The 72,089-nt window shown below is 39.1% G+C and overlaps 1 long non-coding RNA gene across 1 annotated transcript; it reads right to left on the bottom strand.

The window, feature by feature from the left end:
* Window positions 1–53,155: 53,155 nt before the first annotated feature.
* On the bottom strand, window positions 53,156–63,710 carry LOC132541246 (uncharacterized). The gene is made up of 3 exons (XR_009552413.1): window positions 63,517–63,710; window positions 53,404–53,555; window positions 53,156–53,313 (listed from the first exon to the last, which is right to left on the bottom strand). It is a non-coding gene; the product is annotated as an uncharacterized LOC132541246 (long non-coding RNA).
* Between the last annotated feature and the right edge of the window lie 8,379 nt (window positions 63,711–72,089).

Raw genomic sequence — 72,089 nt, 5'->3', positions numbered from 1 at the left:
TCAAGTTAATGTTTACCAAACTTGAAACACGCATATTAAATATATAGTTTATAACACACAGGAGGAGAAAAACTTGTAAATAAGATATATCATTTCAAATGTGAATTTAGAACTACTGTCATAATTGAACCATCTTTACTCACACAGTTTAAGACTAAACATTTCATATTGATATCAATACTTAAAAAAGAAATCAAAAGGGGGAATGAACAATTTTTGGACTGTTTCTGGACGTCTCCAGAAACCATGGCTGCATCCAGCCGTTTGATATAAAGTCAGTTAACTTTCAGAGTACTCTGAGCACAATGGGTCATACAAAAATTTTGGTCACTCAACTCACTCAATTTTTTTTTTTTCATTCACTCACTCACAAAACACAACTGGCCAGTCATAGCATAAGACATTCATTCGGGGGGGGGGGGAGAGTTCTGTGAATCAGATTTTTTTTTTTTGATTCTGCCATGCTGTATTATGGATCCTGGGGTGCATCCTGTAGCCAGTCCTCTTGCAGCCAGTCTTCTTGCAGTGTTTCTTGTTCTTCAGGGATATCAGCGCCATCATGTGGGTATTGCCGGACATGGCGGGCAGGAACCCAAACAGGCTTGGAGTAATTTTGTGGAAAAATACATGCGAAACCCCTCCCCATAGTCAACAGGGGGTCAGGTCCTTTCCAAATTTTATCAAGTGGGTCTTTCCATTTGACTTTAATAGCTGGGAGGGTGGGTGGTGTTTGCCAATGAAGAATTATAGGAGGTTGGTCGGAGTTTTTGTAAATATTAAAGAGATTTAATGTAGTTAAGGCTTTTGCCAGCTGGGTATTAGGGGGGTAAATTTCCCCTTTTTCTTTATTTAATTGAGCCTTAAGAGTTTGATGGGCCCTCTCAACAATGCCTTGTCCCTGTGGATTATACGGAATGCCTGTAGTATGAGTAATGTTCCAGAGGGAACAAAAATCTTTAAATTGTTTGCTGGTAAAAGCAGGTCCATTATCCGTTTTAAGTTGAAGAGGTAAGCCCATTACAGCAAAACAGGAGAGCATATGGCTTATAAGCTTTTTTGAGTTTTCTCCAGTTTGAGCTGTAGCCCACATAAACTTAGAGAAGGTATCAATTGAGACGAACACATATTTTTGTTTGCCAAAGTTAGGTATGTGGGTAACATCAATTTGCCAAAGAGCGTTGGCTTTTAAACCTCGAGGATTAACCCCTAGAGTCTGAATAGCAGGTGTTTTGATTAGACCTGCACAGGAGGAACATGTAGCAAGAATACGTTTTAACTGTGGCAGAGGAATATCAGGAAATCGAGCTCGAAGACCTTTAAGATTAACATGGGTTAGGGAATGAAAGTCAGCAGGATTAGAGACAGAGGCTAGGAGAATTCCTGTGGAGGCAAGGCGGTCAGCTGCAGCATTCCCTTCGGACAGGGGACCAGGAAGAGGGCTGTGGGAACGTAGGTGCTGAACATACAGTGGATGGGTTCGAGAACAGAGCATAGAGGCAATTTGAATTAAAAGAGGAGAAAGTGGGTTGTCATCAATTCTTACATAAGATCGCGCAAGCCATGGAAGTAAGTTAACAGTATACACACTGTCAGAAAAAAGGTTGAAGGATTCTGGTACAGCTTTTAATGCAAGGAAAACAGCATAAAGTTCTTTGTACTGAGGGGAATTATCAGGAAGTTCAGTAAAGAGAGGTTTGGGGTATTGCTGGTCTGGATAATATATAAGGGCAGCAGCTCCCTTTTTTCCACCATCAGTGAACACTGTAGGAGCAGAGGGGATGGGATCTCGAGAGAAAAGTTTAGGTACTAGTAGAGGCAACAGAGGTAAAGAAGCTATCAAATTATTAGAGGGAAAATGATTATCTAATTGTCCTGGAAAACCCATTAAACTTATGGCAAAACGAGAATGGTGGCGTATGAGCCATTCTGTATCAGTGAGAGAAATGGGAAGAATGATTGAATCTGGTTCCCTTCCTAAGACCTGAACCGATCTGTTTCTTCCTTGGCGAACCATAAATGCTAAGGCATCAATCTCGGTAAGGAGTCTTGGAGCTCCGCCTACTGGCGTATGAAGCCATTCGAGAACGCCATGTTTCTGCCACAATGCCCCCACTACCGTGGGGGTGGAGTTAAAGATTAGAAGATTTACTGGAAAGGAGGGGGAGAATCGAACGAGGTGCATGTCCTGGAGAGCCTGGTTAACTTTTTCCAGAGCCAAGGATGCTTCAGGGGTTAACATACGCTTTGAGGAGGGCTGTTTGTTTCCTTTTAACAGATCGAACAGTGGTTGCAGGCAGCTCGTAGGCAGATAAAGATACTGCCTAAGCCAATTCAAATTTCCAAGAAAACTTTGTAAAGAAGCAAGAGTGAGATTAGAAGGAAAAGTAACACAAGGTTTTAAAGGACGAATCTGCGTTAGGGAAATCTCTGAGCCTAAGAAAGATATTGGAGGGATTAGCTGTAACTTCTCAGGAGCTACATTAAGTCCACTTCTCTTTAAGGCAGGGATTAGAAAATCACGTAGGGCGGAGAGATCTGTATCTAATTCTCCCCATATTAACACGTCATCCATATAATGAAAAACCTTAAGGCCCTTATGAATATATGGAAAAAGGGCAGATTTAACAACCTCTTGACAAATAGTAGGACTATTAGCCATGCCCTGGGGCAGTACCACCCATTCAAATCTATCGGCAGGGCTGGCATTATTAATAGAAGGAACAGAGAAAGCAAAACGTTTACAATCTTGTGGGTGTAAGGGAATAGAGAAAAAACAATCCTGTATATCAATAGCTATGATTGGAATTCCTGTGGGAATTGCGGAAGCAAGAGGCAAACCCCTTTGGGGGGGAGCCCCAAACCTGCATGGTTTTATTAACTGCACGAAGATCTTGGAGGAGGCGCCATTTTCCTGAGCGCTTTTTAATTACAAAGACTGGAGTATTCCATGGGCTCCGAGAATGACGAATGTGTCCCAACGATAACTGCTCTTGGACGAGTTTTTTTAAAATTTCTAGCTTCTCCCTAGGCAAAGGCCACTGTTCCACCCAGACAGGCTCATTAGAAAGCCAATCTAAGCGGGGAGTTCTGTTACGAACAGTGGCAGTTAGTATTGGGGGTGCTGGTTGGGTCTAGCAGTCTCACAGGAGTGAGTGTGGTGTCCTGCAGAGGTGTCTGAGGATATCACTACATCTAAAGATTCCAGCAAGTCTCTTCCCAATAAATTGGTGCTTATATCAGCTATTAAAGGCTGAAAGCGTCCGGTAGTCCCTTCTGGATCTTCCCACACAAGGGAATCTCGTGTGCGGAATGCCTGAGTCAATCCTCCAACACCATGTAAGCATGGTCCTGGGAGGAGTTCCCAACTCTGGGGAACCTCTGCTTGTCTTAATATTGTCTTATCTGCTCCCGTGTCAATCAAACACTTAAAAGGAATATTACCAATCTTTACTGTCATAGTTGGGTGACCCCTTTCTAAAACAGGGGTGGTCCATAAAATCTCAGGCTCTGAATTCGAGCTGTTCTCTTGCTCCAGCCGGTTATTTCTATGCTGGAAGTTCCCACATACCACGGGTTCCTCCTTCTGCTCACCCTCTGTTATTGTTACTTGGCGTGGTGGGTATAGCGACGGATTGGGTCCCAAGCTGGGCTTCTGTTTGTGGAAGAAGGGCACAGCACCAAGCGGGCGACCTGCTTCCTTCCCTCTTGGGGGCGGGGCTAAGGGAAGCCCCATACCTAGTTTAAATCCCTGTTTACATTTGGCAGAGGCGTGCCGTTCCTATGGAACCTTGACCAACAGTCTCTCCTCCAGTGAAATCCTTTCTGGCATCTGGGACAAGGCATTCGTGGTCTCTGATTCCCTGTCTGGAGGCGGGGTTGCCCTGATTGGAGGCGGGGTTGCCCTGACTGGTGGTGGGGTCGCCCTGACTGGAGGCGGGGTCGCGGTCTATTTTCTGGACATTGGTTACGCCAATGCCCTTGGCGACCGCACTGAAAGCAAGCTCCTTTTTGCTTATGTAAGGTAGCTGCATAGGCCTGTAACATAGGTCCTTGAAAAGAGCTTGATCTGAGATCCTGTGTAGCTAGAATCCAAGTATCTGGGTGTTCATTTTTAAGAGTGATACAGGCCTGTCGAAAATGCGGAAGCATTCCATCCCAGACTATGGATCGCAGTAGGAGAAAACGAGCGTCAGGATTATAAATCTTCCTTTCCAAACTCGACTGGACCCTGGCAATGAATTTAGCGAGGGATTCATCAGGTTCTTGTTGCAGGGAGAGAATGGGGGCTGAGGCTGCTCCCATGGGTGGTGTTAATCGCTCCCATGCTTTTAATGCACACAGGCGTACTTGATCAAAATACCCCGCTGGAAACTTGGCTTCCGCCTGTTGAATCCCTGTTTCTAATTGGCCTGTTCCAAACAATGCATCAAAATTACCCTCTGGCTGATTTTGAATATTTTTCCGCGATTGTTGTAAACATTCATCGCGAAAGAATGCCTCCCATTGCAGGAAGAGGGGGCCTGGGAGCGTAGCACGAGTAACATCTCTCCAATCTTGAGGGGTATTAAGGTTCTGAAGCAAGCCTTGTAAAATGGACCTGGTCCATGGGGCATGAACACCGTCATCTTTGATAGCCTGGCGTAGTTCCTTCAGGTCTGTGGCGGAATATGGATACCAGGCCTGAGGTTTTTGTCTATTGGGGGCAACATTGACCGGAAATGTGTGGACTTCCTCTGATAAGTGTGTAGCGGTAGGAGGAGTCACTGAAGTGGAAGCTTCTGGACAAGTGGCCGAAGAAGTGGTTTTGGAGGCTACAGGAGAATTCGGACATGTGTCTATCAAAACAGGGTGGGGTGAAGAAGCAGCCGTGGAGGCAGCAGGAGGTTCCGGACACGTTTCTGCCAAAATGGGGGTGGCCGAAGAAGTGGCTGTGGAGTCCAAAGGAGAATTCGGACACGTGTCTGCCAAAATAGGGGCCTCAGGGCAAGATGCCAAAATAGGGGCCTCAGGGCAAGATGCAGAGGAATTAGGGTGGGTCAAGATCACGACAGGCCTTTGCTTCTTCTTGTTTTTAAGGTGCTGGTTAAGTTCTATGATTACTTCCTTTATCTCTTGGACCTCAGCCTCTAGTTTCTTAAGCCTTTTGAGAGGTTGCCCTATATATCCCTTAAAAGCTGCTATGATGATCAACAGGATATAAGGTGAAGCCCCGAGAAAAATGTCCCAGATATATAAAAATTGTATACTGGAAAAAGAATGCAGGATTTGGAAAAGATTTTCCATGGTGGAAAGATCTCCGGAAAACAATAAAAAAGAAAAAAAAATCACAGTGCCTTAACACAATATTGCAGATACCCAAAAGGTGTGTACTTATCTAAGATGTCTTCTTGTAAATCTGCTGCTTACGGGTCCCTGTTCTGGGCGCCAGATGCCGGGATAGCCTGAGGGTACTTCTTCCCGAGCCGGTGCTCTCTGGGTTGGAGAGAATTCAACTGGAGCTGATCTAGGCTGCTGTGTGGGAGAGGGATCAGGAACGCGTGCTGCACCAACTTCCACAGGAGATACACTCTGGAACTCTCGGAGCCGGAAAGCAATTTCCAAGTGTCTTTAATCAGAAGAGCAGCTGTTTTTATACTCTCCAAGTAGGGTGGAAACAGGATGTGATATAGAGAGGGTGGAGAGAAAAGTGACTTGTGAAAATCAGAGTGTGACAAGGAGGGGGTGGAACAGGCGAGAATCCTATAACTGAACCACCAATGCCCTGGAGTGCTTTATGTAAAAGTGATTTATGTAAATAGACCAAACCTTTGGATCAGTAAATCCCTATATAGGCATATGGATAAGAAGAAGCCAGGGGGAGGTGGCAACTACCCAACAGCCATCAACCAGAGCTAAGCTGTGCTCTGGTATAAAGTAAAATAACATAAAGTAAAATAACCAGGAACAACAAAAAAAGACCCCTTTGTGGGCCCCCAATATGACCTTGCCTTCAACTTGGATCAACAGCGGTAGTGAATGTTCCATCTTCCGAAAGGAGGATGGACAACATACTCTATGCTACACCTGAGGAAGATGGGTCGACATTGGGCAGCTTGGAATGTTCCTGCTTATGACCACAGAATGTGAGCTCAGATCTACAGGGATGCAGAGGTCACATAGGCTCCCAAGCTGAATATGTGCCCCAGACCAAATCAAATTGATGGGGTTTACAGTCAACAATATTATACTCCTTCCCTATATTAGGAAGCTACTCTTTTCCCTGATCCAGCTTTTGGTCCCTTTTCCAGCTATGACATCACCTCCTCAGACAATAACTTGGATCTGCCTATATATCATATTTCAGGCTCAGAGGAAAAAAAAAAACTAGTATAGCTACAGGCCCTTTGAAATATAACTACAATATGCCTACTAGCTATCTACAAAATGGAGGACCCTCCCAACACTTCATCTGCACTATTCTAGCCTTTAGGTCCATGATTGTTCAACCATCTAATTTCTTACAGCACAGATACAAAATATTTGATCCCATTCTGCATGAGTAGAAAAATTTCATGGGAAGTTTCTTATTTTGCCCACTTCACTACTGCCTTGAGTGCTCTGCAGCAATTCAACATGTGTGCAGTTTCTCTTTGGTGGAAGAAAAAAAAACACAAAGATAGATGACATCACCTGAAAAGCAAAGAAGTGTGGGTCTAAGCCTGTGGAAGCAGTTTAATCACCTGCAAGCAGTTTATCATTCAACATAATAACACAGGGCTTAAAAAGCCTGCTCTGACACTCTCATTTGTCCTGTGATAGAGTGCTCACTGCATGGGAATTTAATATCCCCAATGCAATCAAACTTCGCAGTGCACAGAATGTGCCTATCATAAGGTGGATGGCCCAGTACAACAATACCTTCGCTGGTCAGGATCTTTTTCCACAGGAAGGTGCTCAACTCTGGTTCTTGCATATGGTTAATTTCTGGCTACCCAATCCCCACTTTAAAATGTGTGAAGCCAGGGCATGAACATTCTTTTTTTTCTTTTTAAGTCACACCTGTGATTCTGTCACAGAGCTGCTTCAAGAAACACAGGGATGCTTGTTGGCCTTCCAGTGTGATTACTAGTGCATTGTTTTCAACTCTCGTCTGAGAGCTGGTGTATACTACCTGCCAGAAAAACTAAGCTGGTCTTACTTGTGGAGGCTACATAATAGTTTTCCCTGTAGGTTGGCAGCCACTGGGAATGTGTATGATGGGGTGTAAATCTCCCTTTCACAGAAACAGGCAAATCTCCAGGCTATTTTGCTCCTGATTAGTCTAGGACAAAGACTATTGTTCCAGGCAAAGTAAGTGTTATTACTTTCATTGTATAAATAAAGAAGTGGAAAAGCCGAAGGGTAGAATTATTTACCCAGTTTCATAATACTAGCTAAAAAGTGGCTAGTTTAAAAGCAAGGATTAAGATTTTCTACTTTGAAGCTTTTTCTGATTTTAAAATACACCTTCAATTGTGTTTTTTACATATGAATAAAATTTCATATTTAGGAAAGCAGAATGTCCTTTAAAATGCAAATTATTTTAGAGCAAAGATTCTAAAATTGCAATTCCCTAGATGAGTTGCATGAAAAACTCTAGGAAATTTGCTTAAGATGCAAATACTCAGCCGTCCCCAGCCCCACATCTCCACACCTAGAGAATCAAAGCTTCCAGAGTAGTAACCTTGAAGAGCTCTAGGTGATTCTAAAAATTTAAGAGTCATGGTTTCTAGACAAAACTGAAACTATAAACCTTATCTCTCAAAGCTTGATGAAGTACAACTCCACAGAAACATGCTTTTTTTTTTTTTTAATCTCAAATATATATAAAGCCAGAAAGAAGGAATCATTTTTGGGAAAGCAAGCTAGTTTGATTGACAGGGGTCTTCTTGACTGAAAAATAATCCTTGAACAATTATGGGAAATCAGTTCCAACTCACAAATTTCCCTCTTGAAAACAGAATAGCAGTTGAGTAAAAGTTAAGACAGGCAAACAGAACCAGGTTAGAGGATATTATTGAATACAAAGATATAATTATCTGGCAAGGAAGAGATTAGGGCTTAGTTAAGATCTCAAACCAAGAGAATGTGTGTGGGGGGTGGGGTGGGGTGGGCAGGGGGAGATGATCCTATGTAGAGACATAGATAGCTTTATCAAGTCTACTTGAATGTGGTCTCGGGTACAACTGCACCGCATATCCCAGTCTCTGTACAGTGAAGTGTGGCCCCAGGACTGAGTCCGGGAACAGGATATGAGTGGAAAGGATGGGCATTTCCTATAACCCAGTCAATAAAACCATTCCTTCATAATGCTCCAGTTTTTTTTTCTCTCATTATCAATTCAGGGGCAGAGATTACAACAGCGGCCTCTATAGCACTAAGGGTCAGTTGAGTCACATGAAAGAGGGAACCTAAATTCATTAATTATCCTAGGAAATATGACACACCACATAGCCAGCATAGAAATGTCATATATTTAAGCTTGTAGGTCCACTGGGCTAAGCCAATGAAGTCTGGGAATAATTATAGAAAGAGCCTAACATGTGTTATTTAAGTCTTGACTGAAGTAATGGAAATAAATTTGGTCAAAGCAGTAACATTTCATACCATGGTTTGAAATGTACACCTTATAATGGCTATACAGATCAGTAACCATGAAATTCCTTAAAGGTCAAAGTCAGTAAGGGCTCCATAATTATCACCAAGCACACCTGAAACTATTTTCTCTGTTGAGTCCTTTCGATGACACTGTTCACCTTGTCCAGACAAGTCCTTCTGGTATTTGCTATCATAGACACAAAATGCTTAGAAGGTGGAAAGTTGTAGCCTAAGCGATGACCCAGCAGATATAACACATACTGTACAAACTTGAAACGAAGATTCAGTTCTAAGCATGTGACCAGGACAGCGCTTTGCTCACTCAGGATCTTGCTCTCTGTATAATTAAATAATTGTTTTTAAAGAAGATTGAAGGGTGACCTATGCATATCTATATTTTAAGTCTAACAGTAATAGTTGTTATCAAGTATCTTGATGTGTGTTTTAAGAAATATTTCTTCAACCCATTTTTTGTTATTATTTCCCTGTTTTCCTTTATAGTCCTCTATCTACTGTAAAGATGCCATGTTTCCTATTCAGTATTCATTCACTAGTTCAAAACTTACTTGTTAAAAGTCTAACATGGGCAGCATGATTATTTGCACTGAGTACAACAGTGCACATAAGGTTACATGATGATGATGGCAACAGAACCTTTTGATTTTCTTTTTTCAGTATCCTGCCCCCCACTTCTAACATAAATGAGTCTTCCCTTGGCTTCCATCACAGAGCTACTTCTGATTTATTCCTATTTTCTGGAACTTCCTTTTCCTCTATCTTGCACAATCATCTCTCTCTACCCAATAATGAAATGATATTAAGACGGCACAACTGCCTCTATTCTGTGTTAGCATTTATCTCTTTTCAGTTACTATACCCAGGCTATCATATCCCATATGAATGACTCAAATTCCTCCTGCTTATATATGACTCACAAACCTGTATTTCTCAGGCATAGGCTTTTCTTTAGCAGTGTAGACTCCAATAACTAACCGCCTTTCAAGTGACCCTATTTGAATAGCTCAACTCACTTCAAGCACAACACAATGCAAAACTGAATGTATTGTTTCAACTCTTCAACCACTTCCATAGTTTTCCTGCGGTGTGGCACTTATCAGGGAATGAATATGCTTCCATGCTTGTAAGGAAGCCAGACAACTAAGAATCATTCTTAACACTTCCCTCTCCTTCACTCCTGATATTTAGTTTATTTAACTTTGAAAGATCTCCTGAATATGTCAATTGCACTATATTTCCTCAACAGTATTCTAGTCCAAATTCCTCATATCTCTTGTTTGAAAAAATAGCAATACTTGTCCCATTGAAACCATCACTATTCCATCCTCTACAATGTGAAATGATCATTTTCAAACTGCAAATCTGATTACATCACTCCACTACTGCTTAAAACTCACGAGAAGCTGCCCATCAATCTCAAACTAATAATCCAAATGCTTAAATATAGTCTTGGAGATGCTTCCTTGGCCTAGATCCCACCTGCTTGCATAGACTCAACATAAAACTATCCTTTCATTTTTCCTTTCAAATCAACCACAACCAACTTCTTTTTTGAATGAATGTGTTCCCTTGATCTATAGAATCTGATTACCTACATTTTAACCTCCCTATCTGTCTCATTTCCACATTTCATTAAGTCCTAACACCTTCACTAAACCATAAGCAATCTTATAAAGTAGGATCAATTGTCTACTTTTGCCCTTTCACTGTACCCTAAGTGTCTCACACATTCAGCACGTTTATATGTCAGTAAATATTTGAAGTACAGAGTACATACTAATAGCAAGACAGAGAAATCTGCTGTGGTACTTACACTACAGTGACAAGAGAGAGCTAGGCGATGCAAATACATTTTTAAACAAGAAAAAATAGTACATGGTAACACATACCGTGGCAAGAAATAAAATAACAGGATTGAATGTGACTGTATGCTTCCTTCAGATTAAAAAAAGGTCATTTTTGAGTACAGAAACTGGAAATTTTAGTTATAATTTAGAGTAACAACATGAGAGCAAATGAGAAGAGCATTCCAAGTAGAGAAAACAACTACAGCTGTGGGATGGGGTTAACACCTGGCGTAACGCTAGGCTCCTTCTCCATGGTCAATAAATATTCACTGAATGTCATAGCAAACAGGCATGTTAGCAGCACCCACTGAGGAGCACTAGCCCTGGCTTCGCTTACTAGGCTGTGAGAGATAGAGAGCACAAAGGAGACAGGGGCATGTGACATGAATCGTTTCTGTTGTGGTTGCTATTGACTGATAGAGCCTCAGCACTGCTATCCAAAGAAGTGAGCTGTGACACATTGATTTTTGTAATTTCTATTGTAAGACAGGGATGACTGGTCTTATTGACAAGAGTGATTCAGTAACTTGCACACAGTAAGACTCTAGACAGGTTGAAGGAAAAGCTGTATCTGCTCTCTAACAGTTTTGCTCAAATTGCAGCTGACTCCGAGACATAGCTTTGAACTAGGTACAGTATCATTTAAACTGTTTTCTTGATTTCAGGATCTCTTTTCAAAGCTACGTCAAGTATGTAAACAAATTCATAACATCAAGAAGAAACTTTGAACATAAAATATAATTTTTAAGTCTAAAAATGATGTCATTTTTTTTTCCTAGCCCTTGGGTACTCTTTCAAATTGCAGTTATCCTCGGTTATTTTTCTACTCCTCTAACTCCGGAGCAACAATAAAACCCTGTATTGAATGATGAATAAAAAATGTTCTTCCGCAGGCAGAAAAATGGGATCAAAGCAAAATATGTTATTCAAACAATCAGCCGTTTTAAGAAGTAAATGTTTCTTCACAGGATGAAATTAAACATTTAAGATTTAAAGGAAATGTGATCTGAAAGTACTTTAAAGGTACTGTTCAATTTCATAAGTAAAATGGTCTACTGAGTAAAAAAAAATTTAAACCAGCAGGTCTTGCTTTTTTAAGAGTGGTGTGTGTGTGTGTGTGTGTGTATGTGTATCAAGAAGGAAGAGACACTGAATATTTTCTAAATGAAAACACCTGTGTAGTTTTCTTTTTGAAAATTAACTTTGATGTCAGATCTTGAAGATGCCTCAGTCAATGTAAATTGTTATAATTATTGAACTGAACTAATAATCTGCTGTTAATCAAATCGATTTATTTAGTGGTAGTTTCTTTAAGAGCATTATTCATTCTCCCTGAGCATCATAATTTAATTTGTAAAATGGTGATAACAGAACTTCACAAAGTAAAGAATGTCAACATATTTGATACAATGGGTATACCTGGAAAGTACAGAAGTAAAGGGGAAGATAATTTTTATTACATGGTCTCTTCTTATGAGGAAATTAAAACATTAATCTTAAAGGTAGGCTGCAGAAATTATGTTTAGATGAAATATATTATGCACAGTATACTAGCATCAGGAGTCATAAGGTGTTTTGAGAATGCAATTAAATTGGTTTCCATTCTAGCTTATTGTCAAAATCACCTAGGAAGCATTTTCAAAGTACTGATTTCTTAGACAGAGCAAAAGCTCAAGAGCTAAGAAGCATACTTTGGTTTGTACAAAGCCCAGGCTTAAGTCCCTCACCATTTGCTAGGCACTATGACAATGAATTCTGTTTCTGTAGCCTCTCTCTCTCTTTTTGAAAATTACTGCATTTAAAAGACAGTGGGGTTTAGAATTTAAAAGGATTGGACTCCCAGTTCCCACCTTGTCTTCTTTCAGCTGCACATGTCATTTTAACATCTGTGATTCTCACTTTCTTCAACTATAAAAAGGAAAAAATATGTAGCTATGCCTGTCTTACAGGTCTACTAGGTCTTCTGTAAAAGCCAGAGGACCTTAAGATATGCTATCATTGCAAAAAAAAAAAAAAAAAAAGAGGAATTATATCATTGTTGGAAGAAGTCATATACGCTAAGTGTCTTTATTAAATAATAAAGCCAAATGAAAATATGGAGTCTTGAAGGTTGATTAGAGGTATCTTTAGGGAAAAAAGAAGGGAGAGAGAGAGAGAAAGAAAGAGAAAGAGAGAGAGAGAGATTTAAAGCATCATTGGGTCAAACATGTTAAGTAGCATCGCCTTTAATAATATGTTTCTTTTTATTTCCAAGACTTCCAGTGGAACAAATATAAATGAAATTGAGTGCTAAAGGAAATCCAGAAAATTTATCTCTGAAAAAAGGTAATAATAATATTAAACTTAAGTATTAGAAAGACTACTATCATTCTTTAACATTATATGATACACTGTGAACTATTCTTAGAGTGCTTATAAAAAATCATTATAGAATCCTCACCCACCACCTATAAAATAAATTTAAATTTTAGTTAGCTTTACTTAAATAGTTTCCATTCTTCCAAATAACCTCCTACATTAGACTTTATAATAAATGGGAGCACATGGAAAGGAAAAGGATGAAATTAAAAAGACATATGGTGGGGTCAGGTAGTGGTGCACCTGGTTGAGTGCACGTTACAGTGCACAAGGACCCAGGTTCAAGCCCCAGTCCCCACCTGCAGGGGGAATGCTTTGCAAGTGGTACAGTAGTGTTGCAGGTGTCTCTCTGTCTCTCCCTCTCTATCATCCCCTTCCCTCTCTATTTCTGGCTTTATTTACTCTACCCAGTAAATAAAGATAATAAAAAAGATTTTTTAAAAAGTCATATGGATAAAGATCCCGGTTCAAATCCCCAGCTCCCTACCTGCAGGGAAGCCACTTCACAGGCGGTGAAGCAAATCTACAGGTGTCTATCTTTCTCTCCCCCTCTCTGTCTTCCCCTCCTCTCTCCATTTCTCTCTGTCCTATATAACAACAACAACAGTAATAACAACAACAAGGGCAACAAAAGGGAAAGTAAATAAATAAAATGTAAAAAAAAATTTTTAATGTCATATGGTTTTTAATGTTTATGAAAAATAAAAAATTTCCAATGTTTGCGAAATCAACTTGGTTATATGAAATGAGGACCTAAATATAATGCCAATTTTAAGGATGATATATATTATACTTCATCTAGATAATAGACAGTGACCACACAATGTCCAAAAGTAAAATGTCCTCCTGTTATTTTCTTGGCTCTGGATATTCAAAATTTGAAGACAGTTGGAGAAATCAAGGGTATATAAAGGACAAACTCCTTAAAAAACTAAAAATACTCCATGCAAAATTGGTAGTAGTTACCCACACCCAGAAGCAACTAGGGGATAGTGGCTACACTGAAAATGTAGCCACTATAAAATTAGATGTTGATACTGTAAAGGTGTTTGGAAGGCATTACTAAGAAAAATCTGAAATATGAATGAGTTTTGAGCTAATACAATGACTAAAGAAGGAGAATTGTGAGAATATGTGGAAGAGTATGTGACTCAGTCATAGCCAATGGAAGAGATAAACCGGCTTTTTAAAAATAAAATACAATTATAAAATTCAGCAATTCAGCTTCATTACTCGGGTGAGACCTTTACTTTAATAGTACACTCTAATTTCATCTCAGGTAGTTCACTTTCTAACAAAGTCCCATAACCTAGATATACACCAGTTTCTGTGAGAGAGAGCTTATGTGCACACGTATCCATAAACTACTGGAAAATATATACCTGAAAGCAGGATTACACTAGAGTTTGCAGTGAGTACCTCCCTAACACTTCCTCTCCACTATTCCAAGCTTTGGATCCATGATTGCTCAACAAATTGTTTGGCTTCATATGTTAACTCTCTTTTCAATCACCAGGTTCCAGATGCCACCAGGATGCTGGCTAGGCTTCCCTGGATTGAAGACCCCACCAATGTGTCCTGGAGCTCAGCTTCCCCAGAGACACACCCTACTAGGGAAAGAGAGAGGCAGACTGGGAGTATGGACCGACCAGTCAACGCCCATGTTCAGCGGGGAAGCAATTACAGAAGCCAGACCTTCTACCTTATGCAACCCTCAACGACCCTGGGTCCATGCTCCCAGAGGGACAGAGAATGGGAAAGCTACCATGGGAGGGGGTGGGTTATGGGGATTGGGTGGTGGGAATTGTGTGGAGTTGTACCCCTCCTACCTTATGCTTTTGTTCACTAATCCTTTCTTAAATAAAAAATTTAAAAATAAAATAAAATAAAATACAAATTATGAAAAGGTTTAGAATAAAGAGGAATAGTCTTTATCAAGAACTACGTATGAATAAAAATTTTTCTTAAAGAGCATTTATTTCCTTTTGCTCTAGTTCTGAATTCTTCAAGCTATAGTATCTTATGCCGTGAGCCATAAGATACGTGAACCAGGGAGTCAGGCGGTAGCGCAGTGGGTTAAGCGCATGTGGCGCAAAGCACAAGCACCAGCATAAGGATCCCAGTTCGAGCCCCCGGCTCCTCACCTGCAGGGGAGTCGCTTCACAGGTGGTGAAACAGGTCTACAGGTGTCTTTCTCTCCCCCTCTCTGTCTTCCCCTCCTCTCTCCATTTCTTTCTGTCCTACCACCACCAACAACAACAATAATAACTATAACAACAATAAAAAGACAACAAAGTCAACAAAAGGGAAAAAAATAAATAAAAATTAAAAAAAAAAGAAACATGAACCAACCACATAGAAACCACAGACACCTGCATCAGCCACATGGAAAACTCACTGGTAATGAGCCAAAAAATACCTACCATTGTAAACCAATTTTAAGTTTCAGAATTACAAAAATGTCTCTTGAGAGATTGGCTAACATCAATAACCCTCCCAGAGACAGATGAAAGAGAAGATGAAAAAAGAGGGCCACAATAGTAATTATGATAAAATACTATAGTCTACAGTCGCCACCTTCCTGCTCAAACACACAGGCACAGTCACATGCACAAGTGCCTGCAAAGAACTTGCTAAAATGTAAGAAGCCTTGGCTATCAGGAAATAAATTAGTATTGTCACTTTTTATTTAGCAAATAAAAATTAGGAGGCCTAATTGAGTTTGTATTTCAGATATATGACCAAAATTATTAGCCTAGGGCCAGAAAAATAGATGACTGGGATTGAGCACTGCTTTGCCAAGTGCAGACCCAGGTACAAGCCCAGCTCCCACCACACTGAAGGAAGCTTTGATGATGTGGTTTCTTTCTGCCTTCTCTCTATCTTAAAAATAAGTGAGAGGATGTGGGGACAGAGGAACCCTTTTACATTGCTGGTGGGAATGCAAATTGGTACAGCCTCTGTGGAGAGCAGTCTGGAAAACTCTCAGAAGGCTAGACATGGACCTTCCATATGACCCAGTAATTCCTCTCCTGGGGTTATACCCCAAGGACTCCATAACACCCAACCAAAAAGAGGTGTGTACTCCTATGTTCATAGCAGCACAATTCATGATAGCTAAAACCTGAAAGCAACCCAGGTGCCCAACAACAGATGAGTGGCTGAGAAAGCTGTGGTATTTATACACAATGGAATACTATGCAGCTATCAAAAACAATGAACCCACCTTCTCTGACCCATCTTGGACAGAGCTAGAAGGAATTATGTTAAGTGAACTAAGTCAGAAAGATAAAGATGAGTATGGGATGATCCCACTCATCAACAGAAGCTGACTAAGAAGATCTGAAAGGGAAACTAAAAGCAGGACCTGATCAAATTGTAAGTAGGGCACCAAAGTAAAAACCCAGTGGTGAGGGGTAGACATGCAGCTTCCTGGGCCAGTGGGGGGTGGGAGTGGGCGGGAGGGATGGGTCACAGTCCTTTGGTGGTGGGAATGGTGTTTATGTACACTCCTAGCAAAATGTAGACATATAAATCAGTAGTTAATTAATATGAGAGGGGGAAATCAAATGTATGTCTCAAAGTTTCTCAAAAGACAAACTGAATCTTTTTAATATATAGGCTATGTATTTGATATGCAGGCTCTCTCAAAAGCCTAGACCAAGTAGATTAGAAGCATCCAATAGCACAGCTATATACAAGATACTGGATACTGTACAGCAAACCATAACAAAAGGACTTTTCAAAGTTAACCCAATTACCAAATAATGTGATGATAATATTAACTATCGATTGTCTTTTTGAACCCTAAGACAGCAGGAACCTCACATCTCCACTATAGAGCCCCTACTTCCCCCAGTCCTGGAACCCTTGGATAGGGCCCACTTTCCTGTATGCATCTCCCAATCCAAACCAAATAATATTGCATCCGCCGATCACAACCTAACCAAAGCAACGATTGCCACCTCAACATGCTTCACCTCAGACTGTGTCCAGAGACTTCACATGTGTAGTGACAACCCTTCAACTTCATTACTCGGGTGAGACCTTTCCTTTTATAGTACACTCTAATTTCATCTCAAGTAGTTCACTTTCTAACAAAGTCCCATAATCTAGATATACACCAGTTTCTGTGAGAGAGAGCTTATGTGCACACGTTTCCATAAACTACTGCAAAATATATACCTGAAAGCAGAAGTACACTAGAGTTTGCAGTGAGTACCTCCCTAACACTTCCTCTCCACTATTCCAAGCTTTGGGTCCATGATTGCTCAACAATTTGTTTGGCTTCATATGTTAACTCTCTTTTCAATCACCAGGTTCCAGATGCCACCAGGATGCTGGGTAGGCTTCCCTGGATTGAAGACCCTACCAATGTGTCCTGGAGCTCAGCTTCCCCAGAGACACACCTTACTAGGGAAAGAGAGAGGCAGACTGGGAGTATGGACCGACCAGTCAACGCCCATGTTCAGCGGGGAAGCAATTACAGAAGCCAGACCTTCTACCTTATGCAACCCTCAACGACCCTGGGTCCATGCTCCCAGAGGGCTAGAGAATGGGAAAGCTACCATGGGAGGGGGTGGGTTATGGGGATTGGGTGGTGGGAATTGTGTGGAGTTGTACCCCTCCTACATTATGTTTTTGTTCATTAATCCTTTCTTAAATAAAAAATTAAAAATATATATGTATGTGTATTGAAACCTGGGAATTTTGAGTAAGGGCAAGATTTCCAGGCCAGTGACGGTGTAAATATACAGATGGGTTCAAGGTGGAACCAGAGGAGAGTCACCGGTCACACGTGGGCTGAAATGTGCTACAGAAAGGACAATGCAGATACCAGATGCTGAGCCTAACTGTCCACCAGGTTCCAGATGCTACTGTGATGCCAACCTGACTTCCCTGCGCAGATGACCCCACCTATGTGTCCTGAAACCCCACCTCCCCAGAGCCCTGCCCCACTAGGGAAAGAGAGAGACAGGCTAGGAGTATGGATCGACCTATCAACACCCATGTTCAGCCGGGAAGCAATTATAGAAGCCAGACCTTCCACCTTCTGCACCCCATAATGATTCTGGGTTCATGCTCCTAGAGGGATAAAGAATATGAAATCTTGGGGCCTGTTGGTGGTGCACCTTGTTAAATGCTCACATTAAAGTGCACAAAATCCAAGTTCAAGCCCATGGTCCCCACATGCAGAGGAAAAGCTTCACAAGTGGTGAAGGAGGGCTGAAGGTATTTATGTCTCTCTTCCTTTCTAACTCCCCTTCTCTTCTCAATTTCTCTGTCTCCATTCAATATTAAATAAGTGAATACATATTTTAATTAAAAAAAAAGAACAGGAAAGCTTTCAAGGGAGGGGAGGGGATACAGAGTTCTGGTGGTGGGATTGTGTGGAATTGTATCCCTCTTATCCTATGGTCTTGTAAATATTTCCATTTTATAAATAAATAAATAGTCAGGAGTTAGCACTTCAGATTAAGCGCACGTGGTGAGAAGCGCAAGGACTGGTATAAGGATTCTGGTTCTAGAGCCCCGGCTCCCCACCTCCAGGGGAGTCCTTCACAGGCGGTGAAGCAGGTCTGCAGGTGTCTATCTTTCTCTCCCCCTCTCTGTCTTCCCCTCCTCTCTCCATTTCTCTCTGTCCTAACAATAATGACATCAATAACAACAGCAATAATAACTACAACAACAATAAAAAACAAGAGCAACAAAAGGGAAAATAAATAAAATATTTTTTAAATTTTCAAATAATAAATAAATAAATACATGTTAAAAATATGTACATTATTAGCATAAATAAGTTCCACACAATATTTGGGCAATAGTTACATAAATATAACTGTTGCTTATCTAAAATTGAAATTAATTGAAGGACTAGGTGGTAGTGCATCTGGTTAAGCATACACATTACAATGTGTAGGATCGAGGTTCAAGCCTCCAACTTCCACCTGCAAAGGGAAGCTTCTCAAGTGTTGAAGTGTGTGTGTCTCTCTGTCTCTCTCCCTGTATAACTCCCTTTCAGTTTCTCTCTGTCTCTATCATTGTCTTATCTAATAATCCTACATACAACTCTATGTACTCTATTTTCAAAAACACACTGGAAATAAAATGGCATTACTTCAGAAATTCAGTTGGCGCCCCATAACTATAACCCAGTCACAGATATCACTTCTGAAATCATACAATGTTCTGGTAGGAAGTAGGCACTCAGATAACCCTGAATATTAATAACTTGTTAGTAAGATTATTATACAGTAAAACAGAGAATTTTTTCATTCTCATTTTAAAATCCAGACAGAATGTACCATACTCCCTAAGGGGATCCTTATACCCCAGTGCTTTAGTCAGTATTCACCAGGAGGAAAAAAGAACCACAAAGAAAGAGTAATTGTAAAAAATAACAAGTCAAAAATCTTCATGATAACCCATCAGCCTGGAGAACCAGGGAGGGTGTTTGCATTGCAAGTCCAAAGCTGCTTTGAACTCTTCCCGGGGGAAAAAAGACTGAATGAATTCCACACATTTTATATGAAGTATTAGGTTGTCAGAAAAGTTATGACACATTTTTGCATAAAAAATACTTCATGACTTTTCTGACAACCCAATAATTCAACTTGACTCAGCATGATGTTTTAAATGCTAATCTTACCTAAAACATACTTTCTCAGAAACTTGTAGAAAAAAATGTTTTACCAAATAACTCAATATTGTGACCTGGTCAAGTTGACACACTGGGTTGTCAGAGAAGCTGTAACACATTTTTTTTAAATTTTTTATTTAAGAAAGGATTAATGAACAAAAACATAAGGTAGGAGGGGTACAACTCCACACAATTCCCACCACCCAATCTCCGTAACACACCCCTCCCATGGTAGCTTTCCCATTCTCTAGCCCTCTGGGAGCATGGACCCAGGGTTGTTGAGGGTTGCAGAAGGTGGAAGGTCTGACTTCTGTAATTGCTTCCCCGCTGAACATGGGCACTGACTGGTCGGTCCACACTCCCAGTCTGCCTCTCTCTTTCCCTAGTAGGGTGTGTCTCTGGGGAAGCTGAGCTCCAGGACACATTGGTGGGGTCTTCAATCCAGGGAAGCCTAGCCAGCATCCTGGTGGCATCTGGAACCTGGTGATTGAAAAGAGAGTTAACATACTAAGCCAAACAATTTGTTGAGCAATCATGGATCCCAAGCTTGGAATAGTGGAGAGGAAGTGTTAGGGAGGTACTCACTGCAAACTCTAGTGTACTTCTGCTTTCAGGTATATATTTTGCAGTAGTTTATGGATACGTGTGCACATAAGCTCTCTCTCACAGAAACTGGTGTATATCTAGGTTATGGGACTTTGTTAGAAAGTGAACTACCTGAGATGAAATTAGAGTGTACTATAAAAGGAAAGGTCTCACCCGAGTAATGAAGCTTAAGGGTTGTCATTCCACACGTGAAGTCTCTGGACACAGTCTGAGGTGAAGCATGTTGAGGTGGCAATCGTTGCATTGGTTAGGTTGTGATCGGCGGATGCAATATTATTTGGTTTGGATTGGGAAATGCATACGGGAAAGTGGGCCCTATCCAAGGGTTCCAGGACTGGGGGAAGTAGGGGCTCTATAGTGGAGATGTGAGGTTCCTGCTGTCTTAGGGTTCAAAAAGACAATCGATAGTTAATGTTATCATCACATTATTTGGTAATTGGGTTAACTTTGAAAAGTCCTTTTGTTATGGTTTGCTGTACAGTATCCAGTATCTTGTATATAGCTGTGCTATTGGATGCTTCTAATCTACTTGGTATAGGCTTTTGAGAGAGTCTGCATATCAAATACACAGCCTATATATTAAAAGGATTCAGTTTGTGTTTTGAGAAACTTTGAGACATACAATTGATTTTCCCCATCTCATATTAATTAACTACTGATTTATATGTCTACATTTTGCTAGGAGTGTACATAAACACCATTCCCACCACCAAAGGACTGTGACCCATCCCTCCCGCCCACTCCCACCCCCCACTGGCCCAGGAAGCTGCATGTCTACCCCTCACAACTGGGATTTTACTTTGGTGCCCTACTTACAATTTGATCAGGTCCTGCTTTTAGTTTCCCTTTCAGATCTTCTTAATCAACATTTTTAAAGAGAAAAATACTTCATGACTTTTCCGACAACCCAGTATAATTTAGCCGTCAATTCCAGTTTGCCCCACACCATGCTATAATAGACCATACACTATATTTTCCACCAAAATCACAGGGACCCTAGACACATGATGCCTCTTGATGCCTCTGCCTCTGTACAGATTCTTAGTCCTTAATATGTGTGATTATCACCTGAGATATTTATTAAAAATGAAATGCCTAAATCCTACTTTCAATATGTTATATTTTAAATCTGAAATGAGATCCAGAAGTGAGAGCTTTTAATAAGTACCCAGGACATTCTGATGCAGGCAGCTTGGAGAACACTGAAAATACTGCTATAGCAAGAGCGACACTTCACAACACTTAGTGTAGGATTTTTTAAATTTATATTTTAATGTTTATCTATTTATGATAGGAAAGAGGAGGGGAAAGAAAGCCAGAGCATCATTCTAGCACATGTGATACTAGAGGACCAATTCAGGACCTCATACCTGAGAACCCAGTGCTTTACCGACTATACCTCTTACAGGCCAAATTGGTATTGGACTTTAGATAGAGTTAGGTATATGTAAAAGATTTACAGATCACAAATGAATTGAGAAATTTCTCTGTTCTTTACATCCATGCCTGTGAAAGGTATAGCTCTCTGTTTAACTGAGAATTCATATGTACTTAAATTCAAGAATACCAGTTGAAAATTCCATAACACCTCCCTCCCTGTGTACCCCAATCCTGGCTACACCAGCCTAAAGTGTGCCTATCTGTTCCAGGAGAGGAGAGGGTAAATCAAAGTATGCTTTATTTAAAGTCTTAAAGAAGGATCTTAAGTGACAGGAATCATTGATTAAGACAAAAATTAGATAATGTATCTAATTTTTTCTACAGTCAATATCAAATTACTGACATCAAGCATATTCATCGATATTCATTCTAGTATTTCACAAAATTATATCTGTCCCATTTTATATTAATATGTTAAATCTGGGCACAATATGAAAAGTTCCCAGTGTAAAAATGTCACAGTGAAAAAAATACCATGAGATAATTTGAAAGATATACCTAATCACTGAATTTTAGAAGTATTAAATTTAATAGAATACAATGAAAACCATACTTTCAGCATAAGAAATATTCAAAACTAAGAGCTGGGACTAATACATATATCAGTTGATGTATATATGATAATCACATAAAAGGTGATCCTAAAATCCTAAACCCTTCTAACTATACTGACAATTTCTGTCAAACTGTAACTCACTGTACATTCTATACTTTCACCACAAAGTAATTTGAAATCCTATATTGCTTCTTTATTTCTGCTTTCTTTTGACTGTCAGAGCAAAAGAAATAAAGTTAAGAATGTGCTAATGCAGGGACTAATTTCCTGTCATCTCTTAAATAAAATCATTCAAATCCTGATGACTTCAAGACATGTTTCCTATAGTATTTTTTATTAAAGTAAATAATACTCTTGAATTCCATACCACTGCAATCAATATTTCTCACTAAAGATATTTTATGCTGTTTCTCCACACAATGAAAAGTTTTATATCCCCTATATTGAAAACATAATTAATGACCATGTTTAAATTGAAGATAGTATATCAAATCATTAGTTAACAGTGAGAATACAAAGTACTTGATTTGATACATAACTTATTATTAGATAAAAGATATAGATACATAATAGAAAGCAGAAACAGTAATAAGATATTCATTTATCCTTTATCAGTTTCATTTTAATTTTATTTCATTTCAGTGAGAGAGACTGGAGCACTGCTCAGTTCTGGCTTATGATGGTGGTGGAGACTGAACCTGAAGTATCAGAGCCTCAGGCCTGAAAGTCTGCGCTAACAATTATGCTGAAGATGGTGACTTGCAAGCAGCAGCTGGCGTGAGCTCCAGCAGGCAGCAGCTTGTGACCAGGGATTTTCTAGACAGGGTTCCAGATGCTAGCATGATGCCGACCAGACTTCCCTGGACAGACAACCCCACCAATGTGTCCTGGAGCTCTGTTTCCCCAGAGCCCTTCCCCATTAGGGAAAGTGAAAGACAGGCTGGGAGTATGGACCGACCTGTCAACACCCATGTTCAGCAGGGAAGCAATTACAGAAGCCAGACTTTCCACCTTCTGCAACTCACAATGACCTTGGGTCCATACTCCCAGAGGGTCAAAGAATAGGAAAACTATCAGGGGAGGGGCTGGGATACAGAGTTCTGGTGGTGGGAATTGTGTGAAGTTATACCCCTTTTGTCCTATGGATTAGTCAATGTTTCCATTTTATAAATTAAAAATTAAAGAAAAAAAGCAAATATGCTATCCCCCAGCCGATTCGTTTCATATTTTGTGTTTAAAAAATTCAATCATATTACAAATAAGTATATGCTAGTTTGTATATGTTTATATATTATTTATGTTTATGAGTCCAGATGGTGGCATAACCAGTAGAGTTCATACATTAGCATGCAGGAGGATCTGAATTCAAGCTCTGGGTCCCCACCTGCAGAGATGAAGCTCCCAAGTAGTGAAGCAGTGCTTCAGATGTTCCTCTTTCACTCTTCTTCCATATCTCTCTCTCTATCTCTGTCTCTCTCTTCCCTCCCTCCTTCCCTTCCTCTCTATATTATTATTATTGTTGTTGTTGTCAGGGTTATTCTGGGGGTTGGTGTCAGCAATATATATATGGAGAGAGAGAAGAGGATGAGGGAGAGAGAGACCAAAATTGAGAGGGAAGGGAAATCTAGAGCAGGAGAGAATGAGACACCCACAATAATGAAGCTTCCCTTACTGCAATTGACCAGAGGCTTGAATCCATGTCTTTGTGCATGATAGGTGCACGATCACCTAACACATTCTGCTCTTCTCTATCTCTCTGTGGAAAGGAAGGAAGGAAGGAAGGAAGGGAGGGAGGGAGGGAGGGAGGGAGGGAGGGAAGGAAGGAAGGAAGGAAGGAGGGAGGGGGAGGGAGGGAGGGAGGAAGGAAGGAAGGAAGGAAGGAAGAAAGGAAGGAAGGAAGGAAGGAAGCTAATAGGACTGTTGAAATCCACTGAGCCCCACCAATAACTCTACTGGCAAATAATGATTAAAATTATTATATGTTTACACACAATAAGTAATGCTATAAAGATACCTTACTATATTCAGGGAATTTGGCAATGTATAAAATATGTATTACTAATCTATATAGCTTACAGTATAATATTACAAATCAAATGACATTTTGTTGGAGACAATAGTGGATGTCTTACAATTCTTTGAGTAACATATATAATATGTTTATATTAAATTTATATATATAATATATATCACTTTCATAAGATTGCAGGGAGAGGAAGCAGCATCTTTAAGTTTAAGATTAGATAGTATCTCCTATTAATTCTGGCCAAAAGCAAACTAAAAGTGTACATTATTTTTGGCCTATAACAAGAGAATGGAGTCAGCAAAGTTTGAAAGTATAAGCCAAATCAATTTAGAAGTGTTGTCTTAAATCAATGGCCAGTCTCCCAGGATGGTGCTGAGTGGATGTACATCTATAATATCCTCCTCTTTAAACTAAATGAGGATCTCTGACTATAATCTTTCCCTTCACAACAACTCCCTGTCTGAATCTAGGTCTATGATTCATTTATTGATGACCTCATGCTCTCTAAAAAAGACAACTATTTTAATTATTACTAAAATCTCAGCTTTTTTTTCAGTGTTTAAATGCTTATTATTTATCACAGGACAGAGAGAACCTGGTGGGGATGAGAGAGAGGGAGAGAAAGACATATATCTGTAGTACTGCTTCGCTATTTATGAAGCTTTCTCCCTGCAGGTGGGGCTCAAGGGCTTGAACCAGGCTTCTTGCACATGGTAATGGGAGTGCCAGATTTTAAAAATATGCAGTATTTTTCCTGTTATCTCTTTATTAGACTAAAGCTTAGAGTTTTAAAGTGTTCTGGTTTTCACTTTTTACAAAATGCCTGCCTCCAACTTGCCTCTGGTTAAATGAATATGACAACATCTACAAAGTACATTGAGTTTACCAGACATGGACATCAGAAATGAACACTAGTAACCCTGTTCTCCTGAAAGGTATCTGTTGGTTCTGGCAAGAATCCAAGTCATGAAATAACTTTCCTGTTGTACCACATCTGTATCTCTCAACTACACAATAGAAATTGAAACTAGGAACCAGTAGTGTGGGACAGAATTAAATACCAAAATTGTTCTGCAGAATGAGTAAGAAAAAAAAGATGAGAGGGGCAAAGGGGAAGCTCTCTGAAAGCAAAGTGTATAATTAAGTCAACACTCAAATTAAGCATCTTCCTTTCCCACGTATTCTAACTCTGACAGATTTCCCAGAGACCTGCAGATGGTGCCCCTAAGGGTTGGTTGTCACTGATCATTGAAGGATAAAACTAGAACTGAAACCCACAAGTCTTGCACCTGTGGAGTCAGTTCTATTAACACTGGTGACCCTTGGTTTCCAAGAGCTACTCCTGCAAATGTCACTCCCTCAAGAAGTTCCTAGACCCTTGGATGACTTGTCATCTTCTCCTTAGCAGTGTGACTCCATGATGAACCAGAGTAGATACCTTAAATCATTGTGAACTTCCTTTGGTAAAACTTGAAGTGAATATTTTCTGATTCATACATCTTACCTAGTAAAGGGAAATTGAACTACTGATTTACATCCTGGAACTCAGTTAGCATCTTTCATTTCTTTTAAGCCATTGTTCTCCCCTTCCTCAGACTGATTCTATCACCTTCATTTGGCTTTTTTTTTTTTATCCCTAGTTGCAACAAAAGCTTGTAGAAGACACATTAGTATAGTGAGCTAGAACTGCCTAGGACATAAAAAGCGCTATCTCCAGCCCTAAAGGAAATCTTCTGGAAAATCCTACAAATAGTAGACATAATAGGCTGTGTCTATGCTAGGTAGAGCAAAGCTGCTGAGAAGAGGAAAAAATTCCAGAAATTACTAAACAGAAAATGGACAGTGAGATTTGTCTACAAAAGTGATTTATATTTTTCAGAGTGAAAAATCACATAACTAACCTAGGGGCAGAGAGTTAATTTGCCAAAACTATACAACTAAATTATAAAGGGTATGATAAATATTTTTAATATGTGAAATATATACATTTTATTAAATAGTTTGGTATTACTCCGTAAATTGACATTCTAACAATTAAGATGCTTCTGTCTTAAGGAGGAAGACAAAGCCAGAGATGTAGTTTAATGGCATAGTATATGCTTCACATGGAGAACATTTAGTCCCTGACACCACAAAATAAATAAGTAAATTAGAATAGAATGGTTCATTGGAAGTAAGGATTTGGGTTGGCAGTGAATTCAAACGACAGTTTTACTGCTTGAGACCAGCAGTTTTTTGCACAGTGAAAAGAGTCCTTAATCAGAAGACAAACTTGAATCCAGGATGGAATATACTATTTCATTTCAATTCCACAGAAAGATTGAGTATTACTATTAACTAATCTTGGTGCTATACTGGTGCATCACAAAAACCTGAACTGGAGTTGGCGTATTGCACCAAAGTAAAAGACTCTGTGGTGGGTGGGGGGGAGAACACAGGTCCAAAAAGGATGATAGAGGACCTAGTGGGGGTTGTATTGTTATATGGAAAACTGGGAAATGTTATGCATGTACAAACTATTGTATTTACTGTCGAATGTAAAACATTAATTCCCCAATAAAGAATTTTTTTAAAAAAGAGGTAATCAATTATAATATAGCACAGGATAAAGAAGTCTTGAAATATATCTATAATGGAGGATCGTTTAAGAGTGAGAAGAAATAGAAAAATAATTAAGGAAGATTTCAAGAATTGTTTGTTTAATATTGACTTTACTGCCACAACCACCTTATCCCCTAAAAAAATAACTACAACTTACAGAATTGAACTGGAAATATAAATTAGTTCATAAGGTGATGCTGGCTGTATGAAGATGGTTAGAGGAGACCCAGGAAAGTTTCTCAAGGAAAGGCAATAAACTAGAGCACAAAGAATGGGAAAGCTTGTTGTCCAGAAGGACAAAAAAGAATAATTTATGTGTATTTAGCATTCGACAGGAAATAAAAAGAAAAGAGAAGGAAAGCCAATAAACAAAATATTACCACAACCTAGCTCAGGCACTTTAATCAGTGGCAGAAGTTGATCCAGGTAGAAATGAGAATAGAATAAAACCACCAAGATGAATTTAATAGATAGATACTTTTGGTGTAACAAGATGCTTTCATAAGCAGGACAAAACATTGGGCTTTGTGTGAACTTTTTAAGGTACATATAAGACAACCTTTGCCTCAACATAGATATTAGACCAGAAACTATCAAATATATAAAACAAAACATTGGCAGAGCACTTCATGGCCTATGCTTCAAAAGTCTTCAAGGAGCCTGGTGGTGGAAAACCTGGTTGAGCACACATGTTACAGTATGCAAGGGCCCAGGTTTGAACCCCCAGTCCCCACCTGCAGGGGAAAAAATTTGAGAGTGGTGAAGCAGTGCTGCAGTTTAAGATTATGCTGAACTGCTATAAAATGATGCATAACATTCTGTGGTAACATAACATGTCCACACACAGACTGAGGCCTGGTGCTATACTGGAACTTTTCCAGTATGTGAAATTACAACCAAATCCTCAATGAGTCAAAGGGCAGCTCACTGAAGGTATATGTTTGCTAAAACAAACAAATAAAACCACCTAATTTTCTTTTCATTTATACTCACAGACTTAGCCTAGTATAGTTTAAACTTCCAATTTTCTAAAGTTAGACAGTGATGCCTCTAATACAAGCAACACAATTAACAAGTAACATCATTTATGAAGATGTTTATAACATTGTGTTTATCTATGTTTAATTATTTCAATGTTTAAATATTTATTCAGACAGTACCTTAGTCTAGTATGGGGTGGGAGTAGTCCTGTATTTAGAAAATATGAAGTCAAACTCTAGTCTAGAAAATGAAGTATAAATTGATCATGCACATTTGGAAGTGCTTTATTTTTACAAATATGCAGTGCACTTATATAGTAAATAATTCATTTACATTACAATGCAATCAAGATTCAATCATTAACCAAATATTCTATACTCCTCTCTGAAGATCTAAACATATTTCCTGCCTTCCACTCAAAAAGTAGTAAAGTAACCACAATAATTTTCAAACCACAATTTTTTAATATCCTAGTACCCCACCACTTGGCAATAAGTAAAACTGTTACAACAAATATCACTGAGCAGAGATAGAACTGCGGAACCCGCAAACATGTCCACATTCCATCTTTCACAGCTATGTATATGCAATTTTATGTGGCAAAAGGTGATTTGCAGGTTGAGGCAAAGATCTCTAGATAGGGAGATTATATCAGATTATTCATTGATCCCAGTGATATCCAACGTAACCACAAGGGTTCTTAGAAAAAGTACGGGGTGGGGGGAGGGTGTCTGACCAACCACAATCAAGAAAGCATTCTGGAGCAGTATGAAATGTAAATTAAAATCTCAAACTTTGGCATCACTGTTTTCTAATCAACAAGAAAATTTGGGGCTAGAGAGAAGCGTAATGGTTATGCAAAAGACGTCCATGCCCGAGGCTCCAAGGTCACAGGTTCAGTCCCCAACCTGAGCAGTGCTCTGGTCTTTCTCTCTGTGTCTTTCTCTCTGTAGCTCTCTCATTGAAAGAAAGAAAATAAATAAATAAATAAATAAATAAATAAATAAATAAATAAATAAATAAATAAATACTTCTGAAAAGGGTTAGACAGTGAACACTTCCAAGGCCTGTGGGCCAGGAAGTCTTTGTCACAACTAACATCTATTACCATGCCAAAGCAGCCATTGGCAATGAAAAAAAATGAAAAGAGATAGCTGGCTGAGTTCTATCAGACCTTTATTTGTGAAAAATAAAATGTTGAATTATTTGGTCACAGGCTATACCATGAAGCAGGTACTGACATTAATCAGTAATAATAAATAGACTTTAACCAGTTCACTTTACAATGGATTACCACAGGAGCTCATAGATACAACTCTATACTTAATCAAAAGCAGAACCCTAGAAATTCCACATCACAATACCAAGACTTTAAGGAGCCAGTATGAGAAACTTACATGGAATTAAAGATGAATTTGTCACCAGATCTAGCCAGAGATTAGACAGTGAATTTTCATTTGGAGATTAGAACTATTAAAATAATTTTCCCAGTCTCTATGTACTTTCTTCCAATAAAACAACCTCAAATTTTCTGACAAAAATGCTTTCAGCCTAAAATTTTCCTTATCCTCAGCACTGCCACAGAAATCTTAATTTCAGTTCATAGCTAGGCTCATAGCCAATACAAAGGGATAGTTGACATACTGTATATTATCCTCTATACTTGGTTTACCATTTAGCTCCTGCATTTTCTACTCAAGAGCATTTGAAATAGTTCAGTTCAGTTCCAATTATCTCCACAGGCATGAGGGCTTCCCCATTCTCTTATAATCTTCTGAGGACTACATATCCATTGTGAAGATTAAAAAAAAATTATAACAAAGAAGGAAAAGCACTACAGTATATGTACTCATTATAAATAATCCCTATCTATATTATTAGTTGTTGTATTTGGTATCTTTACTCCAAAGAAATCACATGAAAAGCATAAGAGAACAATGCAAGGATTCTCACTTTAAGTCATTCAGGCAGGGTAGATAGCATAATGGTTATGCAAAAAGACTCTCATGCCTGAAGCTCCAAAGTCCAAGGTTCAATCCTTCCTATCACAAGCCAGAGCTAATCAGAAGACCTGAAGTCATTATATTATAATTGGAATTGGAGGTGGGGAGTGGGTGAGGTGTGGCAAGGCTGGTAGCACAGCGGGTTAAGCACACATAGCGTGAAGCACGTAAGACTGGATTAAGGATCCCAGTTCAAGCCCCCAGGTTCCCACTTGCAGGGGGTCACTTCGCAAGCAGTGAAGCAGGTCTGCAGGTGTATTTCTCTCCCCTTCTCTGTCTTAACCTCCTCTCTCCATTTTTCTATGTCCAATCCGACAATAACAGCAATGGCAACAATAACAAGGGCAACAAAAATTGGGGAAAAATGGCCTCCAGGAGCAGTGAATCCATAGTGCAAGCACTGAGCCCTAGCAATAACCCTGGAAGGAAAAAAAAAAATGGAGTTCAGACTTGGAAGAAATGGCTACTCATCTTGCCCCTCACCACTCCTTCTGCTTTTGTGTTTCTGTCATTTTTCCATGCATCCTGCAGAGCAAATATATCCTTCAGTGTAAAGGCAGCATCATTTATAATGACTTCTCTTAGGAAGTGTTTTTATCACACACCCAGACAATAATAATCTATAATAATAATCACTGTCTTCTCTGTTTCTGTCCTGATGTAAGAGTTTTAGTTCTTTAATATGATATTGAACTAAAAAAAAGAAGAAAGGACACAGAAGAACACTGTGTAATTGATGCAGTGGTGTCTGAGGTACTTGCCAATGTATGAGTGAAAAGAAATCTCCTGTGTTCTAGCAAATTAAAATGATGTCAGGGAAAGTGTAAGCTTACAAGACTGATCTGGAAAAGATTTGAGATTGCACCTATATCACAAAGAAACGTTGAAAGGTTAACAGATGCCCAAGTCGTCAATTGAGATTAAAACACAAGTATGATGACAGGCACTTAATACAGAAGTCAACTGATGAACTGATTGAAATGACTACTGCATAAGGACAGAATCTTAACAAAATTCTTTTCTTCCCATATAAAACTTTGAGTGTATTTCTATGTTATAGATGTGATTATACTGTTGTTGTTTTTTTTATATTCCATACATTGTTTTAAAACAGACTGAAGAAATTATTCCAAACTATTAGCAGTATATAGAAGTTACTTTTTTGTCAATATAATTTCTCTATTTCCAAATGTTCATTAGCAAGTAAATATAATTTTTATAATTCAAAAATTAATAATAGTGGAGAAGGACGTAAGTTGTGAGAGAGTCTTACAGACACTTATGATGGGAATAGGGAAGATTGTACCTATACATCAACAACTGTCCTGCAATCCTGAAATTCCCCAATGAAAAAATAATAAAAAATAATTAATAATATTAAAAATATTCATCATTAATTTCCTTAAAAAAATAAGGTAGATTCTCAGATATGTCTCCTGGATCAGTATTCTTTAACAGCAGCAGAGAGCACCAGACTTTCATGCCTGAAACCACAGAGGTCCCAAATTCAATCCCTGGTATGACTAGAGATGAACAGTGATCTGGTCTTCCTCTGTCTCTCTGTGCCTTGAAAGTAAATTTGTGAATCTTTTTAAAAATTCTCCTAGATACTCTGTTAATACCATCAACAATAAGAATGAAAATATTTTTAGACAGATGCCTTGTGCTGCTTACATGTAAGGAAAAAATAAAAGTACCCCAAAGCATAATCCTGTGTCCATTTATGTCAAGTGGGGAGAAAAAGCTGAACAGACGATACAGAAAAGGAAAACAGAATCGAGAGGATAACATGATGATAATGCAAAAATATATTCATGTCTGAGGCTCCAAAGTCACAGATTTAATACCTCACAACACCATAAATCAGAGCTGAGAAGTGTACTGGAATAATAATAATAATAATACAAGACATCTACAAACAACTGGGAAATTTAAGAACAGTCAGATTAAGTAAAGTACAAGCAAACAGCAAAGCTCTGAAAAGTCTCAGAGGAACCAGAGAGACAAGATACTACTGTAGAGCAAAAAGGGTAGGATGTGTTTTCAGGCTACATTCCCACTTGTACTTCTGCCCTCTTCTCTAGTCAAAGTCTCATCCTTCTCATCCAGTATTTTGGATTTTTTTCTTGACTCACTATCTTTGGGTGACATCTGATAGCATATATATTGCAAAAATTTGAATTTGTACCCCTTGAGACAACAACAATTTTGTTAAGCATTGTTTCCTGAAAAATCAACTTTTTAAAAATCTGATGGACTTATTTAGTATTAATTTTAACTTATGTCAGTTAATCTGTGCATGATATTTATATGTCGACAAATGAAAAATTCCTTCTATAACTGAAATCAAAGGAATGAAGACTGCCTTGAGGAAAACTAGATATTTACAAAGGAGGAAATGAGAATTCAAGGAAGGAAACCTTTAGAGTGGCAAAAGGAACATTCCACAAATGACTCCCTTCCTCTCATCTCAGCACCTTCACTAACGTAGTAGTGCAGGTGGTGAGTCCTGGAGTCACCTGGTAACATTTTATACACCTGATTCTGTCAGGAAATTTTTAAGCCAGCTCCCCCTGCTCCACCCTGCATTCCTGATATTATGGCCTATCTACATAATCACTGTTTTGCCTGAAAGATCCCCACCCATTTCATTCCTTTGATCTATCTTTCAAGACCCTCCCTGCCTCCAGGTCACATTAACCCCACCAGTTAAAACCCTTGCAACAGTTGCTAAGGAAGTTTCTACCTTCCCAGCATGCTTTTGCCTTTCTCCACCCCTTTCCTAGCCATTTCCATTTCCGACTTGCCATTTCCAGGTATGGCCTTTAAAAGTGTTGCTTTCTGATCAAAAAAGACATTGTATTGCCACTCCACCATGAGTTCAAGTCATCTCTCCCATGTTACTGAGTGAGTAGCAGCCCAGGCTGGCTCCAGTCGAGTTCTCTCCAACCCAGAGAGTACACACCCGGGAAGAGGTACCTCCATGCTAGCCCAGCATGATTCTACTTATTCCTAAAAATATAAACTTGGATGAGTTACTAAGTTCATTTGCTTCAAATAAAATAGGTATGGCAAGTATAGTCACCATAGGTTTCACCATGAGCAAAAAGCAAGCTGTTTCTTGCAAAGTAGTCAGTGCCTACCACACAGGAAGTAATGCTAATAATAATGAAAACACAATGTGTAGTTTCTAGCTCCCAAGGGAAATGAGCATTTGTAAGAGTGGAGTCCATCCCTGGTTAATCTTTGAGTCTAGCTCACACTAGTGGCTCTGTGAATGTTGATTGATTGCTCCAGTATGATGGCCAAGGCATGTTCTGCATAGAAGATAAAATGTGTATAAAGCATGTATCCAAAAAATGTCCCCTCAACTCCCTTCAACTATGGAATACCCAAGGCCAGGATGATTGCCAGCAATAACATTGTGATATATGCTTGCCAAAACTATGAGATGTTATGAGAATCTCAGATACACACTGTACTTACCTCTTGTCATCATTTATGGAAAGTGACTGTGGAGTCCTCCTCCTGATCACAAGAGAAAGCTTCTTGATAGCAGTAAGCATTTTCTTTATCATTAAATTTAATGACCACTTTTACCCTAATTCCTTGTTCAGTGATGTTCATAATAGACATACAGTAGGTGTTCAATATATATATTTGCATGAATAAAAATATTACTATGATATTACTATCATTTAACATAATATTTTTTTTTGTACAAAGTACTCACTAAACCCTATTTTCTAGTGGTACCTTTATAACCCTATTTTTTGTACCAAAAAATAAAGATCATGGCTCATAAAGGGAAATTATTCCAAGTTGACAGAAAGGATGCAATAGATTTGTCCATTTCAGATTCTGCTACACAAACTTCTCTAAAGAGTTAGATCAAGGCTCTTATTTATATTTCTCCAACCTAACTTTGTATTTTAATTACATAGTGGAATTGATGGATATGTTCTGTATAAATCTCACTGCTAAGGAATTCTGAAGAAAGAAAAGTGGTCAGCATATTTTAGCAGTTCTGTTTTGAGCAATGCTGATGACAAAGGGTAAAATCAATAGAGAAAACTGTGCATTAGGAAAGAAATATCAGACTAATGGTAAATCACAATGTTTTAAACAGAAGCCAAAAAAAAAAAAGCAAAGCAAAATTAAAGCTACTTTTGCCTTTCCACAGTTTAAGACTTTAAAAAATCCATGGTGCATGTGACAAAATTCCAGGATGAGAGAAAGAAAACAGACTTCAATGATATCTTGTCAATTTAAGTTTATATCTAAGAATTTTAGTTCTCACCTTTTTACCAGTAATTTTCATGCTAAGAGAGTGCAAATATGCCCACCCAGGAGGAAATAGCTCTCAGCTTGCAGAACAACTCTATGGGTAATGTGCCATAAAACCAACAAGATGAAATTGATACCCAAGAAAAATTACATTGCATCCGGGAGCATTTATAGTACCCAGGAAGTCACCAAGATAACTCATCTAGATAGTGTGCTTGTCTTGTCATACAGCCCAGGTTCAATCCCAGCCCCCACTGCACTGAAGAAAGCTTCAGTGCTATGAAACTTTCCTCCTTCTATCTCTATCTAAAAAAATCAGCCTGGAGCAGTGAAGACCTGTGACAAATAGCAACAAAAATTAAGCTGTCTCATGGTTCAGGAGATGGTGCAGTAGATAAAGCACTGGATTCTCAGGCATGAGGTCCTGAGTTCAATCCTTAGCAGCATGTGTACCAGAGTGATGGCTGGTTCTTTCGCTCTCTTCTCTTCTCTTTCTCATTAATAAATAAAATCTAATAAATAAATAAATTAAATTAAGGTGTCTCAGAAATGCAATGGGCCTCAGAACTAGTCAAGAGAAAATTAAATTCATTTCTATTGCTTTCCAATGGCACTTTATCATATAATGCTATTGAATAATATATGATGGCATGCAATATTGTGTGTGTGTGTGTGTGTGTGTGTACATGTGGGTAAAAGAAATTGTGTGCGATGTAGTTCATGGTGACTGTGAACTGTGATTATGTAAATGTGTAAATATAATGAAAATGCATGTCAGAAATAGAAATAACTTCCCCTCAACTCAATTCAGGGAACAGACTGCAGCAAAAGACCCATGGGAGCCAGCAGTGGCCCTTGAACATGGGAAAATGTATGCTCTACCAGGTGATCTATCGCCGAGGCTCAGAATTTCACTTTCTACAGCATATGTAATTATTTTCCTCTAAAGAGCATTTATTATTTCCACCTTTGCAGAAAAGGAAAAAAAAATAAGTTTGTTGCCACTCAGAAAGGAAGAAAGGAAAGGAGATTCTCCTAGTACACTGGCAGAAAGAGGCAGTCTTTTCAGCCTATGTATCTCCATTTCTGATCTGAGGCTTTAGCCAGATCACTAGGCAATGAAATGCAGAAAAAGAGAAAAGAAAAGAAAAATGTCTTGAATCCCTCAGATGTCTAAATCTGGTTTTCCCACTAATTCATGATTCTTTATTTCCTGTGCAACTGTGTATCTGCAGCCATCTTGGCAAAATTGAGTAGCTATAGTAGATAAGCAGGAAGGAAGGAAACGCCTTTTCCAAGACTCCAGCTAGTGCTCTTTGACAAACAAGAGAGTAAAAGGAGAACTCTGACTAGTGTCTTTACATATTACTTAATTTGTTCGCACCATTAAAGTGAAAGCAAAGTGAACTATGATCCTATAACAAAATCACTGAAAAGGCATCAGGAATGCATGCTATTCAACATAAGAATGTACAGATCACCTCTTTATATGTAGAAATAATGTTCAGATTTTAAAGTGTATGGTAGAATAATGAACAAGTCCCCTCCTTTCAGCAATGTGATAGCTCTGCCCAATTGTTTGGAACTTGGCTTTAACTTGCTAAAATAGAGCCCTTTGTTATTCATAGCATGTCTAGTTTTCACAAAGCACATTACCATTCTTCTCCTCTGTGCAAAAAGACAGCTAATATTGCAATGGAAAAGATAGTTTCCATTTTACAAACCAAAAAAAAATCTTCATTTAGGAGACTGATCATCAGCAGGGTGAGTGCCTTGCCCTACACATGACTCAGGTACCATATGGAAGGTGCTAAGGCACCAAAAGAGGATCCAGGATGTGAGGGTGATCTGGCTGTGACATCTGTCACCCCATTGATTGCCAGGGTTGATTTGGCTGATCTGGCTGGCTAGGCGGGTGTCCCCTTTCTCCCTCACCGCTCCATGTGCGTCCTTCCCAAAGCTGTGCGCTCAGAAGAGGAAGGCCTTCCCCAATAGAGATGGACCAGTCTTTGGTCAAGGGTATATGAGTAGCTGCGCTCCCCTGCTAGAACCTCCAAACAAGCTCCCAAAAGAGGATCCAGTACTATGGTTGGTCTGTCTATATCTATCTATCTGTCTATCTATCATCTATCATTATCTCTCTTCCCCTCTTGCTGTCTTTTCCTCTGTCTGACTCTCCTTCTCTGAATGAAAAAGTAGTCTGGTTGAATATGGGTTGATCTCACTCTCAGACAGAAGTTGAAAAAAAGAAAAAGTAGTCTGGAGGGGTGGAGAGACAGCATAAAGGTTATGCAAATGACTTTCGTGCCTGAGGCTCTGCAGTTCCAGTTTCAATCCACAGATGAGCCCTGCTTTGGTTCCTCTCACTCTCTGTACCTTACCTGCTGTGTCTCTCACCCTCTCTCTCATTAAAATGAAATATAAAATATATATATTAGAAAGAAAAAAAATCTCTTAAAATATAATGAGAAAAAAGACAAAGTGATCTGGGGATAGTGACATTGAAAATACATAAGGGCTCAGCTCCAAAAAAAATGAAGTCTTCATTTTGCATCACAGTTTTCTTAAACTTACTATAAATTCAGTATTTTTCTGCTGGCCTGAAATTTTTATGTTTTTTATTTTTATTGGACTTTATCACTGTGATTTTTCTAAAAAGTTTTATCTTCCTCTGCCCTGTAAGTCTAAAATAACAGTAACCTATATATAAATACAAAACACATCAGCTGCATCCTTTTTAAAGGAATCCTGGGTGAAAAAAATAAATGAATTACATAAGGCAACTACAAAATTTTTTTTCAAATTTCTTATTTTCAATATTAATTCCTTTTTATACAGATCTATATGTATCCTTTCCTGGTGTGACACTATAAAAACCAAGTGAGAGGGAGTCAGGTGGTAGCACAGTGGGTTAAGCTCACATGGCACAAAGTGAAAGGACCCAAGTGAGGATCCTGGTTTGAGCCCCCGGCTCCTCACCTGCAGGGGAGTACATTCACAGGCCATGAAGTAGGTCTACAGGTGTCTGTCTTTCTCTCCCCTCTCTGTCTTCCCCTTCTCTCTTCATTTCTCTCTGTCCTATCCAACAATAACAACATCAATAACAACAACAATAATAACTACAACAATAAAACAACAAGGGCAACAAAAGGGAATAAATAAGTAAATATTAAATTAAAAGTCAAAAAAAAAAAAAAGCTTGAGACCACTGGAAAATTAATTACAGCTGAAATGGGAGCATTAATTCTCAGACAAATCAAAATATAGTCAGAACAAACCTGTAGAAATGAAAAAAAAATCCTGGAAATAAATCTTCTTGTGAAGGAAAGCACGAAACTATTTCAGGGGCTAATTTCTTTGAGGAGGCTATTGGTGAGTTGTACCTAGCAAGCAGGTTCTTCTTCTTGAGTAATAGCAAGGACTTTTTTTAATCTTTCTGGCATTAACACTTTGTCAATAACTTGAGAGAGGACACAAGGAGTCAGTAAAGCAAAAGTAGATAGCCATGACCTCAGACAGAGGGTCTAGAACCAAAGGAAAATAGCCAGAAATATAGCTCAGATAGTCACCTTTCTTTGGACATGCTTGAATGGCAATAGGAACCCAAGAGAGCACACAGACATGGGCATAAGCAAGCACTGACAAAATGTTGTGAATTATTTTGAATGAAGTCAAGATCGGTGACTTTGATTGTTAAATGTCACTACAGGTACATGAAATAGTTCCAAGTCAGTTTCCCTTGCAGTCTTATTGTGAAAGATTCAAATACTACAAAGTTTTTAAGAACTAAAGTATTTTCTCCGTCCCTTACATTTTTAGCCCTGAATCAAAGCACTAATAATACTTTAGTGGTTGTCTATCCACAGACATAAATATAGAGAAATTATAACACCTAGTATTAATAGACTCATTCAGCTTTGGCTACTATGGTAGATTATATTATTGCTACAGGCTCCTTGCCTGAAGAGATAGCACATACTCCTGCCTTTCACTATACGATTTGCACCTCTGAGCCTGAAAATTTGCATTTGTAGTTGGAACTCCCTATCTAGGCCTCAGAAGAGTCTGAAATAAAGGGATGGAAAATTTTGGAAAATACAGAGGGTGGGCAGTGGCACACCCAGTTAAGTGTACATAGTAAGAAGCTCAAGGACCCACACCAGTATCTGGGCTCTATCCCCCTAGCCCCTGCTCCCCACCTGCAGAGAGGATGCTTCACAAGCAGACATCTAATCTTTGATAAGGGGGCCCAAAGTATTAAATGAAAGAAGGAAGCTCTCTTCAATAAATGGTGCTGGGAAAACTGAGTTGAAACATGCAAAAGAATGAAATTGAACCACCTTATCTGACCAGAAACAAAAATCAACTCCAAATGGATCAAGAACCTGGATGTTAGTCCAGAAACTATCAAATACTTAGAGGAAAACATTGGTGGAACACCTTCCCACCTAAACGTCAAGGACATCTTGATGCTACAAACCCAAGAAAATTAAGACAACATTGAGATACCACCTCACTCCTGTGAAAATGTTATACAACAAAAAGGACAGCAGCAACAAATGCTGGAGAGGCTGTGGGGACAGTGGAACCCTTCTGCACTGCTTGTGGGAATGTAAATTGGCCCAGCCTCTGTGGAGAGCAGTCTGGAGAACTCTCACAAGGCTAGACATGGACCTTCCATATGACCAAGTAATTCCTCTCCTGGGGATATACCTCAAGGGCTCCCTAACACCCAATCAAAAAGACATGTGCACAGCTATGTTCATAGCAACACAATTCATAATAGCTAAAACCTGGAAGCAACCCAGGTGCCCAACAACAGATGAGTGGCTGAGAAAGCTGTGGTAAATATACACAATGGAATACTATGCAGCTATCAAGAACAATGAACCCACCTTCTCTGACCCATCTTGGATGGAGCTAGAAGAAATTATATTAAGTGAGCTAAGTCAGAAAGATAAAGATGAGTATGGGATGATCCCGCTCATAAACAGAAGTTGAGAAAGAAAAACAGAAAGGGAAATTCAAAGCAGGAGTTGACTGAATTTTGAGTAGGGCACCATAGTAAAAACCCTGGGTGGAGGGTGAGGGTGGATGTCCAGCTTCATGAGGCAAAGGCAGGGGGGAAGGTTTGGGATACAGTCTTTTTTGGTGGTTGGAATCAATTTGTAGTTTATAAATCACTATTTAATTAATATGAGGGAAAAAATTGACTGAATGTCTCAAATTTTTTAAAACACAGACTGAGTCTTCTTAATACATAGGTTGTCTTTGATATGTTGTCAATGTTTCCTTTTTATAAATAAAAAATTTTTTAAATGTAATAAAAACTAAAAAAAATAAATATTAATACAACACAGCAGTGGTGTCTGAAACTACAAATGACCAGACACAAATCTGGAAAAAAAAATAACAGAGACAGTGTTCAGATAACTCATTGTGAAAGTAATACTAGTAACTAAACTTAACATACAGACACAAATTCAAGAACTCAGAGATCATATTACTAAAATTGCAAAACACAGTGGGAAAAACTCCAAACAGAGCTGCATGGTGTAAAGAATACTTTGAATGCAGGTCAGGCACAGGCAGCAGGACAGGAAATAGACCAGATCAAGTTGAGGAGAGAATATCTGACCTAGAAGAAATAACCACCACACTCATTGAATTGAAAGTGATTGGAGAGGAGAGATTTAGGGAAAGGGAAACATTTCATTGTGAAATAGCAGACTCCCATCAGAAAGTCAAATTTGAGGGTTACTGGAATCCCCAAGGAAGGAGAGAGGAGCAAAGAATATATTCAAAGAAATCATAGAAGAAATTTTTCACACCTAGGAAATATTCTAAAGAAATTCAGGAAACTGAACAAACACCCAAATTCCTGAGTCCAAAATGACACACGCCAAGACACATCATAGTAAAACTATTCAAAAGTAAGGGTGATACTGTGGTATTCTAAAGAAAGACTGACATATAAAGGTAGAGCCTTCTGTGTATCTTCAGATATTGTATCACAAGCTCTAAAGGCAATGAGGGAGTGGAGTGACACATTCAAAATATTAAAGAAAAAAATAGCAGCCATATGCAGTTAGTTCTGAGGTAATCCACACTGAGTCCTAGGCACCTTCATGTGGCATAGAGGAAAACATCCTAAATACCCTGAAAATGGTACAGAAGTGTTGAACAGCAAGACTGTGTTGTCATAGAGGCTGAAGAGTAGGTTGGAATATATATCTAACAACTAGATGCCAGCTTTGTACTGTGAATGAACCATCAATCATTTCATACCTGAACTGAGACCACTGATGGCTATATCCATGGCAACATGCCAAAAATGGTGACAAATTAATCCATTCGTGTGGAATTATCAGGAAGGGTTCATTTTCAACTTTCATAGACTAATGCTAGGAAGTCTGTTGATAATGTAAAATATCATGCAGTAGCAAAGTAGTGATGGACAATCCACAGAAACTTCTTTTTGTAAATAGTGGGGCTTCTTAGCTATGACAAGCAATAGTTGAGGATTTGATACCACCAATACAATTTTAGTAAAATGTTGTATTAATGCTCAAAAAAAAAAAAAAAAAAAGAGTTGCCAGCCATGAATACTCTATTCCAGTTAACTGTACTTGAAGTATGAGGGAGAAGAAAAACATTTTATTTTTCTTTTTTTCCTTCTTTTCTTTATTGGGGAATTAATATTTTACATTCAACAGTAAATACAATAGTTTGTACATGCATAACATTTCCCAGTTTTCCATATAACAATACAACCCCCACTAGGTCCTCTGTCATCCTTTTTGGACCTGTACTCTACACACACACACACACACACACACACACACCAAAGTCTTTTACTTTGGTGCAATACATAAATTCCAGTTCAGGTTCTACTTGTGTTTTCTCTTCTGACCTTATTTAGAAAAACATTTTCAATATTAAAAAACTGAAGAAATTTTTACTACCAATCTGACCTTGCAAGAATTACTGAGAGGAGTCCCACATGAAAAGAAAAACCGGGGCTGGGTGGTATTACACCTGGTTGAATGGACACAATACCATGCAAAAGGACCCAGTTTCAGTCCCCAATTACCACATGCATGGGGGCATTTCACAAGTGGTGAAGCAGGTCAGCAGGTATTTTCTCTCTTCCTCTTTATCTCCCATAACCCTGTCCAGATTATCAATAAAGTAAGGGAAAAAAAGGTACCACAAGTGGTGGGTTGGTAGTACTGATGAAGAGCCTGAGCAACAACATTGGTGCAATTTTGAAAAAAGAAGTAGAATAAGGGAAATTAAAACATTTTTTAGGTTTTCTTTTATTTATTGGGGGATTAATGGTTTACAATAAATAGTAAAATACAATAGTTTGTACATGCAGAACATTTCCACATAACAATACAACCCGCACTAGTTCCTCCTCTGCCATGAGTCTTTTATGAGTTTGGTGCAATACACCAACTTCAGTCAAAGCTCTGCTTAGAGTTTTCCCTTCTGATCTTGTTTTTCAACTTCTGCCTGTAAGTGAGATCATCCCATATTCATCCTTTTGTTTCTGATTTTTCTCACTTTGAGTTCTATCCAAGATGGGGTAAAGAAGGTGAATGCACCATGAATCTGAGACTTTGTAGCCTCAGGAATAAGAGTTTCTTTGCGTAACCATTATGCCATCTACACTTGTTCACATTTCTCAGTTTTCCACATAATAATTCAACCCCCACAGGTCCTCCTCTGCCATCATATTTCAGGACCTGAAACTTCCCCCTCCCACCCCAGAGTCCTTTACTTTGGTGCAATACAACAGACCCAGTCCAAGTTGTGCTTTGTGTTTATTGTTCAACTTTTTTTAAAATTGGATTTGTTTCATTGAAGATGCCTTTAAAATTTAGATGGAAAAGAGTTCTGCCAATATTTTCCTCTAAGTATTTCATGGTTTCTGGTCTAACATCCAAGGAGTGTTGTTCCCTACTATTACTGTGTTGCTATTAATATATTGCTGTAGTCCTTTCAGTAGATGTTGTGATGTATTTAGATGACCTCTCATTGACTGACTGATCCTCAGAGCATTAAGTAATGTCCATCCCTATCTTTTCAAATTTTATTTATCTTAAGGTCTATTGTGTCAGATATGAGAATAGGTGTTCCTGCCATTTTTTGTGGACAATTGGCTTGTATGGTAGTTTTCCATCCTTTCACTTTGAGTCTGTGTTTGTCTTGTTGACTTAGGTGGGATTTCTGCAGACAACAAATGTTTGGGTTGTATTTTCTGATCCATCTTCCTACTCTGTGCCTCTTAATAGGTGAATTCAGGCCACTGACATTTATTGATATTATAGAGTGAAGATATTTTAATGCTATTATTCTAAAATTTTAGAGTGTTTTGATATATGGCATGTTTATGATGATGTGATTGTTTATAAGAGAACTTTCAGAACTTCTTGCGGGTCAGGATTGGTGATAGTTGATTCCTTCAACTTTTGTTTGTCTGAGAAGGTTTTTATGCCTCCATCTAGTTTGAATGATAGTCTAGCAGGATACAGTAATCCTGTTTGAAAGCCTTTCTCATTGATCACTCGATATATATCTTGCCATTCTCTTCTGGCCTTTAGTGTTTGTATGGAGAAATCTGCTGCTAATCTTATGGGTTTTTCCTCTGTAGGTGACTTTGGTTTTTCTATTGCAGCATTCAAGGTCCTTTCTTTATCTTTATTCCTTCTCATTCTAAATATATGTCTTGGTTTCTTTAAGTCTGGGTTAATTCTGTTTGGGAACCTCTGAGCTTCTTCAACCTTTATGTCTTATATGTTTTCTAGAGTAGGGAGGTTCTCATCTGTTATGTCCTGTAGAATGCTTTCTTCCCTTCCCTCTCTTTCTCTGAAAAGCCAATAATGCATATATTAATTCTTTTGAAGTCATCCCATATGTCTCTGTTGTTGTTTGCAGTATCTCAATCTCTTTTTAAGATCTCTTACTTCTTTCTTGGTTTTCTATAATTCATCCTCAATCTTGCTAGTTCTGTTTTCTGTCTCACTTATTCTATTCTCTCTTCCTCTGTTGTTTTCTATAGCTCAACTATACCCTGTTCCGATAGTGTGTTAGCTTGTTCAGCTAGTTGTGTTCTTAGCTCAGCTATTTCAGCTTTCAGCTTGCTCTTCAATTACCTGGAGACAGTGTTTTCTTTTGAAGTCTCATTTGCTGTTTCCCCATTTCTGATGACATTACTTTTTTTTTCTTTTCATTTTTTTTTAATGCCTGCTGGTGACCTCCTTACTTTACTTTACCATACTTATTTTACTTTTTATTTATCTATTTATTTATTTGCCTCTAGGGTTATTGTTGGGGCTCATTGCCTGAACTATGAATGCACTGCTCCTGAAGGCCATTTTCACCATTTTTGTTGCCCTTGTTGTGGTTATTATTGTTATTGTTGTTATAGCTGTTGTTGTTGTTGGATAGAATAGAGAGAAATCAAGAGAGAAGGGGAAGATGGAGAGGGGGGTGAGAAAGATAGACACCTATAGACCTGCTTTGCTTGTTAAACGAACCCCCTGTAGGTGGAGACTGATATTACTTTCAAACACTTTCTTCACTCCTGTGATGAACGCCTCAGTTAGTGTTTGGATCTTGTCCTCATTCTTACGTGCTCCTACCTTTCGATTTTTTTTTTTATCTAGGCTTTTGTCCTGGTTCATTTCTCTGATATTTCTTCTTGGTTTAACCATTGTAAATGGTGTTTTATGAGGTCCCTCTCTCTGTACTTTTCAATTCACTGATCACTCTTGCCTGGATTTACTTGTATATAAGTAAGTTACTTAAAGAGTTCACAACTGTGGAAATTAACAGTTGTTTCAATGCTATCTCAATCTTTGAGCTGAAGCATAGTGGCTGTTAAAGCCTCTTTTGTTCTTTTTCTTCCTTGTAGGCTATGGTAACCTGAGTGCCTTTTACCTATATGTGGGTTTTTTAGCTTAATCACTCACTCCTGACTCCAAGAGATAGCAGGGTGGGTGAAAGACATCACTGTGGTTATGAAAAGAGACTCCCAAGGATGCAAAGCCCCAAGCATCCAAAGCCCTGGGCTCAATTCAGCTTCTCTGCTGATAGCCAGAGCCAAGCTAGGCAGCACTGCTTGGCCTTGTGAGTCTCTAAACAAGTCTTGTTTATAGTCTTTGGATTTTGAGGCAATTATTCACTATTTTCTCATCAGTAGAACTATGTGGAAAGACTCCCACTATACAGCCCCACCTCTAGACCACCAGGGTGTAGATCTTCTCCTGAGTTTCCAGATCAGTTCTCTTCACCCTGATTTCAGCACAGGGCCTCCCCACTGCTGCTCCAGCCTCCAAGAGGCAGTAGCAATGGAGACTCACAGTTGCATGGGAGAAAATATTTTCATATTGCACACTCAACAAGTGACTGGTATCAAATATCTATAAATAATTGATACACATCTACAAAAGAAGTAAAAATAACCCAGTAAAAAAGTGGGCCAAAGAAATAAATAGTTCTCTAAGGAAGAGATATACACTACCCACATATATATAAATGCTCGTGAGAGAAATGCAAATTAAAACTATACTGAAATGTTATCTTACATCTGTGAGAACAGTTTACATCAGCAAATCAGGAAATGGCAGCTATTGCTAAAGTTGTGGAGAAAAAGGAACTCTGTTACACTCTAGCGAGAAAGCAAATTAGTGCAGACCCTTTGGAAGGCTGTATGGAGAGTCCTTAATGGAACTAAAATGGACTCACCAGTATCACTCTTAGGTATTTATCCAAAGGACACTCAAGCACTAATTCAAAAATACCTCTATAGTCACAGGGGCTTTGTTCACAATAACCAAAGAGTAGAAGTAGCCTAAATTCCCATCAACAGATGACTGGCTAAAGAAGTTATTGAATATATACTTCATGGAATACTACTGTGCAATCAAAAATGATATATATTCTTTAGGACAAAAATGGATGGAACTGGAGGTGGTTATGCTTAGTAAAATAAGTAAAGACATGAAAGAAACTACCATATGTTTTCACTCATCTGTGGAATCTAGAGTTCTATACACATTCCCTTGTGGGGGAGGGGAGAGAACAGAAGCAAGGAAAACTATAGTAATTATTTGGGAGGTGGGAGAAAGGAAACAAAAAAGTGGTGGTGGCAGGTGTGCTGTAAAACTATGCACTGTAATTTTACAGTTTCATAGCCCACTATTAATCTCAAATAGGAAATGGAGGGGGGGCAAACACATGTGGTGTGATAATAACTGCACTGTAAACTCAATAAAATTATTTAAAAATAATAAAATGGGATCATAAGGGGGGGACATAAGATGAAACTTGGACTAGGCGGGGTGTATTGCACCAAAGCAAAGGACTCTGGGGAAGGAAGTAAAGGAACAGGATGAAGGAATGTTGGGTTCCTGGTGTGTTTCCTAGACACCCATCAAGGAAAGATAAGAGGCTGTGCCTGTGTTTTAATGACTAAACTGTGAACTATTTAATACTCCCAATGGGGAATATATATAATATATATAATTTCTGGAAACTATAATCTGCCACAGCCAAATTAAGGAGGTCAGTAAAATGAGCTGTTAGAAATCATGTCAAAAATCCCTGTGAGTTAAAACTATGACTCCCACAGCATGTATATATATATATTTCCAACCCACCTACCGGTATAATTAGTATCAAAATTGAGCTTTAAGAACACTTTTTTTTTGTCACTAAAAGGAAGCATTTTATATCATTTTCATTTTGATCTATATGTTAAAATTTGATGAATAAGCACACTGATCCCTGCCACTTAAAGCTTTCTTTGTATGGCCTTCTCAGAAGGCAGTTGCTCAAAATATGTGAAGTACAGTATAAATAGAATTAAAAGAAAGACTTTATTATAAATATGTTGATAAATATAATAAACCAAATCTCCTTTTTGCCTAGAGATAAAGATCTAATAGGAAAGAACAGAACTGTAAAACCAGTTTTTTATTCAGAAAGTTCTAAGTCTCTGAAACCTGTATGTTGGGGTAGTGTCACTAACAACATGCTGATACCCAAAGTGATGTTGCTTCCAGAGAAACGAAGGCACAAATAATATAGGGCTACCCTGAAGGAGGGAAAAATGTCACAGGAGCTCACTGGATTGAGAGACTCGAGACTCTCACAGAAAGAAACAGTGCAAAAAGAGAATGTTTTGGTTTTTCTCTTGATTGGGGTTGAATGGTTTACAGTGCAATTCTTAACGGACAGGTACAACTTGTCATCTCCCTATGATAAGTGCCACAAGACACTCCCCTAATCTAGGCCCCTTTCCACCCATTTTAAACCAGGACCCCTATGTCCCTCTCTCCTTTTTCCTTCTTCCCCAGAGTCGTTTGCTTTGGTACAATAAATCACACCCAGCCCATTTCACTTTGTGTTTTCCCTTCTTGTCCTTCTTTCTAAATTTCTACTGGTGAGTGGGATTGTCTGATATCCTTCTTTTTGGCTTATCTCATTTAATATGATACCTTCAAGTTCTGTCCAATATGTTGTAAAGGAGATGACTTCATCATTTTTAACAACTATATAATATTCCATCAGATGTATATAACACAACTTTTTAGCCACTCACTTGTCCTTGAGCATCTGGGTTGCTTTCACATGTGGAGTATTACAAATTGTGTTGCCATGAATATAGATGTGCATAGGTCTCTTCAGATAGGTGTCTTTATTTCCATTGGTTATATCTCCAGAAGAGATATTGACAGGACTTAGGGTAATTCCATTTCTAGCTTTCTGATGAGTCTCCAGACTATTCCTCACAGGGATTTACCTTGGGAGGGGGTGCTTTTAGTGAAGAAAAACAACTAGGAGAAACAAAACTGTTGAGGACAGAAAGGCAAAAAACTGCATAAGGAGAGAGTGCAGTGTAAGTAGAAGGCACAGTAATTCAGACTACAGAAGGTAGCAAAAGGGGGGGCAGAAAAAAACAAGAAAGAAAGTACATGAATTAATAGTAGAGAAAAGAGAAGGAGGAGGAGGAGTGGAAGGTGCAGGAGAGAAGAGAGTGAGTGAACCATTCGGAAGATTCTGGAGTAAGTGGAATAAGATGTTAAATGACCCCACGTGACAGTGCAAACTTACCATGGACTTAAGGATAAGGGGGAAAGAGCCTGTTAATTGTCCATTCTCTAGAAGCTCTATAAGTTCAGAGATAGATGTTCACAGAAGCACAATTTCCCAGCATCTTATTTTGATGCGTGTTCATGGCATTTGGCATGAGGAAATGCATAAGGGATGACTAAGACCCTGAAGCAAGCCTTATAAACTTGAGTGACTGGACTGATCCACAAACTTATTAAATAATCCACAAATTCATGGATGTGGGATAAGTTTGAATTGAATGAATGTAGTACCCTTAAGTTTGCCTTTCTGAATCCTTTTAGGATTTTAGTTGCTATGAACTTGTGGATTTAAATCAACAATGGAAGGGAAGATTTGGTGAAATTGAAATAGCACTGAAGTACAAATCTCAACACAAGACCTGTTTTGTAATATCAATCAACCTAGGAATACAAGTGTGCAACTGAAATGTTCTAAGCTTCTGTTTCCTACTCATTCATTGCATTCAACTTCAAAAATACTATGATTAAGAAACACACTACGACTTTGAGCATCATTTCTGATCAGAAACGCCCATGTATATGAGTAAGGACTAGAAAACTACTTCCTTTTCAAAATTTTACTACAATAATTTAATGATTGTGTTTTACTGTCATGTAATTAAAAATTTTTAAACACCATTCCCACCACCAAAAGACTGTGTCCCATCCCATCCTCCATTTATTTTTAATTTTAACATCGCTGTCTAATGTTTATTTATAATTGTGAATTCTGAAAAGTTCATGAAGAAAATGTTAATATACAAATCGTATTTTCATTATGTAATTATTATTCTCACTTTCCATCTATATGATGGGGCTGATTATTTTATAAGTATAAAATAAATATACATTTATGTTGTATGTTATGTATGTGATAAATATATATGTGTATAACATAAACTACCTCAGTATAAGCAAGACAAGCTCAAGAATGGATTAACGGATTCTTCGGAAGTCAAAAGTAGTAAAGCATCTTGAACTTTAAATTCCAAGTATATCTTAACATGAAGAGACATTCACCAAAACAACAAAAGGACAAGAGAAAATAATGGCCTTGTGAGAAAGACTATTTGGTCAGGTGGAAAGATGAAGCCAAAACATTCACTTCCTCATGTTAGCAAAGTGCATCTATGTGGCCTTGCGCTACAAGGACTCTGGAAAAAACATTGCCTCATTACATGTGTATTACCAGACAGGGACGGAGAAATTAGTCAGAGAAACAGTGCCAGGGTTTGGGCCACTGTGAGAGTATCTCCAGACTTTATTTGACTTCATAGTCAGTTTCAAATTTCTGTGGAAGTTTTCTTATTTTACCTGAACCGTCTTCTAATCCTCTGAATGTCCTTTCTCTAAATATAAACAGATACGTGCCTCTTACTCCCTCTCTATCACTCCCTTCCCTCTAAATTTCTGGTTGTCTCTATCCAATAAAGATAATTTAAAAAAAAAAAAGAGAGAGAAACAGATTTTTTCATGTGCACTTCATCTATAAACTTTTCTACTAAGCTAGGCTAGGTGCTAGAGCTGTGTATAATTTAAGATAGTAGGTAAGGTGCTTTTTTTTTTTAATTTGGGGTTTATTTATCAAAGAATGAGAGAACTAGAACACCATTCTAGCACCAATTTGGCGGCCCACACATGGAGGTTCTACATTCTACTGGGTTGCCCAAAAAGGTCACGACATATTTTTTGCATAGGAAAAATATGACAAGTGTTCTGACAATCCAATACTACTGTAACAACTCCACAACTACAAGACAGGATCAGTTTTAACCAAAACTTAAATGTGATTGTGAGATTAATATTCTGAAGTATCACAGCAACTTTGGAGAGCAACACTGAAAGGCACTGAGTTGAACTGAAAGGCCCTCCTTCAATCCATGTGGACAAGGTCACCCCAGGATGGAGCTGTGAAATCAGTTTCTCTAATAACTTCTCCCTCTGAAAAAAGCACTACAGCAATCATGACTTATCCTTGAAATCCATACGGAATTAGAAAAATAAAATGAGTAAGATCTAAATATAAAATATGTAAATTAGAGGAACTTCATAATGTTGTTAAGTCCCAAACAAGTGTATCTTCCATAGAATTCTGCTTTGAAGATTATGAGGATAATTAACAATAAAGTCACGTCCTGTTTCATTTTTATATGTTTCTCCTTTGGGGAATACAGAATTCTGGAAGCTTAGAATTATTCTAAAACCCATGCAAAAGCCAACACAAATTCAATGTTAACAGAATACTACACAGTCTTAAAATACATTGGGGAGTTCTCTTAACTGAGAAAACTTTCTTAACCAAAATATCTACAGTTTACAAACAAAATATTAACTGATGTTCAATAATGCCTGGCTAGTATGGATAGTTCACAAGGAACATAGGACATAAAAACTGATTTTGTTTTAATGAGACATAATTTTATCTCAAAATAAACATAATGATGAATTTGAAATAAATCATTGACCTAAATATAATAACTAAATAGAGCTTTCCAAAGAACTTTGTCTATGCTCTTGGACTAGGCAAAAATATCCTAGATAACATACCAAAGTCATAAATGATAAAAGAAAAAAAATAACATTTGGATGTGATAATCTAGCTCCAACAGTTCCCCCAGAAGTGCCCATGTCCTATTCTTCAGAAAAGAAATATGTCACCTCATATGGTTAAAGGAACATGGACAATATAATAATGTCAAAGACCTTGAAATGACGCTACCTTATCCAAAAAGGCCTAATACAATCACAAGGGTGCTTATAAGAGAGGGACAGAAGGTTGAAGGCCACAGAAAGGAATGTGAGCATGGAAGCAGAGCTCAGAGTGACATGGCATCACCAGAGAAGGAATGCAGATGCCATCCAGAAATAAGAAAAGGCAAAGGAAGCATTCTTCCCTAGAGTCATCCAAAGGAATACAGTCTTGCCAGTCATGCGGAAATTTAGAATAATGAAATCTGGCAGAGGGGTGGGGAGGGGGATAATTCATCTAGTAGAGCACACTCTGCCATGCAGAGGAGTCAGTTTCGGCATCCACCACAACATGGGAGCAACATATAAAGAGGAAGTTTCACAAGCAGTGAAGCAGTGCAGTGGTGCCTCTACTTCTTCTCTCTTTTCCCCGTCCTGTCATTCCCCTCTATATGCTAAATATATGTAGATGATAGACAGACAGAAATAGACATAGGCATAGACATAGGCATAGGGATAGGCATAGACATAAGCATAGGCATAGACACATATATAAATATATAGATAAATATAAAGATTTTGATGGATGTAGTGGAATCGTCATCTTTGGTCTAAATCAAGGTTTAAAAACTGAGATGTCAGGGCCAGGAGGTGGTACACCTGGTTAAGCACACACATTACAGTGCACAAGGTCCCAGGTTCAAGCCCCTGGTCCCCGCCTGTAGGGGGAAAGCTTCACGAGTGGTGAAGGAGAGCTGCAGGTGTCTCTTGTCTTCCTCTCCCACTCTATCTACCCCACTCCTCTCAATTTCTCTCTATCTCTATCCAATACTAAATAAATAAATAAATAAATAAATAAATAAATTTTTTTTAAAAACTAAGATGTCAAGCTACAGACTAGATGAAATAGCTACAACACATGTCTAATAACATTTTTAAAATGTATTGAACCATACTCAGAAATTATATAATTTGGATATATTTATTCTCTCCCCCCTCTCTCTCTCCTATATATATATATATATATATATATATATATATATATATATATATATATTTGAAATTTACAATTCAATTATAAGGCAATCCAGTTAAAAAGTAGGGCAAGAATATTAACAGATATTAACAAAGACACTTAAATAATCAATAAAAGGAGCCCAACAAATGACTAGTTATAGAAATGACTAGCCCAACAAATGACTAGTTATAGAAATGAAAAAAAACATGATATATTATCATACAACCAGCTGAGGTGTTAAAATTAAAAATAATATAATACCAAGTGCTACCTAGCATGCAGAGGAACTGGAACTATCAAACAATGCCTGACATATAAGCAGTGTCTGAAACTTGAAAGGGTACAACTACTTTGGAAACTGCTAGTTTCTTAAAAAGTTAAGATTATTTGTGAAGTATGTATGGGTGTCCACAATTATACTCCTTGGCATTAATTTAAGAAAAAAAAATACGTTAACATTTTTTCCATTAACATTGTTTTCCATATAAATACTCATTGTAGCACTGTTCATAACAGTAATGAATTGAAAGCAACTTGAATATTCATCATATACAGAAGGCATGTAAAATGTGAGAAATCTATACCATAGGTTACTTATTATTTGGAAATGAAAGGGAACAAGCTGCTGAATTACACAATGAGTGAATCTCAAAGATATCCTTTTGTGTTTTTTGTCAGATACAAAATATACACAGTATATTTTCATTTAGATAAAATTTTAGCAATGTATAACTAATCTATATAGACAGAAAGATCAGTATTTGCAGAATGGGGGGGGGGGTTCTCAGCTGGCTTAACTCAGGACTGGAATGCCAGAGGCTCCTGGTTCAATCCCTGGTGCTGTATGTTCCAGAGTAGTGCTAGGGTCTCTCCATCATTGAAACTCTCAGATTATTTAAATTATAACATAGTTTCTTTTGCCTCCAGTGGTCATCACTGGGGCTCAGGGACTGCACTACAAATCCATTGCTCCTGGAAGCCAATTTTTTTTCTATTTTTTTGGACAGGACAAAGAGAAATTGAGAGGGGAGAGAAAGACAGAGGAGGTAAAAGAAAGATAAACACCTATAGATGTGCTTCACCACTTGTGAAGCAAACTCCCTGCGTGTGGGGAGTGGGAACTCAAACCTGGATCCTTGTGTGGGTCCTTGCACTGCATTCTATATGTGTTTAACCCAGTGTGCCACCACCCCACTCCCAATTATGTCTTTATAAAGGAAAAAAATGCTTTCTATACCTTCATTTTAGTGATGGTCCCATTAAACAAGGCACTTGAATATAAATATTAACTTAATAAAAATGATTTTTTAAAGGGGTGAAGCAGCAAGTGCACATTTCCATGTGTGAAGACCTGGATTCAAGTTCCCTGTCTCCAAGCTTCACAAGCAATGAAGCAGTGCTACAGCTGTCTGTCTGTATGTATATATGTCTATCCCTCTCTATCCCACACCCTTCCTTCTCAATTTATCTCTATCAAGAAAATGAAAGGAGACAAAGGAGAAAGAGGAGTAAGAGGAAGCTACTAGAAGGTGTGGATTCGTCCTGCAGGTACAAAGCCCCAGTGGTAATGTGGCAATAAAAGGATTATTTTTTTTTGCCTCCAGGGTTATTGCTGGGGCTCAGTGCCTACACCATGAATCCACTGCTCCTGGAGGCCATTTTCCCCCCTTTTGTTTCCCTTGTTGTGGTTATTATTGTTATTGTTTATGTCGTTCGTTATTGGATAGGACAGAGAGAAATGGAGAGAGGAGAGGAAGACAGATGGGGAGAGAAAGATAGACACCTGTAGACCTGCTTCACTGCCTGTGAAGCGACTCCCCTGTAGGGGTGTTAGGGACTCAAAGGAGGGGGGGAGCCGGGAACTCCAACCGGGATCCTTATGTGCGTCCTTGCGCTTTGCTCCACATGCGCTTAACCCGCTGCGCCACCGCCCGACCCCCAAAAGGATGATTTTTTAAACTGACACAATGACTAATAAAATGTAGCTAGCTAGAGAGAATGAAAATAAATTTCACCAGATTAAAGCGGGACCCACAGCAAGAGCAGCAGGAGCAGGCAGCCAGTCTGTTCTGTGGCTAGATGTGACAGCAGCAAGTGTTACTTAAAGGATAATATAAAGCAGCTGGACAGAACATTGCAAATCCTCTACCTAAACAAGCGGTGTGATTAAGGCATTCTTCTTTGTTTGATATCTGACAAATATTTCTGAGGAGAGCACTGTGGAGGTAGCTCTTGCTGGTAGAATACAAGACCTATGCATGAGACCTGCTATTTAAAACTTACTTGAGGGAGTTGGGTGGTAGCACAGTGGGTTAAGCGCGCGTGGCGCCAAGCGCAAGGTCCAGAGCAAGGCTCCCGGTTAGAGCCCCCAGCTCCCCATCTGCAGGGGAGTCGCTTTACAGGCGGTGAAGCAGGTCTGCAGGTGTCTACCTTTCTCTTCCCCTCTGTCTTCCCTTCCTCTCTCTATTTCTTTCTGTCCTATCCTACAACGACAACAACAAGAATAACTATAATAAAACAAGAACAACAAAATGGAATAAATAAATACTAAAAAAAAGAAAAGAAAAGCTTACCTGATGCTGAATATGCTGAAGTCAACTTCTAGAGAAGAGGAAAGGCAAAGAAACAGATTGTCCCTCCTAGGGCTGTGAGGAGCAAAGCAATAATACTGCTGGTGTTTTGATGTGGTTCTATAAGATCCGTGTCAGATTTCTGACCTCCAGAACTGTAAGATAACAAATTTGTCTTGTTTTAGCCATGAAATCTGTGATAAATGACACAAACACAATAGGAAGTTAATGTAGGGCGGGCCTTAGAGTCTATGGTAATTAGACTAAAGGTATATAGTTGTGATTCTAAAATGTAATGTGCTGATATATTAAAAATCACTTACCAATTCTATATATACTAAACTCTTTCCAAACTCAAAGGACTGTATACTTCCTGTGGCATGTGTCTGCATAAATGTGCATCCCATCTTTGTTTACAAGCTGTTGAAAAATCCAAGATACAGAAGCAAAAAATGGGTATCAGTCATCTCTCTCCCATTTGCCCTCATTAGTTCTCCCCTGGTTCCATATTGGCCACCAAAAACATAAGTACATTTGTTCATTTCAACTAGGTTTGTAAAAATCATGTGTCTTTGCATGCTTCCAACACAAACAAGATCTGCTCTTTGTGTAATACAGCCGGTCTTACTTCCTAGCGTCAACCCTAAGGTAATCCTTGTTCCCAAGAACCTACTATCTACCAATTTCCATTACTTGAAATAGCTGGCAGTCTAGCACAGAAATTAGCATTCTCCAGTTTTATTCTATAAAATTCAGACCAATAATGTCAGGATCTCAGTCTAACTGGAGTGAAGAGTGGCCTTCTAAAGAAGCAGTCTAGCAAAGCTAATGTAACTAGTCATTCATTACTGTGTAAGCAAGAAAAGAAAAGGTGAAGACATTAACTAAGCATCTTCAGTGCATCAGAAGCAGAACATTAAATACACAGAACAATAAATACAAATTTAAGGGGCCAGATGATAGCACACCTGGTTAAGTGCACACACTACCGTGCACAAGGACCCGGGTTCAAGACCCTGGTCCCCACCTGCAGGGGAAAAGTTTTACGAGTGGTGAAGCAGGTGTCTGTCTCTGTCTCTCTCCCTTTCTATCTCCTCTCCCCTCTCAATTTCTCTCTGTCTCTATCCAATAATAAATAAAAATTTTAAAAAATAACCTTAAATAATCCATTGTCTCTTTATAGATAAAGAAACTATAGAGTGAAGTAGTCTACCTTAGGCAATCTAACTAGTCAAATGGCAGGGCTAAGAACTAAACTCAGGTCTTCCTCCAACATCATGTTTATCTAAATAACTACACAAGAACACTGGATACACTGAGGGCGGATGAGATAGCTCACCCACGAGGGGTACCTGTTTGACCATCCACACAATTCAGATTTGAGACTCTCTGCCTCTCTTTTTCTACGTGATTCTGTACAGAGTGGTGAAGTCTAGGCAACAACAGAATAAGCAAAAAGAATATAAATTAGATTGATTGTCAGGAAAGTTATGCCATGTTTTTCTATGCTTTCCTATGTAAAAAATGCATCAGGACTTTTCTAACAACCCAGTATTTGTATGACTTGCTTAAGGTAAGCCTGGCCTGCAGCTGGCTCCCTGATTTTTGAGGGAGTCACCTGCTGCCGCCTCATTCCACTACCAATTCTAATTCCTCCTTCTATTTGAGGGTACATTTGCTTCTTGACAACCAGAATCAACCTCATTTAGCATTTAGCACTTAGCATTTCAGTATTTTGTAACAAATGCAAGCTCTGGTGGGTCTCCTCTCAGGTTTGCTGCTTGACTGCTGTTTTGTCAGAGCTCCCATCAGGCACAGGCTACAGGATCAAAAAAATATATTGCTTTTCTGTGGGATGCTGAGCTGGGAGGCCCAACAAAAAATACCGGATTCATTTCCATGGGCCACATCAACAGTAAATGCCCTTTGGCCTGAATCAGCAATGACTTACAAACCAGGGCAGGCTATTTGCAGCTCTCCAAATCTGTGATTCTATGATTCTCTCCTCCTAGCTCACAGGCCAAGTCTAAGCCCTGGAGAAAGGTGACAAAATGAGTTCAGATGCCTGAGAGACATCTTAAGGCCAATCAAAAGTTGTCCTCCAATTTTTTTTTATTTATCCCAGAGAGACATCAAGAGAAATATATTGTTCTTCCCAACCCCAAATTCTCAATGGAGGCAACAGAATTGCAAGTAAAAATTGCCTAGAAAAATCTATTTTGAAATAGTAATGCCACAAAATATTGTACTACAATTTTTATTTGATCAATTGATGCCAGGATGAACCAGTATGGAAATATTGTATTTGTGTCCCTGGAATCTTTATATATGAGGGCTGGACTGGTAGGAATCAAGAAATCTTATTTCTGGAGCATGTCTACTAGTTGTTCACGTTTTCATGATAACCATTCAGAAGATATCAGGCTCATCCAAACATGTGTGTCCTGCTGAATCTCTTTAATGCTTCCTGGCACACTGTCAATTTTAGCTTAAGATCGCTCCTAATGGTAAATTTCACTAGGCTCCTAAAGTTCAGAAATAATGATGTGTGGAGGGCAAGTATGTGCCATATATTTTATTTCTTCTCCAGAAGAGAACAGGCAGAAAAAGTTGTTTAAAGGCAAAAACAAGAAAAAGGCACTTTAGTACAATTACACTTTCACAGAACTTGCCAAGAAAATATTTTCAGCTGCCAAGTCAGCAATTTGCTAAGGATACCCTAACAGAGAAATAAAGGATTAATGGAAAATAAATCATCAAGGGAAATTTAGCTATAGGTTAAAGAACAGCAGATGTACACACACATTATTACTTTTTCATTCATTACTTGCCCTAGAGACAACTCTCCCCACTCCAAAAAAAAAAACTAAGCAAACCTACAGGCAGTAGCCCTGTGCTATGCCCTTATGAATACCAAATCTGTATAATAATAATATCAATCTGACCTGCTGTGCTCTGCTCACCAAATCCATTACTGAACAATTCAACACACACAGCAAGAAATGTCCTTCCAGATAAGCAAGCTCTTGAAACTTGGTTGAGCTGGATTTTTTTTCTTTATTTATAAAAAGGAAACACTGACAAAACCACAGGATAAGAGGGGGTATAACTCCACACCATTCCCACCACCAGAACTTTGTATCCCATCCCCTCCCTTGATAGCTTTCCTATTCTTTAACCTTCTTTCTGGGCGTATGGACCCAGGGTCATTGTGGGATGCAGAAGGTGGAAGGTCTGGCTTCTGTAATTGCTTCCCTGCTAAACATGGGCGTTGACAGGTCGATCCATTTTTTAAAGGCATTATTTGGGACTGTAAGAATGTAGTTCAGGAGACACAGATTCAAGAAGCCCTGGAATTCTACTGAAGTTGTTGGATATATAGATCTTATACACAAAGAGAAAAGGAGGAATAGTTCCCACTAGGATCCACTATGCAAATCTGGTAAAAAGTCAAGTAACCATAGGTATAACATGTAAATGAGGTAAGAAGGTCATTCCCCCAAATTAGGTGTGAAGAACTTTAACTTCAGTCTAGGGGGCCAGGTAGTGGTGCACCCACTTAATGCACATGTGGCAATATGTAAGGATCAGGGTTCAAGTCACTGGTTACCACTTGCAAGAGGAAAGCTTCATGAGCAGTGAGGGAGTACTACAGATTTCTGTCTCTCTTCTCTCTCTCTCTCTCTCTCTCTCTCTATATATATATATATATATATATATATATATATCCTTTCCCTGTCAATTTCTCGGTCTCTATGCTAAATAAGTAAATACATATTTTTTTAAATTAAAAAAATACTCTAGGTTAAACAGTAACTCCTAGTAGATGTGAGGTAGGGAGATTATGTTTTAATTTCTTCCTGTCATGATGTAAATGTAAATGACCTCCCTAAATGTGCCTGGAGCAAGATTTACAACATTCCCTGGCCCTGTTTTAACCACAAAGGGTGAGTCCACTTTACTTTTTGCTTTCTGGCCGTCTCCAATTTACATAATGATATGAAGCACCAAGGAATAATGATACTTTCCTTGGAGTATAAGAAAGGGCTGTGGGAGGAAAAATACGGCTAGGAGTTTCCCTTCCACTCCCCAAGCTGCCATCAGTCAATATCTGACCACCAGACAAATGGATGCTTCTTTCCATCCAGAAACAGGAAATGCTGACCAGTTTGGGGCAACTGCTTTACTGTGAATCGGAGTTTTTCTTAGCAAATTCCATACCTGAAGTTGGTATATTTATACCTAAGACTAATTAACTGAACATCTTTTATTGCAATTAACACATGAATACAATCCCTGAGATTGTATCACATTTAAATTTATTCTAAATCTATTTATTACACACACACATATATATACATATATATACACATTTTGTCTCCATGGGCTCTGTGCCTGCACTATGAATCCACTGCTCCTGGCAGCCACTTCTTTTCTTATTAGATAGGACAGAGAGAAATTGAGAGATGGGGAAGGATCAGAGGGGTAAAGAAAGACAGGACACATGCAGACCTGCTTCACTGCCTGTGAAGCAAGGCCCCTGCTGATGGGGAGGTAGTGGGTGGTGTGTTCAAACCAGTATCCTTACCTACACAGGTCCTTGCACTTAACCTAGTGTTCCAATACCACACCCCTGTTGTTTATATTTTTAATTCTGTTGTATCCTGCAGTCCACTTTTTTGGCCATTTTAATGCCCTCAGACTTCTACAATAGTATAACAAGGGATACATTTAACATTTTGTAATGAAACATCAGAGTATGGAGAGAAGTTTAAGATCCTAATTATCTTTTTAGCAATTTAGTATATAACGTAGTGGGAAAGAAGAATAAGACATTTCATCTCAGGTGGTTCACTTTCTTTTTTTTTTAATTTTTTTTTATTTAAGAAAGGATTCATTAACAAAACCATAGGGTAGGAGGGGTACAACTCCACACAATTCCCACCACCCAATCTCCATATCCCACCCCCTCCCCTGATAGCTTTCCCATTCTCTATCCCTCTGGGAGCATGGACCCAGGGTCACTGTGGGTTGCAGAAGGTGGAAGGTCTGGCTTCTGTAATTGCTTCCCCGCTGAACATGGGCGTTGACTGGTCGGTCCATACTCCCAGTCTGCCTCTCTCTTTCCCTAGTAAGGTGTGTCTCTGGGGAAGTGGAGCTCCAGGACACATTGGTGGGGTCTTCAGTCTAGGGAAGACTGGCCGGCATCCTGATGACAGGACACATTGGTGGGTGGTGGTTCACTTTCTAACTAAGTCCCAAAACCTAGATATACACCAGTTTCTGTGAGAGAGAGCATATCTTCACACGTATCTATAAACTACTGCAAAATATATACCTGAAAGCAGAAGTACACTAGAGTTTGCAGTGAGTACCTCCCTAACACTTCCTCTCCACTATTCCAAGCTTTGGGTCCATGATTGCTCAACAATTTGTCTGGCTTTGTATGTTAACTCTCTTTTCAGTCACCAGGTTCCAGATGCCATCAGGATGCTGGCCAGACTTCCCTGGATTGAAGATCCCACCAATGTGTCCTGGAGCTCAGCTTCCCCAGAGACACACCCTACTAGGGAAAGAGAGAGGCAGACTGGGAGTATGGACCGACCAGTCAACGCCCATGTTCAGCGGGAAAGCAATTACAGAAGCCAGACCTTCTACCTTCTGCAACCCACAATGACCCTGGGTCCATGCTCCCAGAGGGATAGAGAATGGGAAAGCTATCAGGGGAGGGGGTGGGATATGGAGATTGGGAATATGGAGTGGTGGGAATTATGTGGAGTTGTACCCCTCCTACCCTATGGTTTTGTTAATTAATCCTTTCTTTAAAAAAAAAAATCAAGAATTTTCTGTGCATTTTAAAATTTTACTATCAGGTGTCAGGCAGTAGTGCAGCAAGTTAAGCGCAGGTGGCTCAAAGAGCAAGGATCAGAGGAAGGATCCCGGTTCAAGCCCCCGGCTACCCACCTGCAGGGGAGTAGCTTCACAAGCGGTAAAGCTAGTCTGCAGGTGTCTCTCTCTCCCCCTCTGTCTTCCCCTCCTCTCTCCATTTCTCTCTGTTCTATCCAACAATAACGACATCAATAATAAGTACAACAATAAAATAACAAGGGCAACAAAAGGGAATATTTTTTTTAAAAAAGGAAAAATTTACTATCAATCTTTGAAATTGCCTTTGTTAAAAGCTTATGCATACAAATATTTTGAAAATATAATTATTTGGTTAAAAAAAAAGAAAGAAAAGAAAAGAGAAATAGGGATGGAATGGTGGCACACCTGTTTGAATGCACATGTTACAATGTGCAAGGACCCAGGTTCAAGCCCCTGGTTCTCACCTGCAGGAAGAAAAATTCACAAGTGCTGAAAGAGGGGTTACAGGTGTCTCTCTGTTTCTATACTTCTCCATATAAAGAAAAATATAATGTGTTTCACAGTCTGACAGTCACATCACATTTTATATTTCCTCAGTGCAATTTCCAATGTGTCTCACTTGGAAATAATTATTTCTTTAGTAATACATACTGAGTATCTATTATGTATCAGGTTCTCAAAGAGGTTTGAACATACATTAAACAGTTCACTAGAAGAAGCTGATTTCCATTAGTTGAAGTAAATATCTAATTCTTTATAGCTATCATTGTACTGAGTACTTATTAATGATAGTTACTTATTTCAATATTAATAATTTTAATATTAAGTTACTAATTTCAATAGACAATAAAGACAGCTGATATTCAGTGAGTCAACAGAGCCAGGTATGGTGTGTTGGGAAGTAATTCTCAATGGGCTTATTGTACTGCTGCTAACAGAGGCCCTAACAATATTTATTTTGTGCTGTTTTTTCAAAGAAATTTCTACAGCTAGCCATCTTAGAAGACAGATAGATTGACTTCCACCAGAGCCAGAGAACAAAAAACAAATTGGAGTTCTCTTAGATCATAGTTTCTCTGTGTAACAAACCCACTGTATATATAGGTATCATCTGGCCTCACAGCTTTGCCTTCTAAGAACTGGAGGCCAGACAATCAGCATAATTGTTGAACCTTAGACTACTGCTATTGCTGTGAGTTAAAGGGTCAACCATCTCTGACTCTGGAATCTTTTGTCTCTTTTTCCAAGATCCATGAAACTGTGGTAAGTTATCTCATTGGCTTATAAAGAGAAAAAGGCCTTCGATCCTTCAGAGTTCTTTACACCATTGAACATTTTACATATGCTGCGTTGATGAATTTTCTCAACAAACGACCTATAATATATGATTTAAGGTCCACCAAATTGACTCTTTCGGATAACGTGCTGTTTTGTCATGTCCATGACCCAGGTTCAAGTCCAGGCCCCACAGCAATGAAGAAACTTTGCTGTGGTTCTCTCTTTCCCTCTCCCTCTCCTTCTCCTCTTCTGTATTTATCTAATTAATTAATTAATTAATTAATTAAATCCTGGTTTCTAAGGTAAATAATCTTAGGGATAGTTATAAAATCAAATACACTCTAGGTCACATAACAGTTTCCAATATAACTGTTCATAGTAAATTCTCTGAGCCCAGTCCAAATGTAAGACTCCAAAGGCAAAAGTATAAGGAAGACCTTTGAGAGAATTCACCAATTAAAGCAATGTAGCTGGCAGGTCGAAGAGGGCAGTGGCGAGAACTTTCCCAGTGGAATGAGCTGCTTTTGGCATTGAAGCTCCAGCCTCAGGCTTTGCACTTGCTGCGACAGACAAGGTGAAGTACCAAAGCAGAGCAAGGCTGAGGAGGATCATAATTTGGAAAACTATTCTATTGGAAGCATTGTCACAGGGAAAGAATCAAACTGGTCTTGGAAGCCAGGTGTGGAACCAAAGTCAGAGAAGCGAGAAACAGAGGCTATTAACGCAGCTCATAAAGTTGTCATGATAGGGACTTAAGGCAGACCCAGAGGCAAAATTCTCACTTCAGAGCTACTGAGAGCAAGGTGACCTCTCAGGCTCTCAGATCTGAATCATACTGAAAATTTGTGCTACAAATAAACAAAGCCTATTTGCTGACAATTCTGTTAACCTAACATTTCTTTCCCATATGACTCAGAGAGGTGACTAGAGGTCAAGAGGATGAGCCTTTTAATATCCTCTCAGATGCACACCTTCTAATAACAACATAAGTAACTGAGCACTTCCAACGCTAACAGGAGCCATATGCCATGAAAGGAACTACACCCCTTTTTCTGTGAGAAAAAACAAGAAGTGAGATTGACACTTAAGACTTCTGCCACTAGAAGAGAGTTTGTCTATGATATCAACAGCCAAGATTATATAATGTCTCAATAAGAAAGCATAGGAATGAAGATAAACCAAATTATTTTCTCCATATCTACTGGCTATTTAGCATGCTTATATCCTGGGGTAAGAAATAGAAATAGCATATTTGGAATAATTTACTATTTAATGAAAAGATTTTCTGGGCCCTGGAAGGTAGCTCAGAAAAATAGAACACATAAAAATATGAGTTCAATCATTGGTACCACATGAGAACACCAAAAACAAATTATATGGATTAAATTTCACAGGTGAGGGGTTGGGCACTGGTGCATCTCCCTGAGCACACATGTTACAATACCCAAGGATAGAGGTTCAAGCCCTAGTCACCACCTGCAGGGTAAAGTTTCACAAGCAGTTAAATGGATGTTGGTCTCTCTCTCTCTCTCTCTCTCTCTCTCTCTTAACTTTTCTCTATCTCTAGTCAGTAAATAATAAGTAAATAAAATGATTTTAAAATAATGACTTTTTTAATTTCATGGCTGAAATCCCATGGATAATGAAATGGTGCTCTGGTGTCTCTCCTCCCTGCTTTTTCCCTCCCCTCTAAAATATCTCTAAAAATTAAATTAAATTAAAGGGACTGGGTGGTGATGCACCCGGTTAAGTACACACATTACAGTGCACAGGGACCTGGGTTTAAGGCCCTGGTTCCTACTTGGTAAAGCAGGTTAAAAAAAAAAAGTAAAGCAGGTCGGAGGGTGTTTCTCTGTCTCTCTCCCTCCCTACCTTTCTCTTCTCTCCAAATTTGTCTCTTTCCTATCAAATAAAATAAAGTTAAAAATAAAATAAAATATTAACTATTTAAATTACATATTGGGCTGGGGAGGTGGTTCAGCAGAACTGCACATTCACAAAGTCCTGAGTTCAATCCCCAATTCTGTAGGCAGAGTGCAGGACTTCCTTGTGAGAAGCCCCAGATCTGACCCCCGGCCCTGCATATACCTGAACAATACTCTAGCCTACCTTTCTTTCCCTCTCTTTCATTCTCTCTGTCATAAATTAAATAAATATATATGTTAATATTTATTTACTTATTCTCTTTTGTTGCCCTTGCTTATTGTTATAGTTATTATTGTCATTGTTATTGATGTCATTGTTATATAGGACAGAGAGAAATGGAGAGAGGAGGGGAAGACAGAGAGGGGGAGAGAAAGATAGACACCTGCAGACCTGCTTCACCGCTTGTGAAGTGACCCCCCTGCAGGTGGGAAGCCAGAGGCTCAAACTGGGATCCTTACGGCGGTCCTTGCGCTTTGTGCCACCTACACTTAACCCACTGCGCTACCGCCCGATTCCCAAATAAATATTAAACAAAAAAAGCAGATGTAGTATCAGAAGACACAGAAGGCCAGCCCAAATTCTGCCTATATCTAAATGCATAGATAATCCTGATCACATATTGGGGCACTTTCTGTGATTGTTTGGGGGAAAATTCACAAGTACTATTAATAGCCTTTGACCTTAGTTAATTTCATGGTCAAACAGGAGAAGTTATAATTAAGAATTTCCGTCTAAGAGGTAAGGGTCAGACAACGCAGTAAAATACTGTTTAATATACACAGCACTGTACGAAAGTGCTGATGCAAGAGAAATGACTATTGATTAAATCTGGTCCTTCAAATCCCTTCTAATGCTATAAAATTTAATGGGTTACAAAGGGAATGCATAACCCACAAGGAAAAAGCTATGGGAGCTCAGCTTCAGTGACTCTCCTAATTAAGGCCTGTTCAGAAAATATACATTGAATTTTTTTTTAAGCCAACGCTTTAAATACCAGATGAAAATGAAATCCTTATCTGTACTTGAGGAGAATTTACTACTCACATAAAGGACATTCTTGGAGATAGTGGGGCTGGTGTGCCTTTTCTTGATGGCCAGCATAATTTGGGCTTTGAAAAGTTCATACCAAATGTCCCCGCAATCCTAGACTCCCTGCTTCTTGCTGTCAGTGTGCCTACCAGCAGCCATGGAGGGCCAGCTGGGGTCACCTCTGGCCATTGTGATTCTCTATGGTCTCTCAGTGGCTTAAAGAAGCATGTTAATGGGAGGTCTTTGGTCTCTCTGCTTTACTTAGTCAGGGAAATGATTACTAAGCACATTGTGAGCAGTCTTAATAGCTCCTCTCAGAACATAGCAGCTATCTGCCTTTTCACACCATGGTGACAGAGTGTTCCACTGCTCCCCTCAGTCTCATCCTCTATACAACTACCAGGATAATTCAACCAAGACAGCCCAAGCTTGTGACTTCAGCTTATAAATGAATGCACTCAGTTACACAAACCAGACACTAACCACTGGCTTACTTTATTAGAAAAGAATGCACTGGCAGGATAACAGAGAGGTTGGAGAATCCACATTCAATCTATACAACCCAGCTGAGGAAAAAGGTATCCAGTGTCCCAAATTGCAGGATTCAGAGTCATTCCTCAAATTAAAGGCTGAGCCCAAAGGGGTCCAGTCCAATGGGTGGTGTGGTATAGATTCTGAAAGATATAAGAATAAGACTTCCAGCTAATTGTTAGATTTCAGAGGAAGACTCCATTGGGATTTTAGAGTACTAGAACTGTTCCAGAACTTCAGGAGTATATGTGGAGTGTTCATCCCAGCAGATGCCCTGTGGAACACTTCAGAGACAGACCATATGGGTGGGAAAGATGAAAGAATCTTAGGTCTGAGGGAATCACAAAAAAAAGTCCACCTACTGCAAAGATAAGAAAGGCTGCCAAACTAAGACTGAACAAGCTGCACTAATTCAGGTGTAACTCTAAGCCCTGACTGGGTAGAAAGTTCAGATTCAAGGACTAGGGAACCTGTCATTCAATAGGACTGAGAGAGGGAGAGGCTGTCATGTGCAATTAATGGCAACCTCGAGCAAAGTTTCAGACAAACATGATTTGTTTGGAAGGGGCAGGGAGCATCCATATGCTTACCCTCTGAAGAATCTGAAGAATATGCACTTTGGCTATTAGACTACATGTTTATCTTCCTTCAAGGCAAAAGGGAACATCTGTCACCAAGTTCTTGTGCTTAATTTCCACTATAAATATGAAGCTTCATCACATGCCAAATCAAGTGACAGAAATCAGAAAACTGGTAGGCCAAGGCAGCATGAGAAGGTCCACAGTATCACTCTTTTAAAGTTGCATATAAGCCACCAAATGGCCCCGAGAGGTACCCTCTCCTCAGCACTTCTTTACGGGAATTTTGTTCTTTGCTACTCACTTTACTTTGTATCTGAGATTTTCAAGGAAAAAGTTTTCTCTCAGTTCATACACTGGTTGTTCCCGTTTAGGAAAGCCAGATACAGAAATTGTTAGGAGGCGTTAAAGAGATCCAGAATGCTAGGTGTGCCACTTGAGTGCTATGACGAATGGGCTTTGGCGTCAGACAAAACCACGCTCTAGTCTCAGCTGTACTGCTACCCCACTGTGTGCTTCTGAATGAGCTATATTCCCAAATCTCTATGTAACTAACTTTGCACCGGCATAATTTTTTTCTATTGTTATTGTTTTATTAAGAAATTAATGTCTGAGGGCTAGGCAGTAGCGCGGCGGTTTAAGCACACTTGGCGCAAAGCACAAGGACAGGTCTAAGGATCCCAGTTCAAGCCTCCTACAGGGGAGTCATTTCACAAGCGGTGAAGCAAGTGTGCAGGTGTCTATCTTTCTCTCCCTTTCTTTGTCTTCCCCTCCTCTCTCCATTTCTCTCTGTCTTACCCAACAACGATGGCGTCAATAACAAGAATAATAATAACTACAACAATAGAAACAAGGGCAACAAAAAGGTAATAAATAAATAAATGGGCAGGTTTGCCCTTATTCCAGCTATTGCTATTCTTTATGACACCACATGGTGGCACTGTTCTGCAGCAACTTCTTTCATGCTCTGGGATTAAAAATATGAAGTTCCCCTTGAAGTTCATAAGACTTTGGGGGACGGGTAGGAGGGTGCTGTCTTTTCCCCAATCTAGTCTTGAGGTAAATACTGCTCCACATCACATGTCCAAATGTGGTTTTCTTCCTTCACTGTTATTGCTCTCTTCCCAGTATCTGCACGAGTAAATGCTTAAGGATATCCGAGACTCATCAGCCTATATTATGCTTAAAAGCACCCCTTCCTTACTGAACATGAACCAAGACCTTAGGACAGGTTTTTTTTTTACTATTTTAATTTATTACCTTTTGTTGCCCTTGTTTTATTGTTATAGTTATTGATGTCGTCGTTGTTGGATAGGACAGAGAAATGGAGAGAGGAGGGGAAGACAAAGATGGGGAAAGACAACTGCAGACCTGCTTCACTGCCTTGTGAAGCGACTCCCCTGCAGGTGGGGAGCCAGGGCCTGGAACCGGGATCCTTACACCAGTCCTTGCGCTTTGCACCACCTGAATTTAACCCGCTGTGCTACTGCCCAACTCCAAGGTCAGGTTTTAAGTGCCTTGACCCACCTAACTTAAGGCAAGTTTCCTGTATCCTGCTGGAGAGAAAAAAGAATTCAAAGGTTCACCTTTGAGTCAAAAGAAACTTGTACTTTTTTCCCCAGAAAATCTTAATATAACAATAACTACTAGGTGATGTCCCATAAGTCAATTGGGTCAGACATACAACTGAACTCTAGTCCATCTCTTAATTGGTTAGTGACAAACGTGGCTAGTAAGTCGTGTCTCCTCACCAAGAAGAAGATAATAATACTTAATGCAGCGATTGAATATGTTCTAATATAGAAATACTTGACATAGATAACAGATGCTCAATAAACTCTCACTTCTTCCTATCTCTGTCTACATATCCTACTTTCTTTATTCTAAAGTCTATTTGATAAGATAAATAGCCAAAATAATAGTGGCTTAAACAAGACTAGAAATTTCCTCTCACAAATTGGGATTATAATGGAAGGATTTCAACATGCCAGGACCCAGGTCTTTGCTATATTGTTACTCATCTACTTCTGGAGTATTGAACTTGTCTAAAAGTTTAATACACCATATCTGCATTGCAGCTAAAACAGGCTAGATGAGCCAGGAAGGAACGCCCAACTCCACTGAACACAAAGCTGACCACCTCTGTAGGTCCAGGCGGCAAACAAGAACTGGAAGAAGCAAACTAAAACCAAGATGGCAACTGAAATGTCTGCTGTGTAACCCTGAGTCTTACTATGCCATCATTATAATAAAATATTTGTATTTGTTGGGATGGGCCACATCATGTACCTGACACCATGACAGTTTCAAATGGACAGTTTCAAATGTACTTGACACCATGACAGTTTCAAACGAACACCATGAAAGTTTCAAATCAGAAAAAAAGGAAGATCTCAAATTCTAAGAAAAGTTCATGTTTTTTCAAGAAATTCTCTCTGATGATTCTGGACCTTTAATGAATAACAACTTGCCTGCCTTCCAGAGAAAACCCCACCTAATCTCTTTAACAAATGTTACTGGGGGAACTGGACAGCCACATGTAAAAAAAAAAAAAAAAGAAAGAAAGAAAGAAAAGAAACTAGAACACCAGTTAACACAATACACAATACACCAAAATGAGCTCAAAATGCATCAAAGATCTGGATATTAGACCCAAAACTATAAAATAAATAGAAGAACAAATTGGTGAATCATTTCATGACATTAACATTGAAGATATATTTATCTATCTTTAAAAAAAATAAATAAAGTGGGAGTTGGGCAGTAGCACAGCGGGTTAAGCACATGTGGCACAAAGCACAAGGACCAGCCTAAGGATCCCAGTTCAAGCCCCCAGCTCCCCACCTGCAAGGGAGTTGCTCTACAGGCAGTGAAGCAGGTCTGCAGGTGTCTGCCTTTCTTTCCTCCTCTCTGTCTTGCCTCCTCTCTCCACTTCTCTCTGTGCTAACCAATGATGACATCAATAACAACAACAACAATAATAATAACTACAACAATAAAAACAAGGGCAACAAAAAGGGAATAAATAAATAAAAGAAACTTTATAAATATAAAAAGAATTAAGGTCAAAAGTTGAAGAGGCATTATAAAAGGGAAAATGAATCAATAAACTTTAAAATGCTAATCTATTATTAGAAACTAATTAAGAGTAACTACAATAGCGTTTCATGCCCACCACAAAGGTAAAAAATTGAAATTCTGAATATAGGTATCAATGATGAAATTAATACTATACATTATCGGTGGAAATTTAAATTGGTACAGTCACTCTGGGAAATAGTTTGACACATATTTCTAATAAATGTAAAAATCTACAAGAAAAAACCTAAACTAGAAAAAATATATAATATAGACCCCCCAAAACTAGCAGCGTGTGAGTCACCTTAGAGTCTACCCAAACTCCGCTCTGCGTGTGCAATTTTGATTTTTCCTTTGCAACAAATATGACTTGCCACTTACTGGTGTACTTGTCCCTGAATTTTATTTATTTATTTATTTATTTAGTTAGTTATTTATTTGACACAGAGAGAAATCCAGAAGGAAGGGGAAATTGAGAGGGAAAGAGGAAGAGAGAAACACCTGCAGCCCTGCTTCACCACTCATAAACCTTTCCCCCTGTAGGTGGGGGCAGGAGTTTGAACCTGGATCCTTGAGCACTGTATCAGATGCACTCAGCCAGGTGCTCCATTGCCTGGCCACTGGTCCTGAATTTTTTCTGAACTCTGACAAGACCGTGCATCTGGGTTTAAGGCATACTTTCTCTAGACTCCCCCAGCCTCTATATTCTTACCATTTTTCATGGCAAGCCAACATCACAGTGCTGAAAAAGGGGGAAAGCAAGGAGGAGGACATGCCACATCCCCTTTAACGGCACATGAAGAGTCACAAATCTCATTTCTCTTATATTTAGCACTCAGTCACACCCAACTCCAAGGAGCATGCAAGGTCAAGCAAGCTGCTTTGTATCCAACTGAAAATGCTATTACTGCAGAGGAATTAGAACAATATGTGAAAAAAAAAAAAAGCACCAGTTTCTGCCTCTGTGCTAATCAGAAATTTTTCTCCTTCAAAACAAATATCAAAGCCAGGATAATCCATGTAAGCCGAGAACTATCCAAGCTGTAAGTAATGATCCATTCATTTCAAACAAATCCATAAAGACATTTTAACATTGGTCTAAAACACATATATAAATGACAAGAGCTTTCATCTAAATCAAGGAAATATAGACATTTAAGAAAACAGTAGCCATTTTATCCTATAAAATTACCAATTCTTAGAGCTGGTGGGGATCTTAAAGGTGATTTAGTAAAATTTTCCACTTAATGTAGGTACTCTCTCTACAGTCATCACGACTAGATCTAGCTCATCTTTGCCAGAACACTTTCAGGGGGTGATGGCTGCAGTTTAATAGTTCATAGGTTATAGGGGGTTATGAAAAAAAAGGCACAAACAGAAAACCAGCAACTGACAGTGGTCAGAGCCTGGCATTATGCCATGTGCAAAACCAAGGTATAAAAAAACCCAACACTGGGGAGTCGGGCGGCAGTGCAGCAGGTTAAGCGCACGTGGCATCAGGCGCAAGGACCAGGGGAAGGAACCCGATTCCAACTGCCTGCTCCCCACCTTCTGGGGAGTCGCTTCACAGGCGGTGAAGCAGGTCTGCAGGTGTCTGTCTTTCTGTCCCCCCTCTGTCTTCCCCTCCTCTCTCCATTTCTCTCTGCCCTATCCAACAATGACATCAATGACAACAATAATAATAACTACAACAATAAAAAGGGCAACAAAAGGGAAAATAAAAATAAATGCTTAAAATGTAAAAAATTATTTAAAAAAATTTTTTTTAAAGCCCAACACCAAAATGAGTCAAAAGTATACGGAGGAAAAGAGTCCTTAATATTTTTCTAGAGATAAATTTAGAGGGAAAAAATTTTTTGTAGCTTAATTTTTGTTGAAGGAGCCCCAGTACCCATTTTGAGACTTTTGTTTTCTTGATTGTGCCACAGAAAAAGAATTTCACTGTTCAGGTATTGTCAGTAAATCAGAGAGAAGTTTCTAAAGAAGTAGAGGGCCCTGGGCAGAAGCATAATCCCTGAAAGTTGGTAATCAGGTAGAAAGGAGAACACAGGGAGTCAGGCAGTAGCGCAGCTGGTTAAGCTCAGGTGACACAAAGCACAAGGACCACGTGTAAGGATCACGGTTGGAGCCCCCGGCTCCCCACCTGCCGGGGGAGTCGCTTCACAAGCAGTGAAGCAGGTGTGCAGGTGTCTATCTTTCTCTCCTCCTCTCTGTCTTCCCCTCCTCTCTCCATTTATCTCTGTCCTATCCAACAATGGTGATATCAATAACAACAACAATAAGAACTAAAACAATAAAAAAACAAGAGCAACAAAAGTAAATAAATAAATAAATATATATTACAAAAAAAAAAAAGAAGAAGAAGAAAGGAGAACACAGAGTTGAAGCCAAGCATTTCCTTGGTTTACATGAGGTTTTTGTTTATTTGTTTGTTTTCTTTCTTCTTTTCTCTTTTCCTCCATTAGGTCAATTGTAGTAACTGTCAGGGAGAAAATAGTGTATTTGACCCATTTGTGATGGGCTTGGCCCCTTTAGGCGGGATTGTGGACAAGGAACAGTTCAGATTGCCTTAGCCCAGAAAGGCAAGACCTTCTAGCAGACACTGAAACTGTGATTTTTCTTTCCAAAATTTTGCGGACTTTCATCTCCTTAGCACCATCTGAAGTCCCTTCAGGTGGAATCCCTATGCAGCCTGCAACATTACAACAGCCACTTTAGATTTTGGTCTCCATTTTCTCACCCCTCTAGTTTAATAGCTACTATAACATTTTGAAGTCCTAGAACATATAATTTTACAACAGTTAACCATGCTTCACAGGAGTAACTTGTCATAATTTGCACTGAAGGTGCCTATGAAACATTTGGGTAGAGATTCCTAGTCAAAACCTACAGACAGGAAGTCGGGTGGTAGCGCAGCGGGCTAAGTGCACATGGCGCAAAGCACAAGGACCGACGGGCGCAAGGATCCCGGTTGGAGCCTCTGGCTCCCCACCTGCAGGGGAGTCGCTTCACAGGTAGTGAAGCGGGTCTGCAGGTGTCTCTCTTTCTATCCCCCTCTCTGTCTCCCCCCCTCCATTTCTCTCTGTCCTAACAACAACGAAATCAATAACAACAACAATAACTACAACAACAATAATAAAATAAAAATAAAAACCTAGAGACATATATCTGGAGTTCAGGAAGAAGGGGAGATTCTGTGAAGGTATTCAAAACAGACCACCTCAAGTTTCTCCGAACTGTTATTTAAAGAAGCTCCTCTTTGGTATACAGATTACTTTATGCTAAATAAGATACAGAACTGAATTCTCCAGAGGAGCCACTGCCTTCATACTCTTATCAAAATGAGTGCCAATTCCCAACCATAGCCTTCTTCAAACTTATAAGGAGCTACTGGGACTTCCAGAAGTAACAGTGACCAGATCAGACTCTTCCCCGAAACAACAAATATCTACAACTATCGAACTTAACAAAATTCACCAACTATGGCTAAGACATACACAGAAACACCACAGCCTCAGGTAGGAGCTCACACACAAGGTTGGGGTGATAAAGGGCATGGGACTGAAACCAAACACAAAGTATTTAGAGCTCCCTCCACAGAGCACAGAGTATGGCCCTATTTTCCCATTTTCCCTATAGGAGCAGCAGTAGTCAAGGCAACACACAGTGCTGGTGATGAGAGAAGGGAATTTATGACGTTTTAATCTATGACCTCAAGGGTATTAGCCTATTTAATTACAGACAAAGACACACCTTAAAAGAAGGGAGCATTTATGGCCAAAAAAAAAGTCCGACCTTTTATGTCGCCAAAACATAAAGGTAATTTGCAGCAGCTTTCTTCTTCTAGCGTTTGCCCTTCTTCCGTAGCCAGACAACAGCGTCAGGTTGAGCCTGATGTAAAGTTTTGAGACCTCATTTGAATCTGGAGAGGTGGTAGTCATTGACTATGTGGGTCATAGTCTGTCTGTAGCCGCAGGGGCAATTCGGGTCGTCTCTGGCTCCCCAGCGATGGAACATAGCGGCGCACCGGCCATGGCCTGTTTGATAGCGATTGAGGAGGGCCCAATCATAACGTGCTAGGTCAAAGCCGGGTTGACGCTTGCAGGGGTCTGTGATGAGGTGTCTGTTCTTTACCTCAGCTGACTGCCAACTCTGTTTCCAAGAGTCTGGAACAGAGAAGTTCAGTGTAGGCATAGGGGACCAGATTGGGTGACGAGACGTCAAGCGATGGACAGGGTGGGCGAAGATATCCGAGTATATTGGCAGATACGGTCGAGCATAGACGTGGGAAATGAACTTAGATGATGCCGCATCCCGACGAATATCTGGAAGGGCGATGTTGCTAAGAACTGGCAGCCATGGAACCGGGGTGGAACGGATGGTTCCAGAAATGATCCTCAT

This window comes from Erinaceus europaeus, chromosome 11, assembly GCF_950295315.1.
Source record: "Erinaceus europaeus chromosome 11, mEriEur2.1, whole genome shotgun sequence".
Taxonomy (NCBI): Eukaryota; Metazoa; Chordata; class Mammalia; order Eulipotyphla; family Erinaceidae; genus Erinaceus; species Erinaceus europaeus.
The sequence above is the reverse complement of the archived record's forward strand: the minus strand, read 5'-3'. Positions and strand labels throughout refer to the sequence as shown.